This window comes from Malus domestica, chromosome 10 (genome assembly GCF_042453785.1).
Source record: "Malus domestica chromosome 10, GDT2T_hap1".
NCBI lineage: Eukaryota > Viridiplantae > Streptophyta > Magnoliopsida > Rosales > Rosaceae > Malus > Malus domestica.
The window spans coordinates 20,059,506-20,131,594 of NC_091670.1; the positions used below are offsets into that span (position 1 = coordinate 20,059,506).

Sequence of the window (72,089 nt, forward strand, 5' to 3'; positions counted from 1 at the left end):
ATAAGGTTGTTATAATAGTTTGTGATTAGTTGGATAAAGATGTAATTAGTTGTTAGCTTAAGTGAGTTGAGTCACTAGTATATATATACAACACATGTGTAATCTTATTGATGATGAAATGAAAGAATAACTTTCTCTTTAGATATGACATCGCAAGAAGCAATGAGAACCTCGGATAACATGGTCCTTCAAGAATGATCTCTCATCCTTTTTTCAAACATTGGATGTCAATTCGAAGGAGTTCTCTGGCTACATCGATCATATATGGCCTTCCTTCCATTTCTTGTTGAGTGCATGACAATGCCAGTTGTAGGAAATCATGCAACTGCTACTGTTGGAATGAACAAAACACCTCCTCATAGATTTGAGGGTCCACAATTATTTGAAACTGATCTATGATCTCCTTCCTGGTTTATAATGGATCTAGCATTTTGTCCAGTCAAGAGTACAAGTAAAAGCACAACAAAGCTGTAAACATCCGTTTTTTTGAGATGCGATTATACTGCACGTAGACAGGGTCAATGTACTCGATTTCTCTTTTAGATGATCTTTAACATACGATTCCATAGGATGAAGGGTTATAGAGAGCGAGAAGTTGTGAACTTTGGCAACATAGCCATCGAACAAGAAGATGCACCTGAAGCTCAGATCCTTATGAATGATGGGTCTGAGAAATGTGGTATGGAGATATGTAATGGCACTAGAAACCTGCCTTGCAATACGCTATTGTAGTATGATTTGATCTTCATTAGCCCCTCTTAAACTTCCATCGTAGTTGAAAACTCCTTTTGCTTCATCTTCATGCACCAGAATTGGTAAACAGAACTCTAAGAAACAGCCTACGAGTTTCAAAACATTCTCATGGTTGCTCATTTGTATTGAAATAACAATGTCACAAATAGCCTTGAGACCCAGCCATATTCACATTTGGGAAGATTCCAGTGAAGTACTTCATAATGATCGATCTACCATCTAGAAATCCCCTAAACATTTCATAGTGTGAATCTTTTCGTACAACGCGAGAAGAATGGAAGTTATGGTTGCCGTGATGAGGTCATCAACAGAGTAACAATGAATAGTATTGATGCACAAAACCGAAAGGTCTTGGAACAATGTAAATCCGACTGTGAATCTGCAAGAAATGTAAAGAACACAAGATGTATCGTGGTTCACCCCAAGATTTAGGCTACGTCCACACTGATATAGTATTTCTCTAAGATGTTGAAGAGGGAGAGAGAGAGCTTCTGAGGGTGAGAGAGCTCATCTTAATCTGAGAGGTTTGAGGGGATAAGAAGGCTTAAGGATCGGCATTCCCTAACGAGGAGAGTGATGAGTCCTTTTATAGAATAAGGGCTTCTCACTTATTATATATTTGCCCCTTCATTTATTACATAATTACATTTGAGTCCCCCAAGTATTTATACAAGATCTAAATACGAAGGCCCTAAGTATGGTACAAACAGTAGTCCCCCAAGTCTTCAGTCAAAAGAGCCTTTTGGCTGGAGACTTCAAATTCAGTCCATGTGTGGGTCGAAGTAACTAGATGTCGTCTAGAACAGATACTCGATATGAGGCGGTGCCCAATCTGAAATGATGCTCAACCAGAAGTAGCACATGTTGTGAGGCTGCTCTGGTTGTGGCTTATGTTGCCTTGGTTGGCTCGGCTTGTGGCGTTGAAGGTGAGAGACTCCCTTTTATAGAATAAAGATTCGCCCCTCAATACAAAAAATGATGGGCTAGAGTTGATACTCGCAGTGAGGCGGTTTCTCAGTAGGCGGCGATGCTTTCTAATGATGGTGAGAGAGTCCCTTTTATGGAATAAGGGCTTACTCCTCAGTACATGAATAATGGGTTAGGAGTGATGCTCACGGCAAGGCAATTGCTCAGTTGGCGGTGATGCTCTCTAATGAAGGTGAGAGAGTCCCTTTTATAAAATAAGGGCTCGCTCCTCAGTACCTGAATAATGGGTGCTCTCTAATGAAAGTGAGGGAGTCCCTTTTATAGAATAAGGGATCGCTCCTCAGTACATAAATAATGGGCTAGAGTCCCCCAAATATTTTTCATGAGGCCCAATTGTGGAAGCCCAATATATGGTACATACTGTAGTCCCCCAAGTCTTCAGTCAATAGGGTCTATTGGCTGGAGACTTGAAATTCAATCCATGTATGGGCCAAAGTAGCGGTTGTTCGGAAGCGGTCTTTGAATACCATGCACTGAAGCTTTTGTAGGTGAAGCTTTGTAGATGGAGCTCTGTAAATGAAGCTTTTGAAGCTGGAGCTCTGTAAATGAAGCTTTCGAAGCTGATTGACATGAGTGATGCTTATGAATGTTTATGTTGATTGACATGAGTGATGCTCATGAATGTTGACATGAGTGATGCTCATGAATGTTGACATGAGTGATGCTCATGAATGTTTATGTATGATTGATATGAGTAATGCTCATGAATGTTTATGTATGATTGACATGAGTGATGCTCATGTATAATTTTGGAGTACTGGACGTACTTCTGATCACCTAGTTGGTGATAATAGTGGCAGGTTGCCGAATAATTTTAGAGTACTAGGCGTACTTTTGATGACCTGGTTGGTGATAATAGCGGCAGGTTGCCGAATAATTTTAGAGTACTAGGCGTACTTTTGATCACTTGGTTGGTGATAATAGCGGCAGGCTGCCAAATAATTTTTGTAGTACTGGATGTACTTTTGATCACCTGGTTGGTGATAGTAGAGGGCATGGCTCTTTTAAGCATATGAGCCTTCGCCATCCATATAACATTCCAGCCCATTATTTTGGCCTTGTAGTTTTATTTTTTTTATTTTTTTTATTACCCTCTGATGGGGTTATACAAATATCTCTGAAAGATACAAAAAATAAATTACATCACTCAAACATAAATCCGACCCTCTACTCGATTGGTCACGCCCATAATGCTATCACCATCACAATTTTGTCTGCTTCTTTTTATCTTCTTTTGCTTTATGCTTTTGCTTTACGCTTTTCTTTCTGCTTTTGCTTTCTTTTGCTTTTGTGTTTCCTCTGCAACTTTGAAGCTTGCCATGCTTGAACCGACGAATATGACTCATTAGTGACTGCTTGCACCTTTCTCTTTTGCTTTTATCGTTCTCTTTTCCACCGCACCTCTCTCTTTCTGTCTGTTTGTGCGCTGCTGTCATGCATGTTGCACACTATCTTTTGCCATTACCACTTTGTCAGACAATCCAATTTGCACATTTTGAGCCCAAAATTGTACCAACACCTCTTTGAGCATGGCGAAGTTAAGCTCGGAGCAAAGCAACACCCACAGTCGACTATTAGCATAGCATCTGCTAAAAACCTTGTAGGTTCTTATGAAGAGGCACACCCAGTTGCCTAGCTAAAACTCCATGCGGGTTGCCATTGATTCCAGTGAGGACACTTCTGCCGAGATCTACCGCAGCCTCCACTCCCTCACGTTTGCCTACCATCTTCTTCGGCTTCACGCGACCGCCAGGTCTGCTCCTACCTTCCTCGTCTTCATGTAGCAGTTGCAGTTTCGAAATTGATTAAAGATATTCAAACCCGTCCTCCTTGAGATGGGCAAAGAACTTAACTGCGCCACGGCCTTGAATGTCGACGACGAACTGCACCTTATAAGGGAGATTGGTTGAAATCTGTTTTCCTTTCCACAACACAACGTACTGCTTCAGCTTACCTTCCATGCCAGTAATGTCTACCTCCAAAACTCTGGGCACGTGGTACACCTTCAGATGCACTTTCATTGTAACCCTAGCTCCGATCTTGGAGCGGCGGCGACGGCTTCATTTGATGATGTTGATGGAGATACATCGACGGCAGCGACCTCGTAAATTAACTTTTTCTCATGGTTTTCCTGGCCGTCGGTGTCCCAAATCTGGGCCTTCTCTACGGCCTACTCGAACGGCCCATTCTCCATGCCAAAGCACAGCGCGGTAATCCCCGTAATTGGAGACGACTATCTTCTCCGGGGTGATGATGGTCACAACTGCCGTAGAACTGACGACGTCACACTGCGGAGTCTAGGGCTCGCACCAACAGTTCAAGCTCTGTGCCTTAAGGTTCCCTTCTTGGACCTCCTCGTACATCTTCAAGAAACTTCGCTCCATGGCGTCCTTCCACTGTACGGACTCACCTTCGATTTTTTTTCCAGAAAGGCAGTCCCGCCTCAATTGGGAAGCTTGGAAGAAGACGACCCACTACCACCAAGCAAGTCTCTTGTAATCAAAGTCATTGATTTCTCACCACTAGAATCATTCCCAACGCTCAGATGTTGGTCGTCACTGTACCCACTAAGAACCCGAAACAGAGAGCTCACATCAGCAGCCTTTATCGAGGCCTTACAGAGCTTCGTTTTCTGAGGGGGAGAGAGAAAAAGAGAGAGTGGTGTTCTTGGTTTTTGTATTTTTTTTTTGTAAAAGGATAGCAGAGTGAGAGATAGAGTATTTGGTTTCCTGGGTGTTTTGCAGATTCACGGCGGAGGTGAAAAAATGAAAGAGAATTGACACAGCTTTTCATGTTGTTTCCCACAGACGGCGCCAAATGTTGATGCACAAAATCGGAGGGGTCTTGGAACAACGTAAATCCAACCGTGAATCTGCAAGAAATATAAATAACATAAGATGTATCGTGGTTCACCCCAATGTTTGGGCTACGTCCACACTGATTGTATTTCTCTGACTGTATGTATGGATGACAAGGATGAGGAGGAGTCCCCTAGAGAAAGAGAGAGTTTGAGAAGGCTCTCTGTTTGTGAGCATGAGAGTTTGAGAGAGATGACCTTTGCGATGGTGAGAGGGCTCATTTGTTTGTGAGGGTGATGAGGCCCTTTTATAGAATAAGGGCTCTCCCTTTTTTACATATTTGCCCCTCCATTTATTACATAATTACATTTAAGTCGCTCAAGTATTTATACGAGGTCTAAATACGGAGGCCCTAAGTATGGTACAAACAGTAGTCCCCCAAGTCTTCAGTCAAGAGAATCTTTTGGCTGGAGACCTGAAATTCAATCCATGTGTGGGCCGAAGTAACCAGATGTCATCTTGAACTGATACTCGATATGAGGTGGTGCTCAATCTGAAATGATGTTTAACTAGAAGTAGCACATGTTGCGAAGCTGCTTGGCTTGTGGCTTATGTTGCCTTGGTTGGCTCGGCTTGTGGCGTTGAAGGTGAGGGAGTCTTTTTTATAGAATAAGGGCTCACTCCTCAATACATAAATGATGGGCTAGAGTCGATGCTCAAGGCGTGGCGTTGCTCAGCTGGCGGCGATGCTCTCTAATGAAGGTGAGGGAGTCCCTTTTATAAAATAAGGGATCGCTCCTCAGTATATAAATAATGGGTGCTCTCTAATGAAAGTAAGGGAGTCCCTTTTATAAAATAAGGGCTCGCTCCTCAATACATGAATAATGGGTTAAGTCCCCCGAGTATTTTTCATGAGGCCTAGTTGAGGCCCAATATATGGTACATAATGTAGTCCCCCAAGTCTTCAGTCAATAGAGTATGTTGGTTGGAGACTTCAAATTGAATCCATGTATGGGTCGAAGTGGGGGTTGTTCGGAGGTGGTATTTGTATACCCTGCACTGAAGCTTTGTAGGTGAAGCTTTGCAAGTGAAACTTTGAAGCTAGAGCTCTGTAAATGAAGCTTTCGAAGTTGGAGCTTTTGTAAATGAAGCTTTTGAAGCTAGAGCTCTGTAAATGAAGCTTTTCGAAGCTAGAGCTATGTAAATGAAGCTTTTGAAGTTAGAGCTCTATAAATGAAGCTTTTGAAGCTAGAGCTTTTGTAAATGAAGATTTTGAAGCTAGAGCTCTGTAAATGAAGCTTTCGAAGCTAGATTGACATGAGTGATGCTCATGAATGTTTATGTTGATTGACATGAGTGATGCTCATGGATGTTGACATGAGTGATGCTCATGGATGTTGACATGAGTGATGCTCATGAATGTTAACATGAGTGATGCTCATGAATGTTGACATGAATGATGGTCATGAATGTTTATGTATGATTGACATGAGTGATGCTTATGAATGTTTATGTATGATTGACATAAGTGATGCTCCTGTATAATTTTGGAGTACTGGACGTACTTTTGATTACCTGGTTGGTGATAATGGCCGTAGGATGCTGAATAATTTTAAGAGTACTGGGCGTACTTTTGATCACCTGGTTGGTGATAATAGCGGCAGGTTGTCGAATAATTTTGGGCGTAATTTTGATCACCTGGTTGGTGATAATAGCGGCAGGGCGCCGAATAATTTTGGAAGTACTGGAGGTACTTTTGATCACCTGTCAAGGTGCCGAATAAATTTGGAGCCATAGGGCTTGGCTCTTTTGGGCATATGGGCCTTCGCCCTCCACATGACATTGCAGCCCTGTTTTTTATTACCCTCTGATGGGGTTATACAGATGTCTCCGAAAGATAAGAAAAATAAATTACATCATTACAAAATAAGCAGAGTCGTTGGTGCATACTACACTTACTGCGTACTGGGTTGTTGCAGATCTTTCTTCATGTGCGTATTGCGCCTATTGAACGTTTTACCTTTTCCTTTCTCTTTATTTTTTTTTGGCAGATGATAGACAAGGGAATAATGCCATTTCCCTTTTTGTTTTCTTTTGCTTTTGCTTTTGCTTTCGTTTTTTCTTTTTTGCTTTTGTTTTTGTTTCTTCTTTTCTCTTTTCTTTTCTGCTTTGCTTTTCCCACTCCATTTCTTTCTCTTTTCTCTTTTTCTGAAATATTCTTTTCCTCTGCTCTTAGCTGTTCCAATTGTTTTAGCAATAATTCCTCAACGCTTTTTGAGATCATCTTCCCCTGAAGTTAATTGACCAAACCCTCTTGAGAATCCAACGGTCCAAAACCTATCTGAGAATACGCTGGCAGGTTCTTCGACAACCCTTTGAGCAACTTCCCCTTCTTCTTGATCTCATTCGCCTTCTCCTTCATACCACCGCACATGGGACCGCTTAATAATACTGCACATGTAACCTCTGAACCTGCTGTTCGGCAACGCTATTATTACAGCCGCTGGCGTCCTCTGCTTGGGTCTGCTCGTTCTCGGAGAACTCTCATTCCAGAGCTCGATCAATCATGTTGGCGAAGCTGTCCTCTTCCCCACGGTGAGACCAGTTCTTCGACCCGGCATTGGTCTTCGCATCGGCCACGGGCACTGAGTTCAACTAAGTCGACTCGGCAGACTCGGTAGGAACAGTAGCGAAAAGACAGAAAAGAAGAAAAAATAGCACGAGAACCGTAGGCGATCGTAGCCTCATTGGAGATGTTGCGGTCCTGAGTGCGCGTAGAGTGATCCTGGCGGCTGGCGTAAGTTAGCAAACGTGACCGTTGCATTTGGTTTGCTGTGAGAGGGAAAAAGTTTCATTTGAGTTTTTGGAGATGGAGCAGCAGCAAGTGATTAGAGTGACTGTGGATGGGTCGACCCTGGGAAAGGATAGTCTCCTCTTGAGCTTCCTAAGATCCCGCATGCAGCCAGCGTTAGTAGCAGTAGAAGGAAGTGGATGGATCTGAGAGAACCCCACATATTGCTACTGCTCGTATAAATACATGCATGATGCACCGACCTGAAAATCTGCTGCTCAACCGCTTCGAAAAAGTGACCCGGATCCTGATCCACGAATTCGCCATCGTTGGAAAAGCTTCCCAGAGCTACTGCAGAGGCGAATTAAGCAGAGAGGATAACCATTTGGAGAGTTTGGTTCGACAATTGAGCAAAATGGGTGGAGGGCAATTGGACCATGAAGCCCATTAGGGAGGGCGTTTGTGTTGTGCTCCTGGTTTGTGGATATCATGGTAGAGGTTGTGGAGCTCGTCGTTCATGGAGGAGAGGATCTGAAAAGCTGCCTCGATAGTTTTTTTCTAAATGCATCATCTTAGGGCTTGCTGTTAATTCATTCGCATTCTTCTCATCCATTCTTTTCGACTTTATTGTCTGTTAACCAAAGATTGAGAAGGATTCTAAGACGAGAGAGAGAGCGTCTGAAGGAATGTGTTGGTTTGTGTCTAGGCTACTTGGAGAATTTGGCCACAGAAAGAGGGGTTTTGGTTTCTTAGGTTTTGCAGATTCACGGTGGAAGTGAAAAATTGAGAGAGAACCGACATAGCTTTTCGTGTCGATTCCCACAGACGACGCCAAATGTTGATGCACAAAACCGGAAGGTCTTGGAACAACATAAATCCGACCGTGAATCTGCAAGAAATGTAAAGAACACAAGATGTATCGTGCTTCACCCCAAGGTTTGGGCTACGTCCACACTGATATAGTATTTCTCTGAGATGTTGAAGAGGGAGAGAGAGAGCTTCTGAGGGTGAGAGAGCTCTTCTCAATCTGAGAGGTTTGAGGGGATGATGAGGCTTAAGGATCAGCTTCCCCTAATGAAGAGAGTGATGAGTCCTTTTATAGAATAAGGGCTCCTCACTTATTACATATTTGCCCCTTCATTTATTACATAATTACATTTGAGTCCTCCAAGAATTTATACGAGATCTAAATACGGAGGCCCTAAGTATGGTACAAACAGTAGTCCGCCAAGTCTTCAATCAAGAGAGTCTTTTGGCTGAAGACTTGAAATTCAGTCCATGTGTGGGCCGAAGTAACTAGATGTCGTCTAGAATCGATACTCAATATGAGGCGATGCCCAATCTGAAATGATGCTCAACCAGAAGTAGCACATGTTGCGAGGCTGCTCTGCTTGTGGCTTATGTTGCCTTGGTTGGCTTGGCTTGTCGCGTTGAAGGTGAGGGGGTCCCTTTTATAAAATAAGGGTTCGCCCTTCAATACAAAAAATGATGGGCTAGAGTTGATGCTCGTAGCGAGGCGGTTGCTCAGTAGGGCGATGCTCTTTAATGATGGTGAGGGAGTCCCTTTTATAGAATAAGGGCTCACTTCTTAGTACATGAATAATGGGTTAGGAGTGATGCTCGCGGCGAGGCGGTTGCTCAGTTGGCGGCGATGCTCCCTAATGAAGGTGAGGGAGTCCCTTTTATAGAATAAGGGTTCGCTCCTCAGTACGTAAATAATGGGTGCTCTCTAATGAAAGTGAGGGAGTCCCTTTTATAGAATAAGGGTTCGCTCCTCGGTACATAAATAATGGGCTAGAGTCCCCCAAATATTTTTCATGAGGCCCAGTTGTGGAAGCCCAATACATAGTGTTCTTTACATTTCTTGGAAGCCCTCCAGTTTTATACGACAACAAATAGGATGAGATATTTCATCACTAGAAGCAAAGAGATACTCTAATAATTTTTTTAGGTTCTTGTAGATGGGGACTCAATATCTCTTTCCACGCTTCTCAAGCATGGAAGCTTTGAGAACCTAGTACGAAAATAGTTTACGAATTAAAATACAATTTCAGGTTTAAAATTAAAGTTACTTATGAGCGGGAAAACTATAACTTACAATTGCAACAGTATTGATGGCATTGTTTATCTCAAGTGATTCTTGTGTAGCACCAAAATCCTTTCAGGATTGGAATTAGATCACACATAAACAGTAATCGATCAACTTCTCCAACGAGTCCACTGCAGATGGTATGTGCAAGCAGAGCAGAACTTGTAGCTACTACAGGCCAGTTTCATTTTCTCTAATGAAGACAATGTTGAAGTTTATTGCTGTGCTTTTGCAAGGTCAATGGTGGCATCGAATGATCAGCCTGTTATGAATAGCATGCAGTGGTGACACCCGGCCAAAGAAATTTACATGAAACTACTATTTTGTTTTTTCATATTATAGACAAAGGAAAAGACAATTAATCTGTCAACTACAAAAAAAGTATAAAGTAGGAGGCTGTGACATAAAGCATATACATAAAAAAATTAACATATCCTAACCCAGCTCCCTATTCACAAATCTTCTGCTACATATCAGCAGAATCCCACAACGTACTTTTCATTGAAGAAGCAGATGTGGTTGGGAGTTTCACTGAATTCTCAAATGAATTACAAGATCGCAAACACTTACAAAGTTTCAATAACAACCTTAAATATAAAGAACGAGAGGGCGCTATAACATTGACTTTGGTATTGCAAAGGAGGAACTGTTATAGAGAAAGAGAAGTTGCTAAGTTTTAGGAACAAAGTCATGGTCCAAGAAAATACAGCAGGTGTTAGATCTCTACGCATGATGTGCTTATGAAAGGCGGAATTGGAGATACACAACTGCATTCACAAGCCGCTTTACAATACACAATTTAGTTCTCCATGGTAATAAGGATTGATCTTCATTTGTCTTTGTCCAAAGGAAAATGCAACATCAAGATATTCTAAAGAATAGTAAGCAACATGGAAATCAAACTTGCTTTGAAATCGTTGAGCACAAAGATATATACACTAATGCAAACTAGGTAGCTACAGGTTCGCCATCTCTTTGCTAAACAAACAGAAAAGGATTGACCTAATTCTGCACCATTTTACAAAATCACATGTCCACCGTGCAAAACATCAGCCCTCAAGAATGCCAGTGCTAAGAGTACTGTATAATGTTTGGAAATGTAATTGACTTTTAACACGTTGTTCTCTTCTTCTTTTTTTTCTTTTGTTTTTTTTTTCCTTCTCATTCACAATCAATGTCTGTATTGAGAAAGAAAAGGCAACGTCAAAAACTCCTACCGAATAATGAACAAAATGGGAAAATGCAATTTATAAGTGCTCAAGAGATCCAAAGAGATCTAATCTGAGCTTTCATATTCGTTGAAAATTAACGGAAAAATGAAAATAATAGCAACACATTAACAACCAACACCATACAAAGGTCAATGAGTTCAACATTTAAGACACTGATCAGCTTCCGAACACTAGTCATATCTTGTCAATTCGAACGAGTTCGCTAGCGACATCAGTCATATATGGCCTTCTTTCAATTTCGCCTCGAGTGCATGACAATGCCAGTTGTAGGAAATCTTGCAACTGCTGCTTCACTTTCTCATCTTCCCCTACATTGTCTGAATCTCCCCGATTTCACTAACATGTAGTTTCACGTATGCAATAATCGATTGGTATTCTCCAGTGTCATATTTATCTACGACTTTTTGTCCCGTTAAGAATACAAGTAAATGCACACCAAAGCTATAAACATCACTTTTTTGTGTAATGTAACCAGACTTCATGTAGGAAGGATCAAGGTACCCTAATGTCCCTTTCAGATCATCTTCAACATGAGACTGCATAGGAGGAATGGAAATGGAGAGTGAGAAGTTGGTGAGTTTGGGAACATAATCATGGCCCAAGCAAATACAGCTGGGTTTTAAATCCCGATGAATGATTGGAATGGGAAAGGCAGGCAGTATGGAGATATGTAAGTGCATTAGCAAGCTGCTTGGCAATACGCAGTCTAGTTTTCCATGGTAATGAAGAGTAATTTTCACTACCCCCTAGACCTCCTTGATCGTTGAGAACTCCTTCCATCGCATACTCATGAAAAAGAGCTGGTACAGAAATCTCCAAGCTGCAGACCAAGAGTTTCAAAATATTTTTATGGTTGCTCATCTGCATTGATATAATAATGTCTCGAATGGCCATGGACTTGGCTTCACCTCCCGTCCCCATAAACTTCTTAACAATGATTGACCAGTCGTGTGGAAAACCACTGAACATTTTGTAACCACCATAAACATGTACAGAACTGGGAAATTGACTATTTTCAGTGGGTGAACAATCTTGTATAAGGCAAGAAGGATCGAAGTTGTTGGTTGCCCTCGTGAGCTCATCAGCAGAATAACAATTAACAACAAATAGGATTCGATTTTCCATCACAAGAAGCAATGAGATCCTCCAATAAGATGCTTCCATTATCCAAGAATGATCTCTCTCTTTCCTCCTTTCTGAAACATGTAAGCAATGGGAAGAACCTGATTAATACACACCCACACACCCACACACATCCACACCCGCATATGTATAATTAAAACACACACCAAGATATGACAGAACACCTTCCATATAACTTGAATAGCGTATTTTCCTTTCATTTTTTGCCTATGAACTTCACACGAAAGTCTAAAAGATTATATATAAGCATTCTTATTTGTTCGAACCTGAAAAAAAAAAAACATAAAATATAGCGTGTTGGATTTCTTGCTCCTATAATCCTATTGTGGTACTAGATTACAAAGGCAAGAATCTGGCCTTCTTTAAAGGGTTTCTGTCCTAAAAAATGAACTTTGGGGTTCAGCCTCATGAAATTTAGATTCAGCCTCTGCTGAAATCTTTGAGATTGATGATCAAAATTTAACACAATGATTTAGAAAACAAGTACAAAAATAGTTACAGGAATATCTCAAAATCAGGTCTAAATCAAATAAAGGCATATATGATGATTAAAACAAGAACTTTCAAGACTTTGGGTGGCATTGCTTTCACTTTTTTCTGGCTAGCACCCTACCTCCTCAAAGATTTTAGGTTCTACGATCATCTGCAACTGGTAAGCACGTGAACTCACATACACAACAACTGATCTATGTTCTCCTGAAACCTATAACTTACAATTGCAAGAGTTATTTTATTTTATTTATTTTTGTTTTGTGTAGCACCAAGGCCGCTTAGGATTGGACTAGATTGCACCAGGTAAACAGTACTTGAACGAGCTGTGTATGGCACGTGCAAGCAGAGCAGCAGTTCTGCTCCATTATTTTCGTATTCTTCTGCTGATGGCTTTCATTTGAGAATATGATTATAGTTCTGAAATTTATTGCTATATGCTTTACAAGGTCAACATGTCATCCAATCATCTTCCCTGCTTGAAATAAGATATATGCAGTGGGGCCGAGTAAGAAAGTTACATGAAACACCCCCATATTAGAAAAAAAGATTATTAGTCAATACGATGAATGGAGGAAGGGAGCAGGAAATTAGGAAGCTGACATACATAATATATGAAAGCACACAAGTATCCACAACTACGTATCGTTACAATCTCCTAAAAACCTACCTCCCAGTTCACAAATCTTCTGCCACATATCCTTATAGAGCGTGACACAGTGTACATATTTCGTTGAAGACGGGTGAGAGTAGTCGTATAAATGTATCAAATATAAAAAAGAGATTGCGATTGCAAATGAGGGTTTGTCATAGAGAAAGAGAAGTTGCTAAGTTTTGGGAGCAAAGTCAAAGAAAATACGGAAAAGGAGGGATTGGTTCAGATACATGTACATATTCATTAGCAAACGCAAAGTGCAACATTAAGAAATCGTACGAATTTAGAGAAAAATGAAAATCGAACTTGCCTTGAAATCATTGAGCACAAAAATATATACATGAATGAAGACTAGGTAGCGACCATCTCTCTGCTAAATAACTAGAAATAGGAAACCATAAAGTATTGTTGAACCGATCTATATCCTATTTAGACATTCAAAGTGTTGGAAATTTTGAGTAGAAATTTCATTGTCCCATATTGGTCACTACCAAAAGGTTCTCTCACTTTATAAGGCTTTATCCCTTATAGAAATTGATTGAAGTAATGGACCATGAAGAATAAAATTGGGCTCAATATTGGGATTGGGCTTTGGGGTGTACTAATAAATTGATAATTAATATATGCTCAAGCTCAAATAATATTTATATTTTATATCAACAGACTTCATCTAAAATGAAAGAACACCAGAGAGCGAAGAACCCCTTTGAAAAGATGTCTCCCAACAGACGCATCTCATTGTCATACCTGTTGCAAACATGCATAAACCTATTATATATACATCCATCTACATGGCATTTAGAATACAGAAAAATAAAAATCTTAGCATTTTTACTGAGAGAACCACAAAGAGCATCTCATTGTCATACCTGTTGCAAACATGCATAAACCTATTATATATACATCCATCTGCATGACATTTAGAACACAAAAAAATAAAATTCTTAACATTTTTATCGAGAAAACTACAAAGAAATTCGCCAGAAGTCAAGTTTTCCGCCGCTGGAATTCTGACATAGATCGTTGAATCCTGGTGAAGCAGACATTTAGAACACAGAAAAATAAAATTCTTAACATTTTTATTGAGAAAACCACAAAGAAATTCGCCAGAAGTCAAGTTTTCCGCCGCTGGAATTCTGACATAGATCGTTGAATCCTGGTGAAGCAGACGTCCGTAGAACTACAAGCACTAAGTAGGGACAGAATTTCTGTTTCAAGGACATTGCAGTACACAAGCCTCGATCTTCAGTTTGTCTGCTAATATTATTTCGTTTTGTTCATACTCTGTTAAATTATTTATTAGCAGTTATGATTTATTAGTATATATAAATTTATCATTGATTGTTGATATTTATCAAACACAAAGTAATCTTGATTCTTGGTAACACAGGATAGACTTCTCAATTCGGACAAGTTCTTTGGCTACAATATCCATCATGCATGGTCTTGCGCCAATTTCTTCATAAGGAATTTTACCACCTACAAAAGAAGGGATAAAAACACTTAAAAATACTTGCAAGAACAAGGTTGTCGTGGTATAGCAGCTCAAGCAAGGTCGTTTCCATAGGGATTGAATGAATAATTTGTATTTATACTAATACTTAGCTAATTATTTAGAACAAAGTTGTGAAAAGGATGATTTTGGAATTTAAAATAATAAAAACGATTTTAAATTAAAGACAATTAAATAAATTAACTAGAGAACAATTTAAAAAAAAATCAATTTGTAAAAGTCCTAGGGTTCAACCGTCACCGTTACAATCCTATGCAATTCTACTAATTACTTGTAAATTTCCACATACATGCTTTGAATGTTAGGTTTTCCTAATGCATATTTTCCTCGTGATGCTCAAGCGAAAACATATATCTAACATGCAACCCATCTGTGATGTTCAGATCAAATATAAACATGCAAGACTCATTAAGTTTTGTGAAAACCCTTGAAAAACCATGCAACCCTTAAGAGCGTGATGTTCACCTTAAGTGAACTTACAATTACTAATCACAAGAAGCCCTCCTCAATTTCAGGGTAATGTTCCAACAGAAATTGCATCAAATTACTTGTCTAAAAATCTTAATGGTCGCGAATCACTAAGACAATTAGATAGTTTTAATCGTGATGATTAATAATTCAAAGTAAGCATGCATCCATTCATAAGCTAACATATTCATGCTAAGGCTCATGGCATCGCCCTAGCAAAAGAACTAGTTACGAACAATCATAAAACAAAATATTATTAAGAATAAGGATAGAAAACACCTAGAAAATAAACTTGAAAAACTCTCTAAAGTGTGCATGTGTTTCCTCCTCTCCTAATGTTAAAACCCTAATGGCTAAAAAGCCTTATTTATACCACTACAAAATAAAACCCTAAGGGGGCGTTTGTTGCACCGGACTGTCTCGGACTGGACTAGCTGCAGGGACTAAGCTGGACTGGCTTAGACTAGACTAAGCTGGATTAACTTAGTGAAGCGTTTGGTGCTGTGTCGGATTAAAAAGCAGGACTCATATATTATATTATTAAATTTTATATTTACAATATTTTATCATTAATTTAATTTATATATATTAATATTTTATTATTAAATAATCATTTTCCTTTCTAGAAACATTATTTTGGTCAAGTTTTAATCATCTTCTTCTCTCATGTTTTCGTCCGCACACTGCATCCTTTTCCATCCAAATCCCTCTCTCTCTTCCCTCTGCCTTTTTTCCGTCCAAATCCCTCTCTCTCTCTCTTCCCTCTGCCTCTATTCCGTCCAAATCCCTCTTTTTCTTCCCTCTGCCTCTTTTCCTCTCTTCCTCTTCACTGCAAATCTCTCTCTGCCTCTTCTATTCCTCTCACAAAATCCCCTGCAAATCTTAAAATCAAACCAAAGAGCAAGAACGAAAATGAAAATTTAGGAGTTGGCGGCGGAATGCATGCATGAGTGGCTTGAAGGTGGGAGATGGGGTTGAATCTGCTTTCGATTTCTGAGTTTTCTGGGTTTTTGGCTTTTTTGGGTTTTCTGGGTCTCTGACTTGGAGATCTTATGGACAGATGAGAGGGAGGTGGGGAGAAAGACAGTGGGAGGGCAAGTTCTCAGGTGTGGGGTGAGGCAAAGTGAGGGGAAGCAGGGAAACGGGACTAGCAATCCCCTCATTTTCGGGGGCTCTCGCTAAGCCCAGCTAACGAAGGATTTAGTCGGCACGAGTCCGACTTAATCCCACTAAACTCAATCCCGGCTTGCACCAAACATGGGTTATTAGTCCTAGCTAGTCCAGTCCTAGCTAAGGAGGTCAAACAAACGAGGCCTAAAAGGTCTTAGAATAAAACCAGGAAACATAATAAAAATAATAAAACAGAAATTAAAGGTTTCCTATTTGAACTAAAATTCGGACTTCTCAGAAAATTAGACTTTTGACCGACCAAATCAACTCCGATTTGGTCCCAAAATGTCTCTTTTGAAATCTTAAGATGTCCCCTACAAATTCCCAAGATGAATCTTCCTCAAAACATTCCATCTTGACCTTCAAAATGCCTAAAATGTCTATAAACATCAATCTGGGAAAATTGCGCGCTGGGCCTTTATTTCATCTCCACGGTCAAACGGATTCGTAGAAAACTATGGAATTTTGATACAATCATCTTGAAAGACTCACAAACCCTTTCCAATTGGAATCACTTCAAAATTCATCGGTTTGATCATGTTTTTCTCTAGAAGAAGTCGAATGTCCTACATTGGAAATACAATTCAAAGTATTAAAATTCTACAAAATAATCAATAAATTAATACTAAGATTAGGGTAAAATATATAGTATAATATCAATTGCTGATGTGCTTGCTCATCTGCCCTGACTTTCTCAAGAATGCAAGGATCCACAATTGTCTTGTATTGACCATTGGAAGCATGTAATTTCACTTATTTAGGAACTGATGGGTCCTTCTGCTGCTGCTTAATCCACATCCTGAATTTTTTGTCCCATCAAGAATACAAGTAAAACCACACCAAAGCTATAAAAATCTGTTTTTCGGTAATGTACCCAGTTGCCATGTAGGTAGGGTCAGCATACCTATATGTTCCTTTCACGTTCCTTTCACATCATCTTCAACGTGCAATTGTTGAGGAGGAATCGTGATCGATAGTGAAAAGTTGGAGAGTTTGGGAAAGTAGTCATCGTCCAAGAAAATGCATGTGGGGTTTAGATCCCTATGAATGATGGGCCTGGAAAAGGCAGTATGGAGATATGCAAGTGCATTTGCAACTTTCTTTGCAATTAGCATTCTAGTTTTCCGTGGTAATGATTCAGTATCCCCTAAACATCCATGGTGGTCGAGAACTCCTTTTGCTACGTATTCAAGCACCAGAGCTGGTATAGAGAACTCTAAGCAGCAGCCCAAGAGTTTCAAAACGTTCTTATGCGTACTCATCTGCATCAATATGATAATATCATGACTGGCCATGGATGTAACTTCAACCTCAATAGGCCAGGGCCCTTGGAAGTACTTCTTAATGAGAACTGAGCCGTCATCTAGGAAACCTCTGAACAGTTGGAAGAATGAATCCTCACTTATAAGGCAAGAAGGATCAAAATTGTCAGTTGCCTTGACGAGCTCATCAGCAGAGTATGTGTGAATAGGGCTAGATTTTCCATCACACGAAGCAATAAAATCCTCCAATAACATGCTTCCATTTTTCAAGAATGAGCTCTCCCTTTCAGCCTTTCTTACACTTGGACGCAAGGAGAAACTGGTACAAAATATATACATATATACACAGGAAAGAAGATAAAATAGTCAAAAGGAAAGAAACTCCACGGAAAGCTACAGGACTTTGGATGGCATTGTTCAGAGTGCGCAATGTTAAACAGTTATCGATCAATTCATCCACTGATTCTATTGCAGATGGTATGTGAAAACAGCGCATACAGCAATTATACTCCATTGGATACTCCCCAATTGCCAATTGATTTTACGGTGGAACCTCAACTTTTTTCATGGTATCAAAGCAGGTTGTTCCACGTGTGAAGTCAAACGGCCACAAGCGCTCCACGTCACCTCATTGTGTTATCCATGTGTTAGGCTTGAAAATTCGCCACAAGTGAGAGGGTGTGTTGAAAATGAATCCCACATTGATGAGAGGAGAGACCTTGCATGGGCTTATAAGCAAGTTAGGCTACTTCCCATATTACCAATTGGTTTTATGGTGAAACCCCAACTTTCCTCATGGTATCAAAGTAGGTTGCCCTACATGTGAACCCAAACGGCTACATGTGTTCCACGTCATCTCATTGTGTTGTCCATGTGTTAGGCTCAAAAATTCGCAACACAAGAGAGAGCATGTTGAGAATGAGTCCCACATTGATGGAAGGAGGGACCTTGTATGAGCTTATAAAATGTTGGGCTACTCACCATATTGCCAATTGGTTTTACGGTGGAACCTCAACTTTTTTCATGGTACCAAAGTTGATTGTTCCACGTGTGAAACCAAATGACCACACGCGCTCTACGTCATCCCATTATGTTGTTCATGTGTTTGGTTTGAAAATTCTGGCTGCCTTTGCCGCAACTTCCTTTTCTTGGAGCTCTAGTCCTCATTTTGTAGTCACTTTGACCTTCTTGAGCAATGGGATTGATATGTGCACACAGTCAGGAGGTGATGTGGCAACTTGTCTTATTTCATTGATGATGTGGACAAGGTTGAAAAGTCTTGTATTACGTGGAGACGTCCATGTAAGTCCAGTGAGGCATATAGTTTAAACAAGCCTTGTGGATGCAATGAATTCCAAACTATATTTTACACTATCAAACACTTCAAACTAGAGAAGATAATTTTGTTACGTAGAGAATGAAGAAGGAAAATAATGTTTTTGGTTAGTTATTTTCTGCAGATATTTTCCCCCTTATATATAATATAGTGTAATTTATGCCACTTAGTATTACGGCCTAATAGTATTCTTTTTCACTTATAAGTGAGAGGCCTTAAATTCGATTCTCGCCAAAGACGAATTTAAACCACATTAGTGCTAGCTCATTATGAGGCTAAGGGGTGGTTTGGGAGTGAGGTGCTTAAAAAAAAAAGCACCCATGAAAAAAAGCTGTGAGGGTTTTAGGTGTTTGGTAAACTGAAAAAAAAGAGCTTATTTTGGAAGCTGCTATGAGAATAAGCTGAAATCAAAGGAAAAGGCTGAAGCTGCTATTTGCAACTTTGGAAAACTGGTTTTTTTTCAAAGCACACGGAGCTACAGTGCTCCTTTAATGAAAAGACCCACTATCAGACTGCTTTTTTTTCCAAAAGCACTTTTACAAAAAAGTTTACCAAACACTCTGCTGATTTATTTCACAGTCACTTATTCTCATAGCAGTTTTTTTTCAAAGCACAACAATACCAAATCAGCCCTAAGTCCATCTCATTCTCCTTAGTGTAAATAATATCATTTGTTAAAATATATATATATATATGACAATTTATATTAGGTGACTTTTTGAATTAAATGAGACTATAGTATTTTACAGTTTCCAGGTTCATTGCTATATATGCAACGTAAAAGTTCACTAGAAATTCAAAGAGACTTGATCTTACAAATTTGTTACAAATTAATAGCAAAATGAATATAGTAGTAACAAATTAAAAACAACACGACCAATATTTGTTACAGAAGAGACTAATCGGCTTCCAAACACAATCACGCTGTTGAACCGATATTCAGAACTTATGATAACAGATGTGGATTAAAGCTAGCTAGGAAAAGTAGACTCGTCAATTCGAACGAGTTCTCTGGCTACGTCGGTCATATATGGCCTTCTTTCAATTTCGTATTGAGTGCATGACAATGCCAGTTGTAGGAAATCATGCAACTGCTGCAGTACTTGCTCATCACCCCCTACCTCCTCGAATATTTTCGGGTCCACAATTGTTTCAAACTGGTCAGCATGCGATTCCACATACTCAAAAATTGACTATAACCTTCTTCCAAGTTTTCTATGGAGGGAGCATTTTTTTCCGGTGAAGAATACAAGTAAAATCACGCTAAAGCTGTAAACATCTGATTTTTCTGAGATGCGGTTAGAACGGATTTAGACAGGATCAATGTATGAAAATGTTCCTAGCTTATGTGATATTAAACTAGCACACAAATTAAATCCTCTTTTTGATAATTGTAGTATATATGGATAAATAGGGATCATTCTAGGCCGGGGATTAGGAGGGATGCTAATCTACTCAAATTTAACTCAAAACACTTAACTAGGCTTGAAAACATTAAACTAGACTCTTAGGAATCAAAACTGACTCAAACTACTTAAAACGGCACAAAACAAGCAAACTGACTCCAAACTAACACTAAGGATGACTTTGGACGAATTCTAAACTAACAAGACTCAAAACAATGAAAAGACACCAATTGGACAGATTCTAACCTAGAAAACATGAAATAGAAAGAGGGGGGGGTTTGGTTTTTGGACCAATTTAAACTTAAACTAAGCAGGTTTAAAGACTCTAAATACTTTGGACGAAATTTGTGATTTTAAGGGTGAATGGCTAGTTAGAGGTCCTTCTCCACACATGACACATGCATACAAATCGATTTTCAGTTACTCTTCCGATAAACCATGAATGACAATGCCCCAGATTAACCGTGAACAACACTAATTAACCCTCAGATTTTCCTAATTTCATTGAATTAGACTCAGCGACACAACCAAATTATTCTTATCAAGTTCCCTATATGAACAACATAATAGAGATACATATCAAAGATCATTAAGTTCTATGAAAATCATAAGCATTGACAAAGCATTCGTAACTATGAACAGCATGATACTCCTGCCAAGAACTTACTTAACACGATCGTGACTAGCAACCTCTACTACTTGTGAATATAAGTTCATAACTATTAGGTGAAATTCCCTTATATTCTAGCATCAAATCCTTGTATGCAAACTAAGTATGCATCCTTAATTAACACACAAGAATAAGTTATCAATCAAACAGATAAGTGAATTGCATTCACGGTTTATGAAATCATAACTAGATGTAATCAATTCATATCACTTATATGTTCATGGCTTTGAATTCTCCTCTAACTATAATGAAATTAGTTCCTCATGTTCGCAATTAAACAAAGCCAATTAAAGTTAAACATTGAAAGCAAAGATAGAATACACCTAGAAAACGCCCCAACAACCCAACATCTTGAATGGCAAGAACGGCTCCAGGGGTCTCCTCTCCTTTCTCCTTGCAAAGTTGCGGCACTAGAGGGATGTATGTATATGAGTGTGTATGGTGCGAAATTATGGTGAATGGTGGGTGATTTCTGAATGATGCGGCACTTTATATTTATAAGGAGAATGTAAGGCATGGCTAGGGTGAGTAGGAGGAGAATTAGGACTCCAAATCATCAAGGAATAAGGACTATTCAATTTCAGATTCCAGGGAGGAAAATGATTGTTCTTTGCAGCAGGAAATATGATTTCTAGAAGGCTAGGTGCGACACATTCTTAGGATAAGTGATAGGGCTTCTAGAACCATGTTTTTAGGTGATCTAATATGAAATTGATTCCACATTGCAGTTGGAATTAAGGTAGGATAAGCTTAAGATATGATAAGATAAGATAAGGTTAGTTTAGATAGGATAAGGTTGGATAAGGTTTTGGATAATGTTCCTTCTTTTTAGTTGATTCCTTATCTTCTTTGTCTTGAATTTATTTTGTTCATCTTTTCAGCACATTCCTAGCCTGAACTTCAAAAACATCCATCCACCTTGCTCCATTCATATGCTATCCATTCTTGGCCCAAAACTGCTCCAAAATGCTCCAAATTGCACTTTCTTGCCAACTTTGTCATTTGAACCTACAAACACACGAAAATAGCTTAAATTGCTATAATAAACAGAAACTAACTATGAAAATGCAAGAAAACAAGCTAACTAAGTCGCATAAATATGCTCCTATCACTAGCACGCAATCAACTTCAACATCCAATTGATTAGGAGGAATTGTTGTGGAGAGAGAGAAGTGTGAGAGCTTGGGAGTATAGTCGTCGTCCAAGAAAATGCAGTGGGGTTTCAGATCCCAATGAATTATGCGCCTTAGTAGAGCGGTATGGAGATATGTAACTGCACTAATAATTTGCTTGGCAATACGCAATCTAGTATTCCATGGTAATAGAAGTTTACGGTAATTAGTGTTAGAGTTTTGAGATTCTTGTCCCACATTGGAGAAAACAAGATTCCCAATGACCTTTATATATGTTTTGTCCTCTACAATATTAATTAGGTGTTGGACCATTTGGAATGGGTTTGAGGCTTGGACCACCAATTATGTGGATTAGGCTTGATGATTATACCATAATATTAATATAAATTAATATTAATTAATCAAGAGAAGGGCCTTGGGGCACTTGGGGCCTAATAATTAAAATTAATCTGATCAATTAGTTTTAATTTTCGAGTTAAGTTTTTAATTAAAATTTAATTAAAAACGTTTTGATTAATAGACACAACTCTTTGGAAAGAGTTGTATATAGCTTCATATACATCCAAAAGGTATTTGAAGAGGTATGAAAGAGCCTATATAGCTGGAGTCCTCAGTTCCATTCTAGACCATCTTTTCTTCCTCCTTTCTTCCGTACGAAATTTCCAGAGAGTAAACACACAAAGCAAATTCGCTAGAGTTCTAGAATCCAGTGCGGGTTGTAAATTTGGTACTTGAATCCTAGTCTTGCAGACATTGTTGAACCACAAGCACAAGAGTGGGACGGAAATACTGTTCGAAGGACATAGCTATTACACTAACCTCTACCTTCTGTAATCACGTTAGTACCATTGATATTCTTGTATTTATTTTTGTATTTCATTATGCACAACATGTATTTTGATCAATAAATATTCTACAATTTCGAGTTCTGTTATTTTTTATTTATTTATGAATTGTTCTCCAACAATTAGCTCCTGTTAAGGTTCCATCAGAGTTGAGAACTCCTTTTGATGCATATTCATGCACCAGAGCTGGTATAGGAAGCTCTAAGCAAGTTTCAAAACATTCTCATGGGTGCTCATCTGTACCGAAATGACAACTGTAAGACCTAACCATGTACTTTGTAATGATAATTGATCGGCCATCTAGAAATCCCCTGAACATTTCGTAGTATGAACCACTTTTTACAAGGCGAGATGAACAGAAATTGTGGTTGCTCTCATGAGCTCATCAGCAAAGTAACAGATAGGGTGAGACTCTCTATCACAAGAAGCAATGAGTTCCTCTAATCATTTTCTCAGGTTCTTGTAGTATGATGACTCAATATCTCTTTCCTCCCTTCTCAAGCACGGCAGCTTTGAGATCCTGGTACAAAAAATAGTTAACCAATTAAAATACGAATTCCGGTTCGAAATTAAAGCTCTATAGAGAATGAAAATTATAACTTTAAATTGCAGCAGTTTTGAAGGCATTGTTTTATCTCAACTGATACTTGTATACCACCAAAGGCCTCTTAGGGTTGGAATTGGATTGCACCAAGTAAACAGTAATCGATCAATTTCTCAAGCGAATCCACTGCAGATGGTCTGTGCAAGCAGAGCAGAAGTTGTAGCTACTCCCATAATCAGTGTTGAATTTTATTATGCTTTGTAAGGTCCACGGTGGCATCGAATGATCCGCGCTGTGAAGAATGACATGCAGTGGTATCTGCCGGCCAAAGAAAACTAAATGAAACTAGTAATTTTGTTTTTTCGTTACCAGACAAAAAAATTGTCAATTACACACAAACAAAAAAAAAGGAGCTGGAAAGTAAGACATATCCGTAGAACCCCACGATGTAATTTTCATGAAGAAGCAGTGGTCATTGGAAGTTTCATCGAACTTTCGAAAATAGAAAACATCTACAAAGTTTTATCACGAATCTTCATTTACAGAAGGAGGATGATCATAGGGCAGTTGGTGAAAAAGTTGAGGTTTCATTATAAAATTAATTGGTAATATGAGGTGTAGCTCAAATACTTATAAGCACATGCAAGATCCCTCTTTTTCTGATGTGAGATTCACTCTCAACACGCTTCCTCACGTGTAACGAATTTTTAAGTCTAAAACGAAGACAACACAATTGGTGACACACCCCAACGCAGATATCCACAGGGACACCAAAATCGAGGGACGCAGACTGACATCTGGAACGTGACGAAACCGTAATATGGAAATAATGTGTAAAAGTACAAATAAATTAGTGTAAAAGTATGAGTAGAGTGCGCATTGAGTGTGATGAACCTTAAAGATTTCTTAGTCACAATCTTGTATCTTTTGGTAGTTATAAGATTTCTTAGTCATTAAGTTTTCTGGTTACTATATATAGTTAGAGAGATAACAATTGTATTTTGGTCTTTGACAAGAGTAATGAAAAACAGTTTATACACGTCTTTACCTTTGCGTCTTTACCTTTGTCATAATCTCCATAATTATCTTCTGTATATTATTCCTTTATCTTAGAGATTTGTAATCCCGTAAGGATTTGTATTGGGAGCTACACAATCCCTTTAGGACTCTCTGTAAACTTGTATATTTATACCTGATTATAAGTAATGGAAAAGTATGACTTCCACTAATATTATTGCTTCATGTTTACTGTGCTCTTTCTCTTAATATATATTTCTACATGGTATCATCCCTTTCCCTGGCTTAACAACCTTTCTCGATCTTACTTCTCATCATGTCATCTACCTCTCCACTTCCTGGACCTGTTATTGCCCAGTTTCTCAAACTCAATAACTCCAATTACCTCACGTGGCTTCGTCAGATCAAGCCATTTCTTGTTGGTCATGATCTGTGGAAGTTTGTTGATGGCTCCCACCCACCCCCATCGACCACCCTCACCGTCACTACCACCTCTTCCCTTGCCGCTTCTGACTCCCATAGTTCTTCCGTGACTACTACCTTTACCATTCCCAACCCCGCTTTTACCCTATGGTACCAACACGATCAGTTGGTCGTAAGCTCCATCACTACTACCTTGACAGAACCCGTCCTTGCTCTCGTCGTGGGCCATGACTCCACCCAAGCAGTTTGGGCCTGTCTTCAACGGCGCTTAGCCCACGGCTCTATTCTCAACTCCGCTACCTTGCATTACCAACTGCTTGATCCTTCCAAAGGATCTCGCTCTATTACTGACTATCTTCAGCATGCTTAATCTTTTGCTGATAAACTCGCTGCTATCGGCCGTCTCGTCGATCCTAAAGACTTCATCACCGCTGTTCTCCGTAGTCTTAGATTTGACTACCTTACCCTTACCACTACTATCATCAATGTCACCCCCTTCTTACCTTTGATGAGTTGACCTCTAAGATTGAAGCTTTTGATCTTCAGAACCCTCACACCTCCACCACTACTGCCGCTTTGCAAACTCCCCTCATTATTACTCACCAAGCTCGTGCTTCTTCTCAGTCCTCTGGCAGTCGCAATAGCAACTAGAACGGCCGTCCCCAACGGAACAGTGGTCCGTAGCGTCATGCCTCCAGCTGGCGTCCTAGCAGGAATACCAATCCCCGCAATCAACAACAACAATGGAATGGGCCTCATCCATTCAATTCTAAGCAACCTTTTCCGTAACCTTCGCATGGGCCCTCTAATCCCTCTTATTGGCCAGGCCCGCGTGGGTTCTTTGGGCGCCCCACCTCTAGTTTACTGGGCCCCGGCCCTTGGTGCCACACTTGCTACACCTCACAGCATAGTGCTGCACACTGTCCACATCGCTATGGCGGCCTAGAACCTTTTCCCCCTTTTGCGGGCTCTCAGGTGGTTTTTTATCAGGATCTCAACATTTGGTTTCACGACACCGGCGCTACCCACCACATGACGGGCGATCCTAATGCCCTCCCCCATCCACAGTCTTATCGTGGTCCTAACTCCGTTCAATTGGGTAATGGTGATTCTTTAAACATTACATCCACTGTTACAATTCCTATTTCTCTTAAGTCTATTCCGTTTAATCTTCGTAATGTCTTTCTTGTTCTGTCCTTACGTAAAAACTTCTTGTCTGTTGCACGCTTTACACATGATAACAATGTCGTTATTTGTTTCTTTCCGTCCTTCTATCGTATCTATGATTTACACACTGATGCTTTATTGTTTCAGGGCCCATGTAGAGATGGCCTTTATCCATTATCACTCTCCTCACCACAGGCCCTTGCCGTTTCATCCTTCACCCCTTGGCATCACCGTCTCAGTCACCATTCATCCTCGATTTTGTCTCGTCTTAGCTCTAGTTTAGGCTTTAAGTCATTTTCTTCCAAGTTTTTTTTGTAAAAGTTGTGCTTTAGGCAAGTCCACACAACTTCCTTTTCAATTAAATAATGCAAGGGCTACTACTCCATTTTATATTATACATTCTGATGTTTGGATGTCCACTACTACCTCTGTTTCTGGCTTTCGTTATTACGTATTATTCACTGACAATTATACTCGTTATTCTTGGATTTACCCCATGAAAAAGAAGTCTAAAGTCTTTACACATTTCCAAACCTTTGTTGCAATGGTTCGTAACCTATTTAACACATCTATTAAATATTTACGAAGTGATGGCAGCATCGAATATGTCAATCACTCATTTTCTGAATTTTGTTGTCAATTAGGAATCCAACACCATCTTTCGTGTCCACACTCACCCCGACAAAATGGCCTTGCTGAGCGTAAGCACCGTCATATCGCTGATATGACTCGCACACTGCTTACTACAGCTCATGCCCTACTCACCTTGTGGGTGGAAGCTACGCTCACTTCTGTCCATCTCATAAATCTTCTCCCCACCTCTACCCTTAACTGGTCCACTCCCTACACACTTCTCTTTGGTCGGTCACCCACTTACTACCACCTACGTACCTTTGGATGTATGTGTTTTCCATACCTTCGGGATTATATTCATGATAAACTAATGCCACGTTCTCTTTAACGTGTTTTTGTGGGTTACAATGCCTCTCATAAAGGTTACAGGTGCCTTGATATGACTACTGGATGTATTTATATCTCCCGCCATGTAGTGTTCAACGAGGCTGTTTTTCCCTTTGCAACCTCTCTCGGCCACCCACCAACCACATACGTGGAGCTGGAAATTCATCCTACTGTCATCCCACAATCTTCTTACTCATTGCTTATCCCTTCCTCTCTTGGTCCCGTGGGCCCCTCCTCCAATGATGGCCCTTCGACGCCACATGTCAATGCCCCACATACTCTTACTGCTTCTCCACCGCAGCCCCTAACTACCCAATCCCGATTGCCACCACCTGTGCTTCCATCTCATCATATGGTCACCCGGACTAAAGACTGATGGCTCTATTTGGTATCCTCTCCCTCATGCTCTTTCAGTTTCGCTTACCACTGATGAACCCACATGCTTTACACAGGCTGCTCGCAAACCTGAATGGCGGGCTGCCATGACCGAGGAAATTAATGCACTTCTTAAAAATAATACTTGGGTTCTTGTTCCACCATTACCCACCCAAAACAAAGTCGGTTGCAAGTGGGTTTATCGCATAAAACGGCACACTGATGGTAGCATCGACAGATACAAAGCACGTTTAGGGCAAAGGGTTTTCACCAACAACCAGGAATTGACTACGATGAAACTTTCAGCCCTATGGTCAAACCTGCAACTATACGAACAATTCTCAACCTTGCTATTTCCAATCATTGGTCTGTTTGTCAGCTCGAAGTGAAAAATGCTTTTCTGCATGGCTATTTGAAGGAGGAAGTCTACACATCGTAACCCCTTGGTTTTATTGATCCTCAACGTCCTTATCATGTTTGTCGTCTCACCAAAACACTCTATGGTCTTAAGCAGGGGCCTGGTTTCACCATTTTAGCTCCTATCTATTTCGCTATAGATTCCTCCAGAGTAAAGCTGATAACTCACTCTTCATTTATAATCACGGCCCTCATCGTATGTGATTACTCTTATATGTTGACGATATCATCTTAACTGGCAACAATCCTTCCCTCTTGCAACACTTTGTCACAGTATGTGTCATGCGTTTGAACTGAAGGATCTCGGACCCCTTAATTATTTCTTGGGTCTTCAAGTACACACCAGTCCACACGGTATGCATCTTTCCAAGTCAAATATGCTTCTGACTTAATAACAAGGGCCAACATGTTGGAGTGCAAACCGTGTTCAACCCCTGTTGCTGCCAAACTGTCATTGTCCGCCCATGATGGAGTGCCTTTGTCTTCTCCAACTAAATATCGCATATTAGTGGGTTGCCTGCAATACTTAACATTAACCCGCCCTAATATATCGTTTTCTGTTAACACCGTTGCTCAGTACATGAGCAACCCCCTTTCCACACACATGTTGGCCGTCAAACGCATATTACACTATGTTAAAGGCACCATTGATCAAGGTCTACTTCTTCGCCCCTAGCCTGCTTCCTCTCGTATCTCTGCATATTCCGACGCGGATTGGGTTGGGTGTCTTGACACACACCGCTCCATCACTGGTTATTTGATTTACCACGGGGCTAACTCAGTGTCTTGGTGCTCCAAGAGGCAGCCTACTATCTCTCGTTCAAGTGCCGAATCTAAATACAACCTGGCTCACCTACTTGTTCCATGAGCTTAGTGTCAACACTTCATTCCCTGTCTATCTTCACTATGACAATCTCAGTGCAACATATATGGCTGCCAACCCCATTTTTCATGCCCGCACCCGCCATATTGAACTTGATTATCATTTTGTCCGTGAAAATGCGGCTCTGGTTAGCCACCAGGTTCGATTTCTACCGTCCATTAATTAGCCTGCAGACTTGTTGACGAAAGGATTGCTCAAAGCGCACCACACCTTGCTTCGGTCCAAACTTGTTCATCCTGCGATGCCCAGTTTCCCGGGGGGGGGGGGGGGTGTTAGTAAAGAGTCTTTCACGTCGTCATAGTCTCCATAATTATCTTCTGTATATTATTCCTTTATCTTAGAGATTTGTCATCTCGTAAGGATTTGTATTGGGAGCTACACAATCCCTTTAGGACTTTTGTAAACTTGTATATTTATATCTGATTATGAGTAATGGAAAAGTATGATTTCTACCAATATTACTGCTTCATGTTTACTGTGCTCTTTCTCTGAATATATATTTCTACAGCTTCCTTCTTCTTGAACCTTCCGCTGGATTATTAAGATGATCTTCACTATCCCCTCTTAAACTTCCATCACCATTAAGAACTCTTTTTGCTGCATATGCATGCACCATAACTGGTGCAGGGACCTCGAAGCAGCAGCCCAAGAGTTTCAAAATATTCTCATAGTTGCTCATCTGTATTGAAATGACAATGTCACGAATAGCCCGAGACTTAGGTATATCCTTATGGATGCCGATGATGTACTTTGCGATGATAATTGATCGGCCATCTAGAAATCCCCTCAACATTTTGTAGTGTGATTCCTCTCGTACAATGCGAGTAGGATGGAAGCTGGTGGTTGCCCTCACGATGTCAACAGCAGAGTAACATTGAATCGGATGAGATGTTCCATCAGAAGAAGCAATGAGATCTTCTAATAATTTGCTTAGATTCTTCTAGTATGATGACTCTGTTCCTTCTTTCTAAAAAATGGCAGCTTTGAGAACCTGGTAAAAATATATATGCGTATGTAACACACAAATAATTAGTGAAACTATACATCTTTCTTATTGGCCAAAAATGAAAAATAAATTTTGAGATGTAAAAATCTCTCTCCTAATTCCCTGGTGCCATGAAAAGCTTATGGATAGAACGTTTACTCGCAAAATTAGCTAAACAACAAAAATGGATGAGAGATTTTTCTTTTTCCAGTTATGTGTTACTAAATACTAATAAAAGTATTCTTGTTCAACATATGAAAATTTTGATTAAGTTCAAGACCTTAAATAATGGTCGAACGCAAAGACAGAGACTTTTTCTTTTCTTTTTCAGCTAGGAAAGAAAAAGACAATCAATCACTTATAAGGAAAGAAAAAAAAAAGGAATTAGAAAATTAGAATGTATAATCACACCTTTAATTAGAAGGAACTAGAAAGTGAGTTTCGCATACCATATTCTCCTCCTTCACACCGTTGGTTATTTTTAGCCTTTGGGCTAAATAAATCAAAGGGGAATTAAGGAAAATAAATAAATACATAAAGGTATGTAGAAGGAGAAAATGAGTGTGCCGAAATGAGTTCCGTTTGTTAAAAACCTACCATTCAATGCCAAACTACCTTTTCACCCCTTTTTAGGATCCAACAATGACAATCACGTAAACTACTACATTGCCTTACCACTATCCAGACTTTACTAGTTAGACTTTCATAGCCATGGCAGATGAAACCATAAAATCTCCATTGAAAAGAAAGAAAATATGAGAACGAAGAACAACGAAACTCAGAGTACAGAGAAAATTATACCTTGAAAAAGAAGTTGTTGTATTAACTGAATGAGTACTTGCAAACCTTTACAGTGATGTATATACCTATTTATAAAAGATAAAAACAAACTTACAGCTGTCAAAACTTAATAACTAAGAAAGCTAAACACCTTAACCGCCTAGCTAACTTATACACAATATGACTAAAATAACCATGCACATATATCTTTGGTTAATACTCCCCCTCAATCTCAAATGGGATAACCCAGTCTGAGATTGGTACAATAATGAACAAACAAAGGACTGTGTAAACCTTTGGTCAAGACATCTGCAACCTGAGCTTCGGTAGGAATATATTGAACCGCTAGATCTCCATTTTGAACTTTTTCACGAACAAAATGAAAATCAGTATCCAAGTGTTTAATCTGAGTATGAAAAACTAAACATAAGGCTAACGTTGAAAGATTATCACAATGTAACAACGGTGCAGATGGAAGAAAAACATGAAAGTCTTTGAGAAATAATCTAATCCAAGCTACATCTGCAACAGCATTAGCTAATGCTTTATACTCTGCCTCAGTAGAGCTGCGAGACACACTTCCTTGTTTCTTGGACTGCCATGATATAGGGTTTGAACCGATAAATACAATGTATCCTGTGGTAGACCTTCTGGTGTTTATATCAGCAACCTAGTCTACATCACTATAACCAAGTAATTTCATTTGTCCCTGAGCAGAATTTGTCAATCCACACTGCAACGTACCTTTAAGATATCGAAGAATTCTTTTAATCAAACAAAAATGTTCTTCAGTTGGAGTTGTCATAAACCGGCATGCATAATTGACTGCATAAGCAATATCAGGCCTAGTGAAGGTTAGATATTGTAATACACCAACCAAACTTCTGTAAACTGTTAGCCATTGGTTTCCCTTCATCCTTCAATAATTGAGTGTGGCGCTTGCTCGGCGTTGAACAGGGTCTGCAATGCATCATTCCAGCCTTATTTAGAAGATCAGTAACATATTTAGACTGATTAATGAAGATGTCTCCATTGTCTCTGTAGGTTATTTGCAAACCCAAAAAATAGGTTAACTTCCCCATATCTTTCATATCAAGTACACTGGCTAAATCATCAATTACTTGCTATATTAGCTTGGAAGAAGACCCCGTGATGATAATATCATCAACATACAGTAGCAAGATCACTACATCAAAACCATTGATCTTCACAAACAAACTAGGATCAGAATGAGAAGATTGAAATCCCAAAGTAGGTAGATAACTTGTAAACTTGGCATTCCAAGCTCTGGGAGCCTGTTTTAGTCCATATAGAGACTTAAGTAATTTGCAGACATGAGTAGGATATAGAGAATCTTGGAAACCTTGAGGTTGTTTCATAAACACCTCTTATTGTAATTCTCTATGAAGAAAGGCGTTCTTCACATCTAATTGCCTTAAATCCCATTTGTTCATTGCTGCAAGTGACAAGATTAGCCTTACTGTTGTGTGTTTGACCACTGGACTAAACGTTTCTTCATAGTCTAGACCATGTTCTTGGCTAAAACCCTAAGCTATATGCCTTGCCTTATATCTGGACACCTTTCCATCTTGATCCTTCTTAATCTTATATACCCACTTGCTGCCTATGACATTTCTATTTTGTGGAACTGGTACTAATTCCCAAGTACCTTGTTTTTGCAAAGCTTCAAATTCTTCCTTCATTGCATTCCTCCAATTCTCAGAAGTAACAACTTGCTTGTAATGAGTTGGTTCTGAAGACTCATGAATATCTAGTATAGCAGTAAAACCACTAAATACAATATCATCATCAGATGATAAAGAAGAGTCATGGATATAGAAGCACAATAACCAGAATAATCCTTCCTTTGTAGAACTCCACTTTTTAATCTTGTAACCATACTAAGCTTAGAAGGCACATTAATTACATCATTATGAATCACAAGATCATTGACATCATGAAGAGAAACAGAAGATGTACCAGCCACATCATCAAGAGAAATAGATGATGTAACAACCATATTATCATATGTAGAACAAACATTTGGAGATAGGTCTTCAGAGTTGGAAGTTACCTGAATTTGGGAAGGGTTATAGACAGGCAACCTTGGAGAAGAAGAAGTTTGATGTAGAGTAGTAGCTTGTAATGGTAACAATCCTGAACCTGATACTGTACCAGAAGATTAAGAAGAAACAGAGTGCAGATCCATATCTTGATCATTGACCACATTATCCACCCCATGTTGATTAGATCCATTTGACAACACAACAGAAATTACTCTAGGTAACTTTCTTTGTGTAGATGAAGTAGGCACAGATGAAGTAACATTTACGGACTGTGATGTCTTAAAAGGAAATACACTTTCATCAGGAATGACATGCCTAGACAACAATAGCCTTTTTGTAGGTATATTAAAACACAATACTCCTTTGTAACCTACTGAATATCCCAAAAATACACACTCAACACTTCGTGCTTGTAGCTTATTTACATTATAAGGTCTCAAATAAGGAAAAACTGCAGAACCAAAGACCTTTAATGACCCTAAAGAAGGTGATTGTCCAAACAACTTCATATAGGGTGGTATCATTTCTAAATTCTGACTTGGCATTCTATTTATCAAGAATACTGCACGACTACACGCATGAAACCAGAACTGTTGAGGTAAATAAGTAGCAATGAGTAATGTCACAGTAGTTTCAACAATATGTCTATTTTTCCTCTCTACAAGACCATTCTGCTGAGGGGTATATGGACAAGAAACAAGATGTAAAATACCATTGATATCCAAGAAAGTCTTAAACACTTTACTCATGTACTCTCCTCCCCCGTCAGATTGTAAAGTCTTAATATTTGTTTTGAAATGATTAAGAACAAAGGCTTGAAATTTCACCAATACAGTGTACACATCAGACTTATTAACAAGTGGGAAGATCCAAGTAAACATTGTGCATTCATCAACAAAAATTACATAATATCGGTAACCTTCCAAAGAAACAGTAGGTGAAGGTCCCCATACATCAGTATGCATTTTTTCAAAAGGAATGCTTGACTTATTACACTTAGAAGGAAATGGTTGTCTAGACATATTACCCCTAATACAAGCTGAACACAACTGTGGACTTTTATCTAGAGAAACAGAAATATGAGAGTCCTTAAGCATTTTGAGTTGAACCTCATTGGTGGGATGCCCAAGTCTATGATGCCAGATAGATGTCTTAACAAGTTGCCCCAGCAAAGCTTAAGGTGTATTATTCATTAGCTGAGAATATTTGTATAAATGCTGCTGAGGAATGTAATACAAGTCACTACTACTACTCCTACTCCTTCCTCTCATTTGGATTTTCTTGGTTGCCTTATCCTGCACCCAAAAACCAAATTCATCAAGTATAACATAACAATGATTATCCTTGCATAGTCTATAAACTGATAATAAACTAGTTGCTAACTGTGGAACATGTAAAACCATTTGAAGAGTTAAAGGTTTTGAAGAGGTTAAAAGAGAACCCAAACCAGTGTTAGCAACAGGAAGTCCCTCTCCATTGCCTACTGTAATCCTGTCATTACCCTCAAAAGGTGTCACAAGTGTCAAATTATCAAGGTCAGCAGTCATACGGTGGGTGGCTCTTGTATCTAACACCCAATTTCGCTATGATGAAGAAACGAAATTCTGCTGAGCTTGTGCAATAAGTGCAGTCAAAGAAGGAGATGGATGAGCACCTTGATATGCATAATTGAACTTGTGATAGCAGTTGAGAGCAGTATGGCCTTTCTTTCCACAAATTTGACATTACATAACTGGAGGAGCTGAACAGGAACTCGCATCATACCGTGAGTAACAATTAGGAGCAGTATGGCCTCGTTTATTACAAATCTGACATTCAAGAATCAATGTTGTTCTGGAACCAGTATTGCCATTCCAATTCTGCCAAGTTGAACCACCTTTAAATCCAAAATTAAAGTTTCCATTATTACTTGTGCTTCTAGCAAAGAAATTTGAATTCCCTGAGAACCTGCCATTATTGTTCCCATTATACCTTGGCCTGTTGTTAAACCTTCCATTGTTACCTCCATAATTCTGATAGCTCCTATTATTCTTAGAATTTGCATTATTTTGCTGATGAAAATGAGGCAAATAAGCCTAAGACACAATTCCTCCAGTTAGCCTTTGAGTATTATTCGGAGAATTAGCATTAGCACCACTAACAAAACCATAACCACCAGAAAATTGTTGAGACGATCTTTGACTCTGTGATGAATTAGCATTTGAAGATTCACCTTGGCAATACATAGCTGACATAGAAAAATTCATTGTAGATTATTAATCTTTAGCGGTCCTCTCTGCTGCCAATAATTGAGCTCAAAACTCTTTAAAAGAAATAGGAGTTTCACGAGCCAAAATTACAGTACGGATCATGTTAAATTTTGCTGGCAATCCAACCAAAGTAGCAACAATAAGATCATTGTCAGATACAACTTCTCCTGCTGCAAGATCCTTAAGAACCTTGATTCGCAACATGTATTTCTCAACACTATCAGAACCTTTCTTAATTGTTAGTAACTCAGTCTTGAGATGATTCACTCTTGCTCTCGAAATAGTAGCATACCTATCTTGCAGATTCATCCAAGCTTCATGTGCAGTTTTACAGCCTACAACATATTCAATTGCTTCATCTCCCAAAGTAGCAAGCAATAGACTCACAAGAGCCCGATCTCTTTTAATCCATTCTTTATAAGCTACTGTAACTTCAGTAGTTATACCATTGTCTTTAGCAAAGACAAACTTTGGTGGACAGACAGAGGTACCATCAAAATGATCAAACATATCATTTCCTTCAAGAACAGATCTAAACTGAAATGACCACTTCACAAAATTATCCTCCTGAAGTCTAATTGTTAACATTCCAAGTATAGTTTCAACCTTTATCATATTCATCGCCATAACTCCAAAATTTCAAGAACACAGTAATTTCAACTGAAGATTATATTTCAATCAGGGAAAAAAAAAACAACTACAAGAAAATTGCAACTTAGTGAAGAGCTTCGTACTCACAAGCAATATCCACTTATTCCTTCCAAACTAAACCGAATAAGAGACACAAATCTTCGTGCTCACACAAATCAGAAAAGCCGCCACCAATCAAGAAACAATAAGAACCTTCATGCTCAAATCAATCACCAGTAATCAAGGAGCTTCGTGCTCAAGAGACAATCAATACTTTGCAAATTGATAAAATCAAACAATTATAGGCTTCATGCCTTAGAAATCATCACATCAAGCCACACATCCATAATTCTTCACAATTCCACAATTATACTAAGGAACGACTCAATTTTGAAGATCAAAGCAGAAAAACCTGATATTGCAACAAAGATCGAAGATCCCAATCCAAGCAGATCAAGATTCAGTGCACAAACAGCTCAGAGATGCCGCAGAAAAACCTTAAGCCTGATGAGCAAACCAGGATCCTCTTCACCAGTTTACTGAACCTTAGCTCTGGATACCATCATAGCCATGGCAGATGAAACCATAAAGTCTCCAATACAAAGCAAGAAAATATGAGAACGAAGAACAACGAAACTCAAAGTAGAGAGAAAATTATATCTTGAAAAAGAAGTTGTTGTATTAACTGAATGAGTACTTGCACACCTTTACAGTGATGTATATACCTATTTATAAAAGATAAAAACAAACTTACAGCTGTCAACACTTAATAACTAAGAAAGCTAAACACCTTAACCGCCTAGCTAACTTATACACAATATGACTAAAATACCCATGCACATATATCTTTGGTTAATAGACTTCTCGATTTAGAGGAGTTCTTTAGCCACGTCTATCGTATCTGGCATTCGTTCACTTTTATCTTGGGTGCATAGCAATTCTAATGCTAGAGTATCTGGCATTCGTTCACTTTTATCTTGGGTGCATAGCAATTCTAATGCTAGAAAATCGTGCAAGTGCTGTTGTACTTGTCCATCTCCCGTTATCTCCCCAAATATTTTAGGGTCCACAATTGTCTGAATCTGTCCGATATCTCTAGCATGTACTTTCACATATACAATAATCGATTGGTATTCTCCTGCGTCATATTTATCTACAGCTTTTTGTCCAGTCAAGAATGCAAGTAAATGCACACCAAAGCTGTAGACATCACTTTTTTCTGTAATGTAACCAGACTTCATGAAGGAAGGATCAAGGTACCCAAATGTCCTTCACCTTATCATCAACGTGTGATTTCATAGGAGGAATTGTTATGGAGTGTGAGAAGTTACAGAGTTTGGGAACATAATAATGGCCAAAGAAAATACAGCTGGCTTTTAAATCCTGATGAATGATTGGCCAATTTGGGTGGTACCATCGTGGGTAACTAGACATGTGTCCATTCTATAACTAAGAAAAATTCTGCGGATAAAAGTTATAGAACTCACACTTCTACGCTTGATCTGACTCTTCTTCATTATTAATTTGTCTGATTGGCCTATACGTGCTGAATCTTACTAATTGATTTCCATGATATTGCTTATATAAATGAAATTCTGTAGGGTCTCTTATATTGGTTTCTCCTAAAATAATCGATACATTTCATTCTATTTCTTCTAGTTTTAACATATTGGCCTTCTTGGCTTTGAGTACTGAAATACCTTTACTTTGAAATATATCTAGATTCTTATTCAAATCTAGTCTAGTTTTAGTATTGCTAACTTGTAATTTTCCTGTAAAGCCTACGCATGGTAGTAAGTTGTCCTTAGTTTCTATCATATCGTATCTTATAGATTTGACCGAAATTTGAATATATTTGTAAAAGTCTTTGAATGGGAGCATAAATTCTGGTTGACAATAGATTACTCTAGCATTTTCTGACATAGCAATTTCATCATCTCGATTGTGGCTGCGTCTAGTTGTCTGTATCTTGCATCTAAAATACTTATTAAAACCTTCACCCCAGATTGCAGTCTGGTTAAACTTTTGAATCCTACTACTATTGTTCCAAGATATAAAATTATATTTTCTATCCATTTTGTCCTAAGATTCTTTGGTTACTAAATTAATTCTACTGACATCCTTTTTGTCTACTACTCTTATTATCTGTTCTTGATAATGAACTAAACCGTTGTCCCATTTTATATAATTTTTTAGGGTTCAAGAGATGTAAAGTGTTATTTCTAAAAGCTTCTGCTTCTTTTTCGGTATCTATTTCTTCTTATGTTCTTAAAAGTTCTTTCCATTTGTTATATATTGTTTTGAAAAGCACATGTAAAATAATAACATCTAAGATTAAGGCCAAAAGTCTCACACGCCCACGATGAATGAGGGAGGGGGGAGGGGGGTTGGCCGAAGAATCTCCGATGCCAAAGTTAGAATTTTAAAAAGAATGTAATAGGAGTTTGTGGATGGCAAATGACTTAGCATTTTAGTGGGATAAGTGGTGTATTTATAGGAGGGTGGTTGGCCCTTAGGGTGAGGACTGACTGGCCATAGATGGTAATTGGAGAATAATTGCAAGATATTATGTGAAATAATATCTTGCAATTAACATGCAATTATTCCTAAATTAAATAGGAAGTTTTGGGAGTTACCTTTTGAATAAAATCAATAAGAAATTGATGAGGAGTGGTGAGAGAGATTTGAATAAATACCATATTGATCACATTTGACTCTTCCTTGATTGAACCGTTATTGTCCGTTGCATGCACGTGGAAATCCTGGTATGCCTCGAGGATTATTTTATTCTTTTAACCCAAAAGTCCACATGTCACCTCCATAATTTTTTGCTCCACATGAATCCTTTTGTACAAGGGTTTAGGGTTTAGAAGGTGAGAAGAATGGATGTTGTTGGTTGCCTTGATGAGGTTATCAGCAGAGTAACAATGAATAGGATGAGATTCTCCATCACTAGAAGCAAAGAGATCCTCTAATAACTTTTTTTAGGTTCTTGTGGTTTGACAACTCAATATCTCTTTCCGCCTTTCTCAAGCATGGAAGCTTCGAGACCCTAGTACAAAAATAGTTAACGAATTAATATACAATTTCAGGTTTAAAATTAAACTTACGAGCGTGAAAACTATAACTTACAATTGCAACAGTTTTGATGGCATTGTTTTATCTCAACTGATTCTTGTTTAGCACCAAAAGCCTTTTAGGATTGGAATTAGATCACACCAAGTAAACAGTAATCGATCAATTTCTCCGTGTCCGCTGCAGATGGTATCTGCAACCAGAGCAGAACTTGTAGCTACTCCCCCAAGTTTCATTTTCTCCACAATGGTCGCATCGAATGATCAGCCTGCTATGAATAACATGCAGTGGTGATAGCGGCCAAAGAAATTTACATGAAACTACTTTTTTTTTATTTTTTTCATTATTAGAGACAAAGCAAAAGACAAATAACCTGTCAACTATAAAGAAAGTAGAAAGTCATGAAAAATTAACATATTCTAACCCACCTCCCTATTCACAAATCTTCTGCTACATATCAGCAAAACCCCACAACGTACTTTTCATTGAAGAAGCAGATGTGATTGGGAGTTTCATTGAATTCTCAAATGAATTACAAGATCGCAAACACTTACAAAGTTTCAATAACAGCCTTAAATATAAAGAACGAGAGAGCGCTATAGCATTGACTTTGCAATTGCATAGGAGGAACTGTTATAGAGAAAGAGAAGTTGCTCTGTTTTAGGAACAAAGTCATGGTCCAAGAAAATACAACTAGGTGTTAGATCTCTCTGCATGATGTGCTTATGAAGGGTGGAATTGGAGATATGAAAATGCATTCACAAGTCGCTTAGCAATACACAATTTAGTTTTCCATGGTAATAAGGATTGATCTTAATTTGTCATTGTCGAAAAGGAAAATGCAACATCAAGATATTCTAAAGAGTAGTGAGCAACATGGAAATCGAACTTGCCTTGAAATCGTTGAGCACAAAGATATACACACTAATGCAAACTAGGTAGCTACAGGTTCACTATCTCTCTACTAAACAAACAGATAAGGAATGACCTAGTTCTGCACCATGTTTCAAAATCACATGTCAGACCATGCAAAAGATCGATCTTCAAGAATGCCAGTGCTAAGAGTACTGTATAATGTTTGGAAATGTAATTTCCACAGGATATTCCTGATTAATGTATTTGATTTTTAACACGTTGTTCTCTTCTTCTTTTTTTTCTTTCTTTCTCATTAATTAGGTTGCAATCAATGTTTGGATAGAGAAAGAAAAGGCAACATCAAAAACTCCTTACAAATAAAGAAATCCAAAGATATCTAATCTGAGCTATCATATTTGTTGCAAATTAACAGAAAAATGAAAATAATAGCAACGCATTAACAACCAACACCATACAAAGGTTAGAGAGTTCAACATTTAAGACACTGCTCATCTTCCAACCACTAGTCATATCTTGTCAATTCGAACAAGTTCTCTAGCCACATCTGTCATATATGGCCTTCTTTCAATTTCGTCTTGAGTGCATGACAATGCCAGTTGTAGGAAATCTTGCAACTGCTGCTGCACTTTCTCATCTCCCCCTACATCCTCATTGATTTTAGGGTCCACAATTGTCTGAATCTGCCCGATTTCACTAACATGTTGTTTCACATATGCAATAATTGATTGGTATTCTATTGCGTCATATTTATCTACGACTTTTTGTCCCGTTAAGAATACAAGTAAATGCACACCAAAGCTATAAACATCACTTTTTTCTGTAATGTAACCAGACTTCATGTAAGAAGGATCAAGGTACCCAAATGTCCCTTTCAGATCATCTTCAACATGAGACTGCATAGGAGGAATGGAAATGGAGAGTGAGAAGTTGGTGAGTTTGGGAACATAATCATGGCCCAAGAAAATACAGCTGGGTTTTAAATCCCGATGAATGATTGGCCTGGGAAAGGCAGTATGGAGATATGTAAGTGCATTAGCAAGCTGCTTTGCAATACGCAGTCTAGTTTTCCATGGTAATGAGGAGTAATTTTCATTACCCCCTAGACCTCCGTGATCGTTGAGAACTCCTTCCATCGCATACTCATGAACAAGAGCTGGTACAGAACTCTCCAAGCAGCAGCCCAAGAGTTTCAAAACATTTTTATGGTTGCTCATCTGCATTGATATAATAATGTCTCGAATGGCCATGGACTTAGCTTCATCCCCCGTCCCCATGAACTTCTTAACAATGATTGATCGATCATGTAGAAAACCCCTGAACATTTTGTAACCACCATAAACATGTATAGAACTGGGGAATTGACTATTTTCAGTGGGTGAACAATCTTGCATAATGCAAGAAGGATCAAAGTTGTTGGTTGCCCTCGTGAGCTCATCAGCAGAATAACAACAAATAGGATTCGATTTTCCATCACAAGAAGCAATGAGATCCTCCAATAAGATGCTTCCATTATCCAAGAATGATCTCTGTCTTTCCTCCTTTCTGTTTCTGAATCATGTAAGCAATGGGAAGAACCTGATTAACACACACACACACCCGCAAACGTCGAATAAAAAAGCACACACCAAGATATGACAGAAGACCTTCCATATAACTTGAATAGTGCATTTTCCTTTCATTTTTTGCCCATGAAAGTTTAACAGATTACATATAAGCATTCTTATGTGTTCGAAACTGAAAAATTTAACGGTTGGATTTCTTTCTCCTATTGTGGTACAAAATTACTAAGGCAAGAATCTGGCCTCCTTTAAAGGATTTCTGTCCTTACAAATGAACTTTGGGGTTCAGCCTCACGAAAATTCAGATTCAGCCTCTGCTGAAATCATTGAGATTGATGATCAAAATTTAACATAATGGTTTCGAAAACAAGTGCGAAAATAGTTATATGAATATCTCAAAATCAGGTCTAAATCAAACAAAGGCATATATGATGCGTGATTAAAACAAGAACTTACAAGACTTTGGATGACATTGTTTTATCTTTTTCTTTTCTGGCTAGCACCGAGTCCCTGTGTTGATTTATCCGCCGAAGCCCACAGCAGATCTAATGTTCAAACAGCAGTTTGTTCTGTAATTTTCATTCTCTTACAGAAAGCCTGCATTTGAGAAGGAATAAAAGTTTGAAATTTGTTGGTGTGTGTTGGAAGGTGTAACATGCGCCCTCGTATGTTGACTTGGAATAGCTTTCAACCAAAGTTGTGGCTCAAGGAAAAGTTATCTTCCTTTTCATACGTTCATTTTTTTCTTCTTACCTTTTCCAGGGCTGGCCCCATTCCGGAGGGCCTCCATTTTAAATATATATAAATTTTGTAGGATTAAGTACTTAAAACTTCAGCCGTTCAGTACTACGATCTGGTAATATTTCTTTTCACTTGAAAATAAGAAGTCTTAGGTTTGAATCTTGGGGATGGTGAATTCAATACCAAACTAGGTTGTCCATTGTGTGACTTTGCTAAACTCCATTTCCCCTTAGTGTAAAACTATGGATGTACTAAAAAAAAAGCACCTAAAAAACTCCCAAGTTTTTTAGTGTCATTTCAAATTGTTCTAAACAAGTACCCAACCTATTGAGAATGTCATATCGTTAAGCCCCAATTAAATTTATATTAACATAATAAAGGTTTACTTTGTCTCCAAATCAATAGAAGATCATAGAAGCTTGGCCTCCACTAACTAACGGTCATTAGCCCCCATTAGGCCATAACCTCTAAACCCAACACACAACAATCAACTCCACCCTACAACTCAAGCCAACTCCAAACATGAGAAAAATATATATATGCTATGGCGGCTGGAAGAAAGGTAACCACTTCACATTATCAACCACACATCACATAGAACCTCAACATGTTATCAAAGAGGTAAATTTGGTGGCAGATGCACTTGCTAACTCATGGCTTAAAACAGGTTTCAAGTATTGGAAATAGAACCATATTAAATCTTGTAGGTGGCGGCCATTATTCGATCAAGTTGCCACATGTACATTTAATCGAATAATTAACTGCGGCTTAATAAATGTGACATTTTCAATAGATTACGTACTTGTTTGGAAAGTTTCAAAAGATTGAGACCAATTTAAAATAACACTAAAAGGTTAATGAATTTTAGGTACTTACTCCAATATTTTACACTTTAAATTTAATAAAAATATCAAAAAATAAAATCACAAGCAATAATATAACTTTCGACAAAAAAAATTTTACTATTTTTTTCTTTTCCCTCACCCACACACGTAACTATAGTTTTACTTTATCAAATTTAAATAAAATTTAAAAATAAAAATGCCAATCCTTTTTCTCTCGATACAACCCCACCCACTTTCTTTCTTTATTTTCACAAAACTGTTGCTCTTTTTCTCGATCTTCACAAAAATTACGATTTCAGCTGCTCTTTCATTTCACAAAAAGTAATGTTAGGAAGACTAAATTTATAGATTAAAATTACAAATTAAATGATATGTCACTAATATAAATGAGCATGTCCATCAACACTTAAGTAATAAATCAATCATTAACTTACATATCCTTTAGTTTCCAAAATTTAGTTTCCAAATTTAGTTTTCCTAACATTACTCTTTTACAAAACCATCGCTCTTCAGCCTCTTCTCTCATGGGAAATAATATTGGGGTTCTTCTTGGGTAATTCAGATTTCAGCATGGTGTCTATATCGGCACACTGCAGTTTGTATTGATTCCTCCATGTTTTTAGAGTCCGCCTCTTGAGCGCCAATTAGAAGCATGCAATAGCTCCTAGCTTCAATCGAGGTTAACCTGTGGAGAAGCAACATGAACTTATACGCAGCGTCTATGGAGGCTCTCTCTCTACTATGATTATGTTTTATTAACTGCATAAATCAATGTGGATGTTAACTTGACAATCAATTTTTTGTGATTTTTAATTCTCAAATTAGGTTTTCATGTTGAATTTTCCCTTCCTTTTCCACAGTTTTGTTAACCATATCAATTACAATTGCCTTTGTAGAAAGAAGTTTTTCAAGATTAAAATTGATGAAATCTTATCTGCGATCACTATGTCACACGAAAGATTGAATGAGTTGGTTATTTATCAAGGGGTGTGATATCCACACACCCCATTTTACTTCTCACACACCTTTTTAATTTTCAGTCGTCGGATCGGATGAATTGAAGAAGATCAACAGACATAAATTATCAAGGGGTGTGTGAGAAGTAAAATGAGGTGTGTGGATAGCACACCCCATTTATCAATTGGTTGAAAAATTACATTATATAAACTTAAGTAGTACATTTGTGTCCAAAAACAAGAGACGTGTAACATTTAAATGTTTGTGTATTATTCTTCTTTTTATATTAATTTTTAATGATAATTGATGTAGAAATAAATTTTTTCATGTATTTAGCAAATTCTCTTATATAAATATCAATGTAAAAATAATCAGAGGTTAAAGAACACTAGGGCCCAACTTTGAAGGCATGCCTAGGGCCCCAAATTCTCAGACGGGCCCTGCCTCTCCTTTGACTAGCAAAAGAAAATGCAGTATGAAGAAATCTCCTCACACATAAAGAGCAAAATCAAAATACAATTGCCTTGAATTTTGTTGAGCATGCAAAAGATCTAAACAAAGCAAATTAGGTAGCTACAAGTTCACTAGAAGAACCTACTAATTACATGCCAAAATACCTTTTCTCCCTTTCCATGATCAAACCATTCACAAAAAACTACCATTTTCCTTTGGCACTACCCAAAATACAAGGAACTTTTGCCATTGTGACATTATCACAAACACCTACCATGCAAAAGACAAAAACCCATAAAATCAATCATCTCCTTCTCCACCAGATTCACCACCACTACCATCATCCTCAAAAGCATTTCCATCACCTTCATAACCACTTCCCAAATCACAAATCTTCATCCAAACATCCTCCGAAACCGGCACCACCGAAAGCCTCGGCTGCCGAAACAGAGCAAACCCCTTGAGCCCCTGATCCCCTTTCATCTCCTTCAAGTCCACCGGCCTCCTCATCTCCCCAACCGCCTTCACATCAACCACCCCATCATCCCCGCCTTCCGAATACCATTCTCGCACGACGCTCACTACACCAACCACGCGGCGGGCCTTGGCACCGGAGTGGTAGAAGAAGCAGAGGTCACTGAGCTTCATGGACTTGAGGTACTTCTGTGCTTGCTTGTTCTTGACGCCGTCCCACTTGGTTACGCCTCCGTTGGCCGCTTGGTCCTCCCACGACCACTCTCCCGGCTCTGTCTTGAGAAGCCAGTACTGTTTCTCTGCGGCCATCGATGGTATTGGGATTTTCTGGTCAGGTTTGTTGCTGATTTTCTGTTGTGGAGTACAAAGGATTTTTATGGTGGGTTTAGGGTTTTTTTGGCGGGGAAGATGTGTGCATTGGCGCCAAGGGATATTTGTAAACTAACATGTGTCATCTCATAATTCTCAACTACCATCCGGACTTTCACATCGTAATAAGTAATTCTTACAAGTTACAAGTAAGTTCTATAATGTTACGAAATTATTTAATATTCTATAATGTTGGCCGAACCCCTTACTTAGTTTTGGTTTACTTTGTGAATAATTTCATATGTTCTTGAATTCAAGTTTGATGTTTGTTTTAGTTTTGGATAACGTTATGAATATTGTGCTCGATATGAGTTAGTTGAGTCATATTTCTTGTATACATTGTCCGAATTCAATTAAATACATGATTAGGCGTAAATGTACCGTTAGTTGTCTAGATGAATGTGCTATTATGTACACTAACTTCATACCTAGATCACCCCTCCAAGAACAAATTCAAGTATATCCAACCTGATTAAGGGTTTTGGCATCACTCCTCATTGTATGAATGGTAATGAAATACCATTAAAGAAACCTTATATTCTCCCCATTTTAGAAGAATGCCATTGAGCCTTAAGGATATATGCATCACCTCCTATGAATAAGGATTAAAGCGTATTTAGGAATCAAAGCACTCTCTACGGGGCGCACTATGTATTATGGTTGACCAAAAACTAGGTGATTCAAGTAGTTTACTTACTTTTTCATGACATTGTGGGACACTTAGGTCGAGATACGATGGCCCATATACACGACGCATCACCTTACATGTTGTAAGGATTTAGTGCCTACAAGCACACTTTGGTAAGCCTGCTTGTTTACCATGTAAATACTTATGATTTTGGTTGATGTATTGACACACTAATAACATGTCACATGTTTATCCTCACACATAGTTGTCATCCTCCAGGCCGATTTCACCTTATGGGCTTACCACCCTGATCATCCCTTAAAGTTTGGAAGTCTTGATAATGTCAGAGAGTTTATATCAACGATTTTTCGATAAGTATTGCATGTCTTTTGGGTTAGAAATTGAACATCAAATTCCCCATATTCACCCAGCCTCGCAGAAGTGACCGTAAACCTGTCATGTTGGTTTTTGTATAAGACTGCAATTTTGTATGCAATTATGTTGGTTCGCTTGAGGCCCATCGCCACTCAACTTGTCTTTGGCGTTGCAGTTAGTTACTATAGGTTCGACTTGATGTTTCATACTTACGCATTTGGGAGTGCCTTTTATGTGCCAAGTTGTTCCGTTGCAACGTACCAAAATATGTCGTCAAAGAAGGATGTGAATTTTTGTCGATTATGATTCTCCTTCGAAATAGCTCTTTATGAGCCCTTGCAAGCGATCTCTTTTACTACTTATATTATGCGGATTGTCACTTTGAGGAGACAATCTTCATGTCGTTAGGGGGAGATAAGAACGTCAACGTTCATAAAGGACTGTGCGAACTAGTGTGGACTTTGCCCACTATGTCTCATCTTGATCCATGTACATCACAAGTATGATATGTAAGTGCGACGTATTTTAGCTTTCAAAATGTTGCTCCAGACGCATATCTTTAATCTAGCTAAAGTGGAGATCATATACCAACTACAAACATGCCTGCAAGGATATACGTACCTGTTTGGGCCCAAAATATTAGTTTGGGCCGAGTATAGAATCATTCTCGGCCCGGAAGGCCTTGCGACAAAGGTGCCATGGATCGTTCAGTACGTGGGCCTCCAAACCTAGGACGGCTAGGTTATGACGCAAGACAAGTCGAGTCCTGGTGCAATAAGGAGTCTTGGCAGGATTAATAACCCGAAAGCGAATCCGGCTCAATTAAGGACTAGGTTCACAATTATAGTGAAAATAGGACTGGTCGAGTTGGTGTTTGATCAGGAGAAGAAGACCTACTCTGAGTGGGGTTTTGACTCGACTTTAAAGGTATCCAGTGCTATAAATAGAGGAGGCTGTGCAACAAATAAAGCCTCCAATTCAACACACAACTGCCCTACGCAAACTCTCTCAACAACTTTGAGATTTTTATTTTCTCTTTTCGCTAACACATCTTCCGTTGGCATCAACAGCACTGTGAAAGCAACCGGTGATATCTTAAGTCGGCATAGATAGCTCTGTCGCCATAGGATCAGTCGGTCTCGCAGCATCTTCCGTTGGCATCAACAGCACTGCGGCGAGGACGGTTGGTTACCTATCCAAGTCTTGGTCGAGAAGGATTTTCGAATCCTTATTGATTGAGGTCATCTCATTAGCTTTCTCGGCGAAGTGAGGTGTTACAGTTTACTGAGCTCGGCGTATTGCACGCCGAGTTATTTTATGATTGGATACTTTCAAGTGGGATTTAGAGTTCGGCATTTAAACAGCCGAACCACGTTCACTGTTAAGACTTATATTCGCTTTGAGTATTTGTGCCCCTACACTTTGGTGTTGATTCGGCGTGAGTTTACTCTGACGAATAACATCACTGTGATCGAATCCGACGACGGCGATTCGTGAACTTCGTAAGAATAGTAACCTTGTCTTCAGGTTCGAGAACCCAAGAGGCCGAGACGTGTTCCTTTCTTAGCCGCAATCGCAAGACGCAGAAGTCAGCCACGCACTGATAGGATTTTTACTACTCATGTGAACGGGCTTAAATCTCCTATTTTACTTGCAAGAATCACAAGGTTGTTGTAGTATAAACAGATCTCGCAAGGTCATTCTCCACAGGGATTATTAAATAATTCGAAATAAACCAAATTCCAATTAATTATTGTAAAGTAGAAATTGAGATGACTGATTTTATAAACTACTTAAATTAAATACGAATTTAATTAATAAAAATAAGACAATCTGCAATATTAAAAACTAGAAGGAAAAGAAAATAGTTTTGGGAGAAATCAAATTAAGAAGCACTAGGGTTTCACCATCACCTAGCAATCCTATGAACTTTTACCAATTACTTATGATCTACACATGCCACTTTGAAGGTTAGGTTTTCCTAATTCATATTCTACTTGGAACCTCCAACATATAACGTATATCTAACATGCAATCCGTCCGGACGTTCGGATCAAATCTGAACATGAAAGACTCATTATGCTTTATGAAAACCCTTTGAAAAACCATGCAACCCTTAAGACGTGGTATTCATCCTAAGTGAAATTACAATTATTAATCACAAGAAGCCAGCGTCAATTTCAGGGAACCTTCCGACCAAAATTGCATCAAATTACTTTTCTAAAGATCCTAATGGTGATCAGGCATTAAGACAATTAGATAGTTTTAATCCCGGTGATTAACAATTCAAAGTATGCATGCAATCAATCATAAGCAATTAAATAAAAATCACATATTCATGCTAAGGCTCAAGGCTTCGTCCTAGCAAAAGGAATTAGTTACGCATATTCATAATTGAAATCATAGAAAATATTATTAAGAAAAGGATTGAAAACACCTTCAAGTAGAAAATCTCCAAAACCCTAGCACTTTTCTCTGTCTCCAGAATTGCATAAAATAAAGCGTAGTCTAAAAATTGTAGACGGCCAAGCAATATATTTGCTAAACCCCTTCACAAACCCTAAAAACAGGTCATTTCTTCCCACTAGGAAACTAATAATAATAATTAAATAAAATAGGAAACATAACCCTAAATTAAATGGTGAAATTCGCCTAAAATCTGAACACCCACGTTTTGGACCCATAAGCTGCTCCAAAACTGGCCCAATATAGCTGGATTTAATGTTTGGAATATTCTGAACACTTCTCCAGAAGGCCACGAACCCATCCGAGGTCATCTTGGGCTCCAAAAACGCCATTTAAGCCTAAAAACGTCATTTTCTAGCACTGCTTCTTTCTTTTATCGCCAGAAAATAACCGCTTGATGGAAAAATCCCAAATTTTGTTACGATCAAGCTAAGTGACTCACGAACGTCCTCTGACTGGAATCATGCACCCAACACAACATCAACCAATTTACTTCTCGGCCGAGCTCGGCCGACGAGTTGGCACGTCCTGCATTCACCGAAGGACGTAGTTAGCTTATAGATTACTCGACCTGCGCGCCACGTAGGCTTGGTAGTTTTTAGGGTTAACATTTTGGCACGCCCAGTGGGACCGAGTGCTAAACTACAAAGTTCATGCCAATTGAAACGTGATCGGTAAAAAAGAAAATAGCTATGGGAAAATCAACAGCCAATTTACCGTTTCAGAACATAGGACACAGTGTGCCACAGGCGCAGAATTCCATTAGCGCCGTAACACCTGAGTCCACGAGCGCGACTCGCCGAGAAAGGGAAGTTAATCTTGGCGGTCAATTTCGCAGTCTTGAAATCCCCGACAGGAACACCTGCGTTCTCAATAAGGGGATAATAGAGGATTGTGACGAAGATGGTGGCGAAGGATCTGATCCACCAACAAGGTCGTTTCTTCGGAAACGGCTTGACGAATAATCCCGGACGGTTGAACAGAAGTTTAGTTGAGGAATCGATAAACTTCATGACGTGATACGCAATACCAGTGAGGCACAAACCAGGTTACTTGAAATACTGGTTAGTAAGGTCAGCGACGGTAAGACTTTCGATCTTGCCCAGCATTTGCCACCGAGAAATAATTTATTACCAAGTGCACCGGCCGAGTCAATCCCTGCTCGGCTCAAACCAATTAACTTGGAGAAAGGAGGAGGATCGAATAGTAGGTCAGACGGATCCGACCAGAGAGTGGAAGCAATACCCGCCGATATGATCGAGGTCCAACGGATGATCGATTCGGCCATGAAGAAAGGGCCGAAGTTCCCTAAGTTTATACATCCGTATCCAGCTTATGTGGAACAGTTCGAATACCCTAGAGGTTTCAAAATCCCAGATTTTAGCCTTTTTGCCGGAGAATCATCCTTATCCTCGTTAGAACATGTAGCTCGTTTCACCGCGCAATGCGGAGACGTCAATAACGACTTTCACAAGCTGTGACTTTTCAATTTTTCGCTGACCAATTCAGTGTTTGCTTGGTATATCAACCTCCCACCGAATTCCGTCTAGAGCTGGGAGGAGTTGGTCGAGAAATTTCATGAGCAGTTTTATCGGCCGGGGATGGAAATGTCAGTATCCTCGCTAGCAAGGATGGCTCAGGCATCCGACGAGTTACCAATGGATTATCTTACCAGATTTAAATCAGCCAGGAATTGGTGCCGAGTACCTCTTCCCGAAGTCGAATTCGTTAGACTTACTCTGAACGGTCTTGACGTTGAATACAAAAAGAAATTCTTGGGGGCAAACTTTCGAGATATGTATGAACTAGCCCAACATGTCGAGCAGTATGATTATTTGCTCCGCGAGGAAAAGATTTCGAAAGCTCCATCTCGAGGGACGATTTATAAGAATCCCACTGTCAATTATGCATCGACCGAAGATGAATGCGTTAGCGTGGATGCAGCCGAGATAGTGATAGATAAGCCATACGTTTGCAAGGCATTGACTTAAGTTGACTCTAAGGAAGTCAAAACCCGCTCGGCCACTGAAGAAACAATGAAAACGCCAAAAGTCTATACTTTTGATATTACAAAGGCCGATGCAATTTTTGATCAGTTGTTATCAGCGAGGATCATCAAACTTCGGCCTGGGCATAACATTCCCATGGTCGAAGAGCTTAAAGGAAATATATATTGCAAATACCATAATTCAAGCAAACACACGACAAATAAATACGTCGTGTTTCGAGATAACATCCAAAGTTGGATTGATAATGGCAAACTTAGATTTCCGGAGAAGAAGATGAGTGTTGATACTGGCCCATTTCCCACAGCAACAGTAAATATGGTAGATGCACACCTACCTAAGGACAAAGGAAAAGGGAAGGCCGAAGCCGTTACAACGCAACGCTTTTGAATCAGAATCCTCGGCCATGTTTCACTGCCGATTTTCGTTCAAACAAACCACCTACAGTTCTAACGGGACCTGCTATTGTTAAGCCTATGATAGCATACAGCACTAACGACGAAGGTGGGTCGGTACTTTTATGCAGAAAGTGTAAGGCAAATGTCAATGCCGAGCCAAAGGAAAAGTTATCTCTGGCTATAGTAGAACAACCTACGGCCGTAACACAGCAAAAAGTGCTCAACGTAGGCCAACACCAAAGAGTTTTTAATAGGCTTGGCCCTAAAGTGCAGGTGGAAGAAACGCCTCCGGTCAGACGGCGCCTCGATTTTGATGCCTCGTTTTATGACGAAGATTATTACGTTCGCAATTCTAGCAGTTCAGAATCATCAAAGTGCCAAAAGACTTTCAAACCTCCCGAACCTCGGGACCAGCGTTGGTATACATATCACTCTTCGAAAGGTGTATACACCACATTGTCCAAATCCCAGAAACGTCTGCACCAAAGAATAGACTGCATGGCGCGCCGACGGGCAGCCCAAGAAACTTCGGTCCCTAAATGGCGGCCGAAGGAAACATTTGCCAATGATGATGAACGACCATCTCCAACTATTATGACAGAGTTGGTTCAAGGGAAACGGCTGGTCAGTTGAGATGTTGAAACCACATTTGAAGAGGCTGATAAACAGATCAAACTGCTTCTTCAGCCCGGAGAAATGAAGGCACGCTTCGAGCATTCCAAGCAAGAAGCCGAAAGCAAACTGTCCCGGCCAACCACACAAGAATCTCTGATTAAAATTCGACGGAATTTACATCCGCCATTTCTCGGGGAGGCCTTGGAATATATGCGAGAATTTCATAAAAAACATTCGACCAACGATCTATATGGTTTGCCAAAAGCGTGTCAAGATACAATCGATCTCGTCTTAACTTGCCCGGATGCCGAACGAATTATTCAAAAGACTTCAGACCCAGGATTGAAAGCTAGGTTCCGGCACATACGAGAAGCTCGCATTCTTGGCTTTGAAATAGACCCATATACTGATATCGATGCAACTGACCTTCCTTTCTCCATGGAAGACCTTCAATATTTACGATATCACTTCGAAGTTTTTTCGGCCGTTTCTCTCTTCGGCCTCACGGCCGATGAAATAACACGAGTTGCACGGTTGGATGCCTATCTCGACACCAGGGATGCCCGTATAATGTACCAAGAGCAGGCTCGTATCCTAGCATCAATCCCAAACGCAATTTCGATTTCAAACGCACTTGAGGCACCTGTACAAAACAAACAGGCTTCCGAAGAGACACCGCGGGAACAAACCATTGAAGAATGAGCAGAAGAGTCTCTTAGTACCACTCCGCCGCAAGTAGATGCCGCAGTCAGTGACCAGGAACGAGAAGAGGCGGAAGAGGATGATGGTAACCCGATGGGCCCGTCGGTCCTGGATAACATGGAAATCAGTATGGTCCACGTTTTGCCCGCTGATTTTCAGTCGAGCACATCCCAACCGAATTTCCTTGATGGTGACGTAATTGCCGAGGAAACCGATCACATTGATTTTGTAACTGTTGCTAACGACGACTTGACAACAAAAGATGACAACCTCAAAGCATCTTTAGCTGAATTGTTTCCTCGCTCATCATCGGCCAAACTTCATCATTTGAAGCCATTGTATGTCACGGCCCATATCGAAGGGTATCCAGTCTCCAAAGTTTTTGTCAACTGCGGAGCCACTGTCAATATCATGCCTGTAAACATCATGAAGGTGTTACGTTGCTCCAATGACGAACTTATTCCCTCCGGGATCATAATAAGCAGTTTCATCGGAGACAAATCCTAAACCAAAGGGGTGCTTCCTTTAGCGGTAAATATTACCGACCGTAATCACATGATCGCCTTTTTTATCGTCGACTCCAAGACCGAATATAATGCACTGCTCGGTCGAGACTGGATTCATCAAACCAGCTGTATTCCTTCATCATTATATCAAGTGCTGGTTTTCTGGGACGGTAAATCGGTCATTGTTTACCAGGCCGATAGTCAGCCCTTCGAAACTAACATGATTCAAGCACGGTATTATGATGACCACGTCGGCTATATCACCCTACAGGGTTTCAATGACGAAGGACGGCCGACTCGGATTTCTGTTCAAAAAGCTATTGAGGTTGGCGCCGAAACTGTCCACCAGGATTCGGTGAGACTCGGTTTAGCTAACTTCATCCCCGACCCCGATGTTTGACACCAATCGAAAAAAACGTCGGGCCGCGGTTTCATCTACTATAGAACGATTGCTGGCCCATTGGTATACTATATCTAAACAACCAAATCCGGGCATTAACCTCGTCGAGTTCCTCGTCGAAGGAGATAATGGTCCTATCTTATCTCTTGACAAAATTCAAGTCGTCTCGCCCGAGCTCGAAGACAATCGGTCCCAAGTTAAAGATCCCTTAGAGGAAATTAATGTTGGGACGGCCAATGACCCACGGCCTTTATTTGTTAGTGCTTTACTTCCCCAACCTATGAGAGCCAAACTTCGTGCCCTGCTTGAGGAATTCAAAGATTGTTTTGCTTGAAGCTACCATGAAATGCCTGGCTTAGATCGCACTCTCGTCGAGCATGAGTTGCGTATTAAACTTAGGTGTAAACCTTTCCGTCAACCACCTCGACACTTCTCGACCGAAGTGTAACTCGGTATCAAGGATGAAGTAGTTCAGCTTTTGAAAGCAGGGTTCATTCGGACAGCTCGATACGTTGAATGGTTGGCCAATATCGTTCATGTTTTAAAGAAAAGTGGTGCATTGCGTATTTGCATCGACTTCAGAAATCTGAATCTGGCAACTCCCAAAGATGCGTATACAATGCCGATTTTGGATCTGTTAATCGATGCCACGGCGAATCATGCGATCTTATCCTTTATGGATGGACATGCCGGGTACAACCAAATTTTCATTACCGAAGTCGATGTGCACAAGACTGCTTTTCGCTGCCCGGGGGCACTCGGCACTTACGAATGGGTTGTCATGCCATTCGGCCTTAAGAATGTCGGCGCCATTTACCAACGGGCAATGAACACCATATTTCATGATTTAATTGGAACCATCGTCGAAGTCTACATCGACGATGTTGTAATTAAATCTAAACACCAGCAGACACATCTGTATGATCTCCGACATGCTTTCATCCGTATGCGTCAACACAACCTCAAAATGAATTCTGCCAAATGTGCCTTCGGTGTGTCGGCTGGTAATTCTCTCGGCATCCTCGTGCATCACCGTGGGATTGAGGTAGATGAGAATAAAGCACGCGTAATCATCAGTGCTCCACCCCCGACGACAAAGAAACAACTACAGTCCTTACTCGGTAAGATAAATTTTCTCCGTCGATTTATAGCTAACTCGGCGGGTAAAATGAAAGCGTTTTCTACGCTTTTGAAACTTAAGGACTCAGATAAATTTGAATGGACAGACGAGCATCAGGTGGCGTTTACACAAATCAAAGTCTCCCTTACGACAGCGCCTGTCCTTGTTCTACCCCGGCGTTGTAAGCCTGTCAAACTATATATCTCGGCGGCTGAAGAGTCCATCGGCTGCCTCCTTGCCCAAGATAACGATGCCGGGCGAGAGCAGGCTATTTTTTACCTTAGTCGAAATCTTAATCAACCAGAAATAAATTATTTCGCCATTGAGAAGCTCTGTCTCGTCGTGTTCTTCGTCGCCTCTAGGCTTCGGCATTACATGCTTCCATCGGTCACACAGGTCATTGCCCAGACCGACGTCATCCAGTACATGCTCACCCGACCAATCGTAAAAGGCCGAATTGGGAAATGGACAATGGCGTTGTTCGAGTTTAGCTTGCAATACGTGCCCCAGAAAGCTGTCAAAGGCCAGGCATTGGCGGACTTCCTTGCTCAACACCCTTCCCCCTACGGTTTTGGGGACACCGACGTCGAAATCGGCATGGTTGAAACTCGCGATAACTACTGGACGATGTACTTTGACGGCTCAAGTACTTCATCATCGACCAGCGTTGGCATTGTCATTCAATCTCCTAACCACGATCGTTGGTATTTTTCGCTCAAGTTGGATTTTGACTGCACCAATAATCAGGCCGAATACGAAGCCCTTATCATCGGCCTTGGCATCCTTCATGACTTGCGGGCCACCCGTGCCCTCATCCTCGGCGACTCAGAACTTGTGATTAACCAACTTAATGGGTCTTTCCGCTGCATGAGTTGTACCCTGGCACCCTACCACATGGTTGCCAGCTATTTGGCCGAATCCTTCGACGGTATTACATTCGAGCATATTTCATGGATTCATAATACTGACGCGGACGAGTTGGCTCAAATCGCCTCTGGTGCACAATTCCTAGGGGGCAAGCTAGGCCGAGAAATACCGGTGTTACGACAGCTATACCCGGCTTTGGTTAACCAGCAAGTCCTCCGACGCGACAACGTGATACGCACCAGAGTCATGTCCTTACCTTCGTTGCTAGACCGACAAGACTCTATAGAGGTTTATGCCGTCGAGGTAATACCAGATGATTGGAGAAAGCCCATTATGCAGTACCTTGACAATCCCAATGGAAAACATAGTCGCAAGACACGAGTTCACGCCACAAACTATGTCACGTACCAAAATGAGTTATACCGAAAGGGTGAGGATGGTTTATTACTGCTATGCCTCGGCCCCCAGGAGAGTGCTCAAGCAATCACAGAAGTCCATGAAAGGATTTGCGGAGCTCATCAGTTCGGACGAAAAATGCAGTGGTTGCTTCGACGACACGGTTATTTTTGGCCAATAATATTGAAGGATTGTATCGAGTTCGCACGAGGGTGCATACAGTGTCAGATTCATGGTCCTATACAGCGGGTCCCGGCCGAGTCATTACATTCGGCCACTAAACCATGGCCGTTTAGAGGATGGGCCATGGACGTAATGGCAAAATCACACCATCTTCCGGGGCTGCCAAGCACGCATGGATACTGGTAGCAACTAATTACTTCACTAAATGGGTCGAAGCTAAGTCATATGCCGAGCTAACGTCTAAAGAAGTTTGTGACTTTGTGGAAGAACACATTGTGACCAGATTTGGTGTACCAGAAACGATTATAACTGATAACGGCACAATCTTTACAGTCGAGAGGTTTAGAGAATATACGGCAAGTTTGAAAATCCGACTTGAACAGTCTACACCGTATTATCCACAAGCAAATGGCTAGGCCCAGGCACGTAATAAAGTGTTGATCGGCATTCTCGAGAAAATAATAAAGGAAAGGCCCGGCATGTGGCATTTAAAGTTAAATGAGGCTTTGTGGGCATATCGAACATCACCCCGATTGGCGATCGAAACAACCCCGTATGCATTAACCTACGGACACGATGCAATGTTACTAATCGAGTTAAGCATAAATTCGCTGCGACTAATTGAACAAAGTAGTTTGTTCAGCGCCGAATATAATCAGTCCATGAGACAGGAGTTAGAAGATTTAGAGGAAGCACGACTTGATGCTTATAACTTGCTGGTGGCACAAAAACGGATTGCCGAGCGAGCATATAACCAAAAGGTATGACAGAAAACATTTGGCGAGGGAGAATTGGTTTGGCAAACGATGTTGCCAGTAGGACTAAAGGACCCTAGGTTCGGCAAATGGTCGCCAAATTGGGAAGGGCCGTACGTTGTACATAAAATATACGGCAAAAGGGCATATCATCTTAGAGACCGGACCGGTTTAGTTCACAAATTACCAATCAATGGGAAGTTTTTGAAGAAATACTATCCGGTCACATGGGAAATGCGGGAATAGAAAATCAGTTCATTAAGATCGAGAAGAGTATATACAAATTGAATAAGTCGATCAGTTTACATTTAAATACATTCAAGGCGAAGAAGGAAGAAGAGTGCCGAGAATGGCCTTCAGCTCTAACCACCGCACCTGGCCCATTATGACCTCGGCCTGCCGGTTCTTCTTATCCATTCTAACTGCTCGACCCATTTTGTGCTCGCCGCATACTCGGTTAAGCAAGCTTTGCCGCCCGACTCAAAGTCCTTGGCAAGCTCGGAAGCAATGGCCAACCTTCGTTTCGCCAATTCGACCATTTGACGGTCGAGGTCGGCCAAGGCCTCTCCTTTTACCTTTAAAGCATCAATCTTTAGACGGAGAGTATCTTGGACGGCTGTGGCAGCTTGCAGGTCTTGTTCGGCCTTCAGAGCACTCTCGAAGATATTAAAGGTCTCCCGAACCCGCTCCAAGGCAAACGACACCCGAACGATAGCCTCGCCGCTCAGTTGACCATCGGCTCCGAGGTCGTTTAGACACGCACTGAGCAAATCGAGACCTTTACGTTAGAGTACTTACGATGCCGAAAGAGACAAGACCTCTCGCAACTGAGCTAGAACAGTTGAATCAGCCGCTTCAATTGTGGTGACCGAAGGACCAGCCCCTTCAGTAGTGCTGGACAAGAGGGCTTTGAATTCGACTTCCCATGAAGGCTGCACACAAAAATCAGGTTAAGCTCAAGGAAATCATAAAAAGATAGTAAGAAGGTTTTGTTTTTTAAACCTGCCGATAGGAGACTTCGGCCATGTCTTCAGGATTATTGCTCGAACCCAAAGAACTTAATGGCCGAGCCCAGTATCTTAGATTACTTCTCAGCTCACGCGGTCGATGGAGGTTATCTACGTTCGATGGCCACTGAGGCGGCCAAGAGACATAGATAACACCCTTCGGTGCATAGAATTTTCGATGAAAAGAGTGTACAGGCACTTGACAGTTAGTACTTTCCTAGTTTAGAGTTCTATAACAGAAAAAATAATCAAGGAAAGGTGGCAGAGGGTACTTACGAAGGCCGAAGTGGCTTCCTGCGGAAGAATATTAAGGTCCTGGTCCTAAGGATGAATGGGCGTTTCCACCGTCGCCTCTGGCTCTTCAGCACGTCGTTTGCCACGGACGGCTGTAGAAGGGCCGACTGGGACATCCGTTTCGGACACGGGACTGAGGTCCTGGTCCTGTGGAGGAGCGGGTGTTTCCATCGCCGCCGCTGGTTCTCCAGTCGGTCGTTTGCCACGGTCGACCGTAGGAAGGCCGACTTGGGCAGCCACCTCGGACACAATAGGAGGTTGACGGCGGGAACGAGGGCGACTCGCCAGAGGAACTTTATCGCTCCCCTCACTCTCTTCCAGAACGAAGACCGAGGGTTTTGGATTTGTAGGAGAAGTTCTCTCGGTCGTAGGGACTACCTTTTCCAGGACAGGTGCAGCCTCGACCGATGGAACAACAACTGGTTTACCAACCTCAGAAACAGGCCGTGTTTGGACTGCTTCTTCGGTCGGAATTGGTCGTTTCTCGACCAAGGCTTGGGCGACGGGGGGAGAAGGGGAAACGCTGGGAGTCATCGCTCCCGTAGTTTGACTAGAGATGACGTGAATCTCCCGTTCTCCTTTCCTCGCCAACTTTTTGACCTGTTTGGCGGGCCTAGGAGGTTCGACGGTCGGCTCGGGGTCTCGACGAGGCCGTTTGCTCAGCAAGGCCTGCGCAGCAGTCTTTGCTTTCTTAGAGACGACCGATTTTCTCTCGGCCGCAGCTGCAGCAACCACCTTCACCTTTTTCAACGGCTGACTACCTGAGAAAGTAAAAACAAATCAACAAAGCAGATCAATAGTTCAAAATTCAAGGAAAAAGGGAGAAATAAACAGTTACCTTGGGCTTGGGAGGCAAAAGCCTTCTTAGGTCGACCGCCGAAAAGTTTGTCCAAAACTGTTTCGACCGAAACACCAAAAAACTCCTGGGTATACTGTTCCTACCAATCACCAAAGGTGTCAGTACAAAGAGTTTCTGGAGTGGCCGGTCGAAGGCAGAATTTCTGGCACCGCTCCTAGAACTCCCTTTTGGCGTCGGTGCACTCCTTCTCTGAAGAGCCAAGTTCGCACCCGCGGCTTAGGATCGACCTTGAGGAAAGAAGAGGGACTGGACAACCTTGGAGGTTGGGATGATACACTTCCCAACTCGCTCGGCGACCCTCACAGCCGAGAGGCAGGTCGCGGGCAAGTACGAAAGACCCCCAGGATTGACGAAGGGCAGCATCTTCGTCCGCACCCCATGTTGATGTAGGAAGTCTGATTGACGAATGGTATTCTCGACGACGACAGATCAAGAACTCGTCATTAGAAAGGTCGTCGAGAGCGAAAAAGTATCTGAACACTTCTTCGGTTTGGTGAGGGGGGATTGGCCGGAAAGCCAATTGAGGGCCAAGTGCTTCATTAGGAGAGAAGTTAGCAATCGTTGGCCAAAGAGGAGCAAATAAGACTTGCAGCCAGAGTTGGAAGACCGAGAGGGGCCCACTCTGCTGCGGATCGACCTTATATATAGTCATTTCGGCCAAGCAGCGCAGGAGATGAGCGAGAATGGCCGGGTTAAGTGCCAGAGCGTGACCGCTAGCTAGAGCTTCGGCCACTGGCATGTTTTCGACCAGACACTTATTTGATTTGGTACAACAAATAAATTTGTTGTACCAATAGAAGAAGAAAGCCTCGTGTTCTCCTTCTCGCAGAGCCTCTTCTCCTCGGCCAGCAAAGTGGAGGTAGAGGGTGTTGTAGTTGAAGAAGTTCTTGTGAAGCTTGTGGACCTCTTCTTTCGATGGTGTTTGGCCATCACCGCTCAGCGTCTCAAGGGCCCGCATGTCGAACAACGCTTTCAAATTAAGGTTCGACAGGTACCCAGGGAGGGCAGCGTCGACTTGGATTCCAGTCGAGGTAGTCCCCAAGATGGCAGTAAGGTCGAGTACGGTGGGGCCAATGGGGCCGAGAGGGAGGACTATGGTGTTAGAAGCCGAACACCAGAAACATAAAGCCGCTAGGAGGAGCTTCTTGTCCAGAATGATCTCCATGGACGAGAGGTGAATGGCGTCGTAGATGCCGAGGGCTTTCCATTGCTCGTCGAAGAGCTTTTCCATTCGTACAACCCAGGCTGCCCAGGTTGTGGTGGTCGAAGGCCAAGAGCCTTGAGGCCTCGCCACATCCCACTTCGACCAGTCGAACCCTTATAGCAAAGGTGATAGGCAGTGTTCCTGGAGAACTCCAGTGATGGTTGATGGCACTGCCGCTTTAAAGAGATGACCCAAGATCTGATGAGGGGTACTCATGTCACTCTCAAAACGGATGGTCTTGATTGAACTCCGATCGATGATTTTCTGGCATTGGTCACACTCTTTTAAAAGCTTGGAGATAAAGGAGGCCATGGTGAATGGTTTGAAGGGATGACAAGAAAAGAACCTTCTGGGTTAAAGATTGAAGAACGAAGACTTGGAAGGAAGAGATGCATTGGAGAACGATAGCAAGAAATTTCAGAAAATTTGAAAGAGTAAAGTACAAATGAGAGAATTTCGGTATTTATAGAATGGTGGAAGGAAGGGCAATCGTTCGAAATTCAAAATAAAGGGTAAAATCGACCGAAGAAATCGCTAATCATTATGGACATTCAGGAGATGCAGTTGAGAAGATTGAGGGTCTCAAGTTTTGGGGGCGCACGATTGCGTGTGGCGGCGAGATTTATGGTGAAAGACGTTTTGGCGTCTGCACGATGACGAAAGGCTCGCGGATTGAGGTAGCATGGTTATGATCAGCAATAAGGCCATGATGGCATGACGGTTCAGGAAGCCGCACGCCTTAGACGTCATTATTAGGGATTGGCCGTGTTAAAGGATGCCACGTGGTGTATTGGTCAGCAGGATCAAGATCGTGCAATCGTGCTCAATAAATGCACCTTGGAAATAAAGTACTTGGGTTCTAAGTATTAAATTCGCTTCTTCAAGGTCGAAACTCGACCAAAGAATTCTGGCCGAGGACCTCAGAAGCGAGGGGGCAATGTTTGGGCCCAAAATATTAGTTTGGGCCGAGTATAGAATCATTCTCGGCCCGGAAGGCCTTGCGACAAGGGTGCCATGGATTGTTCAGTACGTAGGCCTCCAAACCTAGGACGGCTAGGTCATGACGCAAGACAAGTCGAGTCCTAGTGCAATAAGGAGTCTCGGCAGGATTAATAACTCGAAAGCGAATCCGGCTCAATTAAGGACTAGGTTCACAATTATAGTGAAAATAGGACTGGTCGAGTTGGTGTTTGATCAGGAGAAGAAGACCTACTCTGAGTAGGGTTTTGACTCGACTTTAACGGTATCCAGTGCTATAAATAGAGAAGGCTGTGCAACAAATAAAGCCTCCAATTCAACACACAACTGCCCTACGCAAACTCTCTCAACAACTTTGAGATTTTTATTTTCTCTTTTCGCTGACACATCTTCCGTTGGCATCAACAGCACTGTGAAAGCAACCGGTGATATCTTAAGTCGGCATAGATAGCTCTGTTGCCGTAGAATCAGTTGGTCTCGCAGCATCTTCCGTTGGCATCAATAGCACTGCGGCGAGGACGGTTGGTTACCTATCCAAGTCTCGGTCGAGAAGGATTTCCGAATCCTTATTGATTGAGGTCATCTCATTAGCTTTCTCGGCGAAGTGAGGTGTTACAGTTTACTGAGCTCGGCGCATTGCACACCGAGTTATTTTATGATTGGATACTCTCAAGTGGGATTTAGAGTTCGGCATTTAGACGGCCAAACCACGTTCACTGTTAAGACTTATATTCGCTTTGAGTATTTGTGCCCCTACACTTTGGTGTCGATTCGGCGTGAGTTTACTCTGACGAATAACATCACTGTGACCGAATTCGACGACAGCGATTCGTGAACTTTGTAAGAATAGTAACCTTGTCTTCAGGTTCGAGAACCCAAGAGGCCGAGACGTGTTCCTTTCTCGGCCGTAATCGCAAGACGCAGAAGTCAGCCGCGCATCCAACGCAACATCAACCAATTTACTTCTCGGCCGAGCTCGGCCAACGAGTTGGCACGCCCTGCATTCACCGAATGACGTAGTTAGCTTATAGATTACTCGGCCTGCGCGCCACGTAGGCTTAATAGTTTTTAGGGTCAACAATACCTAACATCCCCAAAGGGTGTGTCGCCTCTGAAGGACGGTTGGTAGCCCCGGTTGAAAAAAAAAAGTAAAAAAAAAAAAAAAATGGGTGTGAATCAATTTTAGATGAATTTTATGAACATAGAAAAAAGAATTACAACTTTGATAAGACCCCAACCACACAGTTGATGAAGAATGGTTGGCGTTGATGTAGATAGCGCCGAGTGTGCAAAACCCGAAGCTCTAGTATTCAGTGGAAAGCGACTGAAAACCAAAAACTGAATAAGTGGGTTCAGTAAGCCGAACCAAATATTAATCTTCAACACCTTATACCCACCCAGATTTACTCCAACTTAAAGGTACAAAAATCGTAAAAATACTTGAAAAAACTAACAATTTGGTATATGGAGGATTTTGATTTACTTTTTCACTTTTTTGGTTTAAAAAAATGGAGAGAAATTAAAGTGTGGAAGCTTCAAGAAGGTCATCGGTGGGCAATAGGATCTGTATTTTCATGCCAAAAATTCAACTGCCTCAGTCAATAAATTAAAGGCACAGAAGAAGTCTCAAGTTTGAAACTGCATTTTTGCTGGATTAGGACGTGACATAATATTTGTTTGAAGCCAAATTAGTTTAATTGTCTGGCAAGCTAGCACTAGCACATCGTTGGGCACCGCCAAATGAACTACTGATCTTGTAAGCACAACCATACAAGTATGCGCCGGCTGCAGTTGGCAGTTGAACGTTGACTATTAAATGCTAAGCTTCTCTCTGAAGTGACGAATGACCATTCCATATATATCCTATTTAATTTCTTTGACCCAAATTCCATGTATAAATAATGGTATATTGCAAGTAGGCTTCTGGATCTGTACTAAATAGAATACGATAATATAGAACAATAAGTTAAATATGTGAGAGATTTAAATTATATCATCTTATCTTGAAGTTAAATTAAGCACATCTTAATCCGTCAAGTTGGGAGGACGCACCATACTCCTAATAAGTATAGAACAATTTACATGACATGTGTATGTTGTTACCTGACATTCCATGCCAATGAAATAAGACATATAAACAAAAGTTTACACAGGTTTTTATTTAATTGGCATGAAACGCTATCATAATAGTATAACTATGCCATTCATGTCCTTATCCAATAAGTGGGTGACAAATAAACCTTCAAAGAAGCAAGCAGAGCCATGCATATTATGTATATATGGTTGACCATTAATCAATATTGGTGACAACAGATCACACGTACGTCTCCTCTGATGCTTTGATTTGTTGCAAGAATTGAATAGAGAACTCTAGAAACGAAATGGTTCACGTTGCTGCTGCCATGTATACCACAAAACTAGGTAATCCACTTCTGATGACATATTTCACATCCATGCATATATGTATATACATAACACTCAACGCAATAATACCTTTACTTTTCAACTAGATTATTGGGGTAGGCATACGCATGGATATATGACTCTTGATAGTGATCAATGGAGTTATGGTGGGCATTCGATCACGTCCTAACTAATACCGAGGGCATTTATATCGTAGTCTAGCTAAGGTCAAATGAGACGTCCATGTATTTGATACATGAAAGCTAGAATAAAATTCTAGACCAAATATGTTGTATGTGGTTCAAATTTTGGCGTTAAGATAAGAGCAATTAGAGTGATGAATAAGAACAAGGTAAGTCTAAAATACAAAACAAGCGTTTGCTTCGAGATTTACTTATAAGAGAGAAACAAAGCAAAATGTTATAAAATGCTTAGTTTAATTAACATATAAATAGGAATTCTGAGAAACATGAAAATGACTATGACCATAAAAATGGAGAGAGGAATTAAAGATGTGGAAACAAAATATGCTTTTAGAACCTGAAGTTCATAAAATATCAACCATTTCATTCTTTAGAAATCGAATTTGGATGATTGTAGTGCATACAAATATGCTTTTCAAAACCAATACTAGATAGCATATATGAAATAATGATAGAAAACCTGAGGAGAATCTCAAGTCCAAGATGAACATAAAGATAGAGAGAACTTTTACAAAGTCGACTCAGAAAGGAAGGGATTCCGCTGAAGAAATACCCTTATCGTGTGTTTTCGCATCAGCTAATGTCCTGGTTGTATGCAACAACTGAGTCGGTCTTACTTTTGTGTAGAAGGAGAGATACCACAAACTCAACCGTTGCATACAGTACCAAGTTTTTTCTCCACGCAGTTAATGTCCTATCAGATATTTTTATGGGTATCAAGAAAACAAATTATGTGTAGGGTATATTAATAGAAAATGATGAATTTACATGTTATAATTTGAGTGAAACATAAATATCATGTGTTTGTGTTTTGGATATATTGAAAAATTGATCATCTACTAAGGTACACAACTTCCTAAATTAGTCGTCACACTGTAGGTGGTGTTAGTGTGTTATTGATAAGATTTTTACCATCCACAAAAGAATAAAAACACTTTAAAATATATGCAAGAAAACAAGGTAATTGTAACATAAACGGCTCAAGCAAAATTGTTCTCTACAGGGATTATTTAAAACAATTTATGTAAAAATCAGTTTTTAAATAATTACTTAAAACTGTTGCAATCCTATTAGATTAGGAATGTGATTGTGTAAATCCTAGTAGATATGGGAATATATCTTATATTCCTATTAGGAGTATATTACCTATTAAATGTTGTAATCGTAAAGGGTAAGGAATTAACCTTCCTTACTACTATAAATAAAGGTACAATGGGGTAGAATAACACACACCCACAATTACACATCTCTCTTCTCTCTACTATTGCCGCACCTCCCTCTCTCTCTCTCTATGGCCTCCAACACGTTATCAGCATGCTCTTGACGATGCGCTAACAAGAGAATTTATTCTTCAATCAGGGGAGTATTACGTTTTAATCATTCCTTTTATGATTAATTTATTATTTTATTGAATTGATCTATATGCTATTGATTCAATTTAATTTGTTTGTGTTAACGTGATACAACGCATTAGAGATGCAATTCCTGCTTTATGAGAAGGATCTTCTACAAATTCAAAGGCTATTGTAGTTTTCTGCTAATCAGGTACGCTTAAAATAAAGTAAGATATTTGAAACAACCTTGAAGCATGAAAACATTCCCCATGATGCATTAACCCCTACATTTAAATCTACCTTCCAATATATATATTGTATATGTTTATATATTTGTTCATGCAATGCTATGTGGAATTTGTGAGTCAAATAAAATAAATTAGAAGCAATTAGGGTTTTTCAAACCCTAGGAATGTCGGAAAAAAAAAAGTTTATTGGGATTTTTTATGGCGTTTAACATCCGAACAAGGGTAGCAGCCATTTGGGCTTGCTGCATGCGAGATTGACTAGGCTTGTGGCTTGGGAAGGTTTTTCAGTAGGACCTGAAGCCCTAGCTCGCCTCCAACTTGGCCTGCAACCGCATGCTAGGCCCTGCCCTCGCGCCCCTAGCCCAAACCAACAGCCTTTATGTTGCTAAGCTTGTCCCGTGTCCCAGCCCGCATACAACAAGCCTGGTACTGGCTAGGCTTGCCTCGAAGTCTCTGCCCGCATTCCAAACTGCAAGGCTTCGGCTTGCTGCTCTCGAATTGGACCAAGTCAGATAGCCTAAGTCTTTAGTGTTGGGCTTCACGCCCTCCGCCCTTGACCCAAAAGCCAGCGCATGCTGGGCTTTTGCTCACCCCACTTCCAGCAGCTTCTAAGTTGCTGGGCTCTTCCCAACACATGGCCCATGGCCTGCAACCATTCAATTTTTTGGAGGGTCGTGCCTCACATAACCAGCCCACACATGATGGATTGTGCCCTTTATTTTTTTTCTCGACCCGGAGCCATTTTTTTGGTATCTCAAGCTTCTTAACCATACCCAAATATTTTTAGGATGTTTTTGGTTAACTTTAAATGAGCTAAAATTCACTTGTCACTTGGCCCGCCGCCAATTGAAGCTAATATGACCCGCATGTCATTATTTTGCTTCTACGATCGACCTCGAATGGTCCCGATCTATTGAATTAATTAAAAGTGACCTACAATCCATTAATCTGATAATGAATCCAAAATTATTGACCTGAAGATCATTTTTGAACATTAACAGTTCAATAATTTATTTCTCTTCTTTGAACCGTTGACATACTTTCATAGTAAGGAAGCTCTCACACTTGAGTTCCCAAAGAAACTCAAATCCACTACACTTAGTTGTGTATTGCATTCTGTGTTCTTGCAGGAACCTCTCTTTTATGAACTAAATGTTCATAAATTAAATTGAACTTCTAGTTTCAAATTTAGTGCCTTTGAAACTTGAAGTTTTCATAAAACAATACACCCATGAAAACCCAACGTTTTTCATAAGAACCATGTCTTAGAACTCGAATGTTCTAACTTTGATGCTTATGGATGATTCATTCCCATAGCACCAATCACAATCTTGTTCTCTCCATTCAGAGGATTGTCGTACCATAACAAGTTCGATTTTCCTGATTTGGACGCTTTTAATAGAAACCACTTTATGTGGGTTACAAGACATGGATCTCCACTTGATTGTCAAGAAGCTAAGAAACCATTGATGCCAACAATGGCATGGAAGAGCTGAATAAGCCTTCGCCATGATCTTCATTCAAAGACTTATGCATGAAGCATTACGAACGGAAGTACCTCCCGAACGAGGATTCCATGGCTCATTGGCTCGCTCCTATGGACTGTCTCATCATGAAAGACATTGCCTGAACCACACCATGATTACGTCCATTAATGAGTACAATTATGAAGTTTATAAATCCGATCGAATTTTGACTAGAGAATACTTTTCTCATCCTTCCATATTTCTAACTCACTCCTGAAGCAACAAGTGTAGAAAGCGGAAGTTTACCAATTCTCGGATCTGATTACTACCACAAACATATGGTAGAATCAGGGCTTGCCAAGGTGTGCATCATGCCCGAAGCATGATCCTTGGTACCTAAGACCTAAAACTTCAAGAATAAGGGATAATATTCCTAAACCTTAACCCTACAGCATCTATTTCCGTCTTGATGGAATAGATAATTGGTTATGCACCTGTTCGTGCCCCTACCAATGTTTGTTGAGGAGTACCATTCTCGTAGTCAATATGTGAGATTAATTTTGCTCCACCGAACATCGTTGGAATAGCAGAATTTTGACATGAATGGCATTGTTGGCCAAATCCACCCTAGTAACTTTGATTTACTTTGTGAACATTTTTTGGATTCAAGTTTGGTGTGTGTTTTACTTATGGATAATCTTATTGATATTGTCCTCGAATATGAGATAATTGAATCATGTTTCTATATACATGTGACCTATTCAATTAAACACATGATTAGGTAGGAATGTGGGAAAATTAGTTGTCTGGATGAATGTGTACTACAAACACTAACTTTACACCTAAATCACATCTCTAACAACGACTTCAGGTCTATCCAACTTGATCAAGAGCATTGGCACGCTCCTCGTTGTATGAATGGAACTAAATCACCATTTAAGGGATCTTAAGTTCTCTTTGTTGTTGAGTTTTTAACGATATTCAAGATGACAATGATCATAAATGAAACCACTGAAAAAAATAGAGCGAAATAACTCTACACCACCTCCAAACATGAGTTTGAAACTTTGATTTGGGGCCAATAAGTTGTCTCCCAACTGGGAATACACCACATGTGGCCGGCCTGAAGCCTAGTGATTGAGCAGTTTACTTGCTTTGGCACGACCTTTTGGGACACTTAGGTCGAACAATGATGCTACGACGTATCTCCTTACCCAAAGTATGGATCTTTTGCCTACAAGCACACTTTGCTAAGCCTGCTCATTAGGGAAATTGATTTTCTATATCATTTCTCGTAAAGATACAAAATCACCCTTTTTTCATAGTGGATTCAAGGGAGTATATGTGGACTAATCCAACAAAAATGCGGACCATATAAATACTTATGGTTTTGGTTGATGAATCGACAAACTGGTCACATGTTTGTCGACACACATTGCTGCTAAACCCCCTGGCCGATTAAGGGTTCACCACCCTACTTATCCCTTAAGGCCTGGGAGACTGGATAATGCTGAAGAGTTTATATCGACGGTTTTTTGATAAAGTATTGCATGTGTTTTGGGTTTATAATTGAATATCGAATTCCCATGTTCACCCCAAATAGCCTCGCCTAGTGTTTATAAAGCGCAATTTAAATGATCGCCTGAATTTTGGTAAGCGTACCAAGTTTTCGGTTTCTGCCTAGGGCTATGAAATCTTGTACGCAGTTATGTTAGTCCGCCTTAAGGCCCATTGCCACCCAACCTATATGACGTTACAGTTGGTTACTGGGTACTAACCTGATGATTTTCGTATTTACGCATTTAAGTGTGCATTCCATGTGCTAAGTTACGCCGCCGCAACATACCAATATGGGTCCTCAAAGAAGGATGTGTATCTTTTGTCCATCATGATTCTCCTTCACACTAGCTCTCTTAGAGCCCTTACATGTGATCTCTTTACCTCTCATTTACGGGTTGTCACTTTAATGAAATAGTTTTCCCGCTGTTAAGGGGAGATAAGAACGTCAACAGTCCTGGAGAAAGCCATGAATTTGCATGGACGTTTCCTACTATGTCTCATCTCGATCCTCGTACTGCACAAATGTGATAAGCAAGTGCGATATATTCTAGCTTTCAGAATGTTTCTCTAGACGCATTCCTATGATCTAACTGAATTGACAAGATCATATACCAGCTGTAAACATGCCTACAAGGATAGACGTACTTAACGGATATCGAGTCAACATCCCTGGAGGGTGTGCCGCCCATGTTAGACAGTTTGAACGCCCTTGTTAGATGGTCTGATAAACCGGCAGATAGCCAACAATCTGTCTTGGCTTAGAACACAACAGATCACTCGGTTCGTAGGATTCACTTCCCTAGAAGAGGAAAACAGGGCACAACAATGAATCCATACTTGATCGCTGTCTCAAATCATTTCCATCTCATGAGATTAATCCGGATTACTCCCGAGACTTGAAGGTTTTGGTCCAGTATACTAGTTTGGGTGAGCTAAATGGAATTGAAATGAGATTACCATTGATGATGTTTTCACTTATATGGTAGCTACCGACTTAAATGAAAAGCGATGATATCGAACTGCGTTCCGTTGACTAAGTGACTACATAAAACTGATTGGACAACCGAAATTACGATCCAGGTCAAATTCCTTACCAAAGTGTGTTTGGACATGTCGTTCCTACACCAAGGTAACCCTATTATGTTACAAGTGGGAAAGGAAGTGTTATGAGATGAATGAAATAGTGCGATATGATGCACACCTTACGACGCAAGGTTTCTCTCAAATGTCCTGTGATTGATAGCAGCATTATGAAATGTGGTTAGTGTTTTCTTCATGGGGATATAGATATGGAGATTGACATGTAATTCCCCAAGAATTACATGGATTGGTTCAAATAGTTCCAAACCACAAAACACTTTCTTAACTCGTTTTGAGGCGTTCAGTTATGGATTGAAAAATCCGACGGATGTGGTATACTCGTTTATGTGATTATTTGATCAGTTAGGGATGAATTATGCCATTGCGTGTTAAACTATGAAGTCTTATTCCAAATTGCTAGAGTTAGAGTTTATGTCGTTAACACAAATCTCACTAAGACTCAAGAAAAGCTTGAGAAAGCTGCCTTGCACCTGAAGATGGAATTTGAGATGAATGATCTTGGGAAAACTCGTTTATGCCTTGACTTGAAGTTGAAGCGTTGTTCTAATGATGTTTTGGTCTACCGGTTGAACTACACCCCGAAGGTGTCACATTTTGAGTATACCTTTGATCGTCCATATGTTATATGCAAATGAGACCCTTGAAGAGGTTATGGAATCAGAAATTCCATATCTAAAGTTCAACTTTGCGCTTCGTTGTACTTAGCTTATTATATTTAGACAGGACATCTCCTTTGCTGTTGATCTTGGTAAAGATACAGCACCACGCCTACACTCAACCATAAATTGGTATTAAAGACGTACCCTAAAGGTACTATGAAGGCAAATCTCAATGCAGCTCGAGCGGATCCAACCCCCCTGATCCTCGAAATGATGCTTGCCTTGTTTGTTATGCTGACGCAGGTTACTTATCAAACTCACACAAGGCAAAATCCCCAAATGGTTATGCCTTTACCTTTAGGGATATCGCAATATCTTGAAGGTCCACGATATGACCTTAGTTGCGAAACCTTCAAATCGTTCCAAGACTCACCTCACTTCACTACGCCACAAGTGAGATATGGTTAGGAGTTCTTTTTTAACATATTCGAAGTACTTGTTGTTTTCATCCATTATTGAGTCCCAACGATGATCCATGAAGACTATGCCATATGTATCCACCCGACCAAGACATGATACATCAACGAAGTCAATGCCAAGACATATTGCGTCTACATCACATCAGCAAAGCATCGGGAGATTGAAGTCATGCAAGCCAATCCCAGACAACCTCGTTGACCTCTACACGATGTCACTGCCGAAGTTAACCTTCCAAAAGCTTGTCCAAGGAATTGATATGCCTAACTATTCATATGCAATGCTTGTAGTTCTCATTTGGAAGTTATGTCAAACTCAGGGGAAGTATCCAAAAGTATACTCACTTGATCTTAATGTACTATTTTTCCCTACGATGAGGAGCATTTTCCCCACTAAATTTTTGCTACCTGACTAGGTTTTAACGAGGCACCCATTATGGGCTGAACATACCTTTGTGAGCTCTTCTACTTGTGTCCAAAAGACGTATAGTTTTGACTTAATGCAACTTCTCACTTTTCTCCTTAGACTATGGGTTTTTCTCCCACCTGGGGTTTTACCATAACCAGGTTTTGTGAGTTTTACTTTTTTATGCATTCTTCCGTTGATTTGAGACTCGTATTCGCTCATTGTGTCGACGACTTCATCAACTTTACTTACTTCATCATTGAAGACCTGATGCACCATTTACTTAAGTATTTACACACTCAAATGGGAGTGTTGCAATCCTATTAGATTAGGAATGTGATTGTGTAAATCCTAGTAGATATGAGAATGTATCTTATATTCCTATTATGAGTAGATTACCATAAAGGCAGAATGTAATCCTAAAGGGTAAGGAATTAACCATCCTTACTACTATAAATAAAGGCAGAATGGGGTATAACACACACCCACAATTACACATATATCTCTTCTCTCTACTATTGCCGCACCTTCCTCTCTATCTTTTTGGCCTCCATAATCGTTTAGTAAATTATGCCTATAACAAAAACAAAGTTTAGAAAAAGTTGATTTTGTGATTTAAAATAAAAATACAAAGTTAATAAAAAGGTAAGAAATCAAATTTAAGGAAACCAAACTGTAAATTTGAAAAACAATGATAAAAAGACACTTGGGTTCCGTCGTTGCCTTAACAATTCTATGTAGGTTTACCAATTACTTATGAATTACACATGCAACTTTGAAGGTCAGTTTTCCTAATGCATATTCTCCTTGTGATATTCAAGCAAGAACATATATTTAACATGTAATCTGTCAGTGGTATTCAGATCACATATGAACATGCAAGACTTATTAAGCTTTATGAAAACCCTTTGAAAAACCCTGCAACCCTTAAGACATGATATTCATCCTAAGTGAAATTATAGTTACTAATCACAAGAAAGCCCTACTCAATCCTCCAGTGATATTCCGACTGAATTGCATCCAATTACTTGTCTAAACATCATAATAGTCGCAAATCATTTACACAAATAGATAGTTTAAACACAGTAATTAATAATTCAAAATATGCATGCATAATATCATAAGCAATTAAATAAAGACTACATATTCATGCTAAGGCTGGTGGTTTTGCCCTAACAAAAGAAAGTTAGTTACACATAATCACAAAAAGGAAATATTAATTGTTAAGAAAAAGATAGAAAACATCTTGAAAGAAGAATATAAATTGCCAAAGCCTAGCCAAGTTCACCAAATTGATCCATAAAGAACCCTAATGGCCGAATAAGCCTTATTTATACTACTACAAATTAAAATCATTCATAGAAAAAAGTCTTCTAAAAACTAGGAAACAAAATAAATTAAGAAAACTAAGAAGCAATCTCCTAGTCAAACATGGAGAAATTGCCCAGTTAAAAAACAGCCACGTTCAGGGCCCTAGACACATCCAAAACAGGCCCAATAGATCTCTTTTTAAAGCTTGAGATGTTATGAACATATTTGCAGAGGGGCCTATTGCCGTAAGACGCCACATTGGATGCTAAAAAGCCCAAATAAACTCAAAACATCATTTAGACATCTTTGCGCACTGGTTCTTTAATTCATCACCATAAATTAACTGCTTTGTAGAAAAATATGAGTCATTGACATGAAGAAGTTGAAAGACTCGTGAACATCCTATAACTGGAATCACTCCAAAAGCCGTCCATTACTGTTTTTATCAAGAATAAGTGTCCTACAATAGAAATATAAATCAAAGTATCAAAATCTCACCAGAATAATTACCAAATATACTAAGAATAGGGTTAAAATATATAATATAAAATCAACTCATCATTTATTAATTAGTTAATCCACTCAGATTATAACACGTGTATCTACTACTGACAGGGACGAAGCTAGAAATTTGGAGC

General features: G+C 40.0%; 5 protein-coding genes, 1 long non-coding RNA gene and 2 pseudogenes across 6 annotated transcripts in view; 1 reads left to right on the forward strand and 7 right to left on the reverse strand.

Annotated features, from left to right (window-relative positions):
- Nucleotides 1-10,824: 10,824 nt before the first annotated feature.
- LOC114827595 (serine/threonine-protein kinase ZRK1-like) lies at nucleotides 10,825-13,009 on the reverse strand (annotated as a pseudogene).
- Nucleotides 13,010-16,576: 3,567 nt separating this feature from the next.
- LOC114827394 (non-functional pseudokinase ZED1-like) lies at nucleotides 16,577-17,689 on the reverse strand (annotated as a pseudogene).
- A 6,619-nt stretch (nucleotides 17,690-24,308) lies between these two features.
- Nucleotides 24,309-26,310, forward strand: LOC114827596 (uncharacterized). The gene is made up of 2 exons (XR_003776698.2): nucleotides 24,309-25,823; nucleotides 26,039-26,310. It is a non-coding gene; the product is annotated as an uncharacterized lncRNA (long non-coding RNA).
- Nucleotides 26,311-29,028: 2,718 nt separating this feature from the next.
- Nucleotides 29,029-35,233, reverse strand: LOC139188595 (uncharacterized). Its single transcript, XM_070806208.1, has 15 exons — nucleotides 34,697-35,233; nucleotides 34,504-34,584; nucleotides 34,122-34,408; nucleotides 33,758-33,848; nucleotides 33,594-33,652; nucleotides 33,385-33,488; nucleotides 32,272-32,460; nucleotides 31,857-32,062; nucleotides 31,465-31,586; nucleotides 31,169-31,251; nucleotides 30,971-31,035; nucleotides 30,812-30,886; nucleotides 30,586-30,697; nucleotides 30,358-30,377; nucleotides 29,029-29,205 (listed from the first exon to the last, which is right to left on the reverse strand). Exons 1-15 carry the CDS (start codon nucleotides 35,231-35,233, stop codon nucleotides 29,029-29,031), a joined length of 2,208 nt encoding a protein of 735 aa, XP_070662309.1.
- An 872-nt stretch (nucleotides 35,234-36,105) lies between these two features.
- Nucleotides 36,106-36,653, reverse strand: LOC114827396 (serine/threonine-protein kinase ZRK1-like). Its single transcript, XM_029109182.1, has 2 exons — nucleotides 36,604-36,653; nucleotides 36,106-36,505 (listed from the first exon to the last, which is right to left on the reverse strand). The coding sequence occupies exons 1-2, from the start codon at nucleotides 36,651-36,653 to the stop codon at nucleotides 36,106-36,108; spliced, it is 450 nt and encodes a 149-aa protein (XP_028965015.1).
- Nucleotides 36,654-39,544: 2,891 nt separating this feature from the next.
- Nucleotides 39,545-41,445, reverse strand: LOC114827597 (serine/threonine-protein kinase ZRK1-like). Its single transcript, XM_029109686.2, has 2 exons — nucleotides 41,203-41,445; nucleotides 39,545-40,735 (listed from the first exon to the last, which is right to left on the reverse strand). The coding sequence occupies exons 1-2, from the start codon at nucleotides 41,217-41,219 to the stop codon at nucleotides 39,694-39,696; spliced, it is 1,059 nt and encodes a 352-aa protein (XP_028965519.1). The 5' UTR covers nucleotides 41,220-41,445; the 3' UTR covers nucleotides 39,545-39,693.
- Nucleotides 41,446-43,785: 2,340 nt separating this feature from the next.
- LOC114827598 (uncharacterized) lies at nucleotides 43,786-44,836 on the reverse strand. Its single transcript, XM_029109690.1, has one exon. It carries the CDS (start codon nucleotides 44,523-44,525, stop codon nucleotides 44,043-44,045), a length of 483 nt encoding a protein of 160 aa, XP_028965523.1. The 5' UTR covers nucleotides 44,526-44,836; the 3' UTR covers nucleotides 43,786-44,042.
- A 27,029-nt stretch (nucleotides 44,837-71,865) lies between these two features.
- Nucleotides 71,866-72,089, reverse strand: part of LOC114827397 (putative glycine-rich cell wall structural protein 1) — a 2,098-nt gene continuing 1,874 nt past the window's right edge. Inside the window, exon 2 of the mRNA XM_029109183.1 lies at nucleotides 71,866-71,911. Within this exon, the coding sequence (XP_028965016.1) occupies nucleotides 71,866-71,911 (46 nt within the window). The remainder of the gene's footprint in view (nucleotides 71,912-72,089) is intronic.

What these genes read in the sequence shown, in the direction of transcription:
- LOC114827598 (XM_029109690.1), bottom strand. Translation starts at nt 44,525, where the DNA reads ATGGCCGCAGAGAAACAGTACTGGCTTCTCAAGACAGAGCCGGGAGAG.
- LOC114827396 (XM_029109182.1), bottom strand. Translation starts at nt 36,653, where the DNA reads ATGGTACCACCCAAATTGGCCAATCATTCATCAGGATTTAAAAGCCAG. An exon ending in TCAGGATTTAAAAGCCAGCT is followed by an intron (nt 36,506 to 36,603) that starts GTATTTTCTTTG and finishes GATAAGGTGAAG; the next exon opens with GACATTTGGGTACCTTGATC.
- LOC139188595 (XM_070806208.1), bottom strand. Translation starts at nt 35,233, where the DNA reads ATGGCGATGAATATGATAAAGGTTGAAACTATACTTGGAATGTTAACA. An exon ending in TGCAGATGTCTTGACCAAAG is followed by an intron (nt 30,378 to 30,585) that starts GTTTACACAGTC and finishes TTTTATAAATAG; the next exon opens with GTATATACATCACTGTAAAG. An exon ending in GTATATACATCACTGTAAAG is followed by an intron (nt 29,206 to 30,357) that starts GTTTGCAAGTAC and finishes ATTTCAATACAG; the next exon opens with ATGAGCAACTATGAGAATAT.